This window comes from Malus sylvestris, chromosome 5, assembly GCF_916048215.2.
Source record: "Malus sylvestris chromosome 5, drMalSylv7.2, whole genome shotgun sequence".
NCBI classification, from domain to species: Eukaryota; Viridiplantae; Streptophyta; class Magnoliopsida; order Rosales; family Rosaceae; genus Malus; species Malus sylvestris.
Genome location: NC_062264.1, coordinates 41146356 through 41207303, shown reverse-complemented (window position 1 = coordinate 41207303; position 60948 = coordinate 41146356). Strand labels below are relative to the sequence as shown.

The 60948-nt window shown below is 37.3% G+C and overlaps 11 protein-coding genes across 17 annotated transcripts in view; 8 read left to right on the top strand and 3 right to left on the bottom strand.

Moving 5' to 3' along the window:
* Positions 1 to 254: 254 nt before the first annotated feature.
* LOC126621908 (pterin-4-alpha-carbinolamine dehydratase 2, mitochondrial-like) lies at positions 255 to 3045 on the top strand. Its single transcript, XM_050290528.1, has 7 exons — positions 255 to 368; positions 459 to 505; positions 795 to 898; positions 1667 to 1752; positions 1838 to 1961; positions 2100 to 2168; positions 2693 to 3045. Exons 1-7 carry the CDS (start codon positions 348 to 350, stop codon positions 2779 to 2781), a joined length of 540 nt encoding a protein of 179 aa, XP_050146485.1. The 5' UTR covers positions 255 to 347; the 3' UTR covers positions 2782 to 3045.
* An 821-nt stretch (positions 3046 to 3866) lies between these two features.
* On the bottom strand, positions 3867 to 6479 carry LOC126621907 (probable methyltransferase At1g29790). The gene is made up of 2 exons (XM_050290527.1): positions 5181 to 6479; positions 3867 to 4263 (listed from the first exon to the last, which is right to left on the bottom strand). The coding sequence occupies exon 1, from the start codon at positions 6317 to 6319 to the stop codon at positions 5195 to 5197; it is 1125 nt and encodes a 374-aa protein (XP_050146484.1). The 5' UTR covers positions 6320 to 6479; the 3' UTR covers positions 3867 to 4263; positions 5181 to 5194.
* A 2138-nt stretch (positions 6480 to 8617) lies between these two features.
* Positions 8618 to 11143, top strand: LOC126624647 (uncharacterized). 2 transcript variants are annotated; one of them, XM_050293728.1, is made up of 7 exons: positions 8618 to 8783; positions 9902 to 9967; positions 10070 to 10131; positions 10218 to 10282; positions 10524 to 10615; positions 10742 to 10813; positions 10924 to 11143. In XM_050293728.1, the coding sequence occupies exons 1-7, from the start codon at positions 8781 to 8783 to the stop codon at positions 10960 to 10962; spliced, it is 399 nt and encodes a 132-aa protein (XP_050149685.1). In that variant the 5' UTR covers positions 8618 to 8780; the 3' UTR covers positions 10963 to 11143. The 2 variants fall into 2 exon arrangements, with proteins under 2 accessions (XP_050149685.1, XP_050149686.1); XM_050293729.1 differs by lacking the exon at positions 8618 to 8783 and adding an exon at positions 8839 to 9250.
* Positions 11144 to 12988: 1845 nt separating this feature from the next.
* On the top strand, positions 12989 to 16975 carry LOC126624795 (two-pore potassium channel 3-like). 3 transcript variants are annotated; one of them, XR_007624225.1, is made up of 3 exons: positions 12989 to 14618; positions 15796 to 16077; positions 16560 to 16975. XR_007624225.1 is itself a non-coding variant. In XM_050293905.1 (2 exons), exons 1-2 carry the CDS (start codon positions 13474 to 13476, stop codon positions 15938 to 15940), a joined length of 1290 nt encoding a protein of 429 aa, XP_050149862.1. In that variant the 5' UTR covers positions 12989 to 13473; the 3' UTR covers positions 15941 to 16439. The 3 variants fall into 3 exon arrangements, 1 of the variants encoding a protein (XP_050149862.1); XR_007624226.1 differs by having other exon boundaries at positions 16557 to 16975; XM_050293905.1 differs by lacking the exon at positions 16560 to 16975 and having other exon boundaries at positions 15796 to 16439.
* A 9570-nt stretch (positions 16976 to 26545) lies between these two features.
* On the top strand, positions 26546 to 29052 carry LOC126624178 (WRKY transcription factor 71-like). Its single transcript, XM_050293218.1, has 3 exons — positions 26546 to 27141; positions 27354 to 27500; positions 28018 to 29052. Exons 1-3 carry the CDS (start codon positions 26717 to 26719, stop codon positions 28403 to 28405), a joined length of 960 nt encoding a protein of 319 aa, XP_050149175.1. The 5' UTR covers positions 26546 to 26716; the 3' UTR covers positions 28406 to 29052.
* Positions 29053 to 39963: 10911 nt separating this feature from the next.
* On the top strand, positions 39964 to 46129 carry LOC126624063 (protein REDUCED WALL ACETYLATION 3-like). The gene is made up of 17 exons (XM_050293059.1): positions 39964 to 40178; positions 40264 to 40323; positions 40977 to 41068; positions 41684 to 41827; positions 41923 to 41979; positions 42067 to 42139; positions 42552 to 42710; positions 43186 to 43335; positions 43420 to 43675; positions 44230 to 44345; positions 44429 to 44515; positions 44613 to 44701; positions 44847 to 44909; positions 45048 to 45104; positions 45226 to 45322; positions 45420 to 45578; positions 45654 to 46129. The coding sequence occupies exons 2-16, from the start codon at positions 40291 to 40293 to the stop codon at positions 45573 to 45575; spliced, it is 1629 nt and encodes a 542-aa protein (XP_050149016.1). The 5' UTR covers positions 39964 to 40178; positions 40264 to 40290; the 3' UTR covers positions 45576 to 45578; positions 45654 to 46129.
* A 2676-nt stretch (positions 46130 to 48805) lies between these two features.
* On the top strand, positions 48806 to 50719 carry LOC126623620 (probable purine permease 10). Its single transcript, XM_050292571.1, has 2 exons — positions 48806 to 49091; positions 49418 to 50719. The coding sequence occupies exons 1-2, from the start codon at positions 49055 to 49057 to the stop codon at positions 50560 to 50562; spliced, it is 1182 nt and encodes a 393-aa protein (XP_050148528.1). The 5' UTR covers positions 48806 to 49054; the 3' UTR covers positions 50563 to 50719.
* Positions 50720 to 50973: 254 nt separating this feature from the next.
* On the top strand, positions 50974 to 52338 carry LOC126622920 (purine permease 21-like). The gene has a single exon (XM_050291599.1). The coding sequence runs from the start codon at positions 51205 to 51207 to the stop codon at positions 52336 to 52338; it is 1134 nt and encodes a 377-aa protein (XP_050147556.1). The 5' UTR covers positions 50974 to 51204.
* Positions 52092 to 54144, bottom strand: LOC126623621 (UDP-N-acetylglucosamine transferase subunit ALG14-like). 4 transcript variants are annotated; one of them, XR_007623816.1, is made up of 5 exons: positions 53623 to 54144; positions 53450 to 53509; positions 53101 to 53330; positions 52402 to 52481; positions 52092 to 52282 (listed from the first exon to the last, which is right to left on the bottom strand). XR_007623816.1 is itself a non-coding variant. In XM_050292572.1 (3 exons), exons 1-3 carry the CDS (start codon positions 54040 to 54042, stop codon positions 53154 to 53156), a joined length of 657 nt encoding a protein of 218 aa, XP_050148529.1. In that variant the 5' UTR covers positions 54043 to 54144; the 3' UTR covers positions 52834 to 53153. The 4 variants fall into 4 exon arrangements, 1 of the variants encoding a protein (XP_050148529.1); XR_007623814.1 differs by lacking the exon at positions 52402 to 52481; XR_007623815.1 differs by lacking the exon at positions 52402 to 52481 and having other exon boundaries at positions 52092 to 52276.
* Positions 54145 to 54891: 747 nt separating this feature from the next.
* LOC126620736 (pentatricopeptide repeat-containing protein At3g14730) lies at positions 54892 to 57772 on the bottom strand. The gene has a single exon (XM_050289007.1). The coding sequence runs from the start codon at positions 57333 to 57335 to the stop codon at positions 55452 to 55454; it is 1884 nt and encodes a 627-aa protein (XP_050144964.1). The 5' UTR covers positions 57336 to 57772; the 3' UTR covers positions 54892 to 55451.
* An 852-nt stretch (positions 57773 to 58624) lies between these two features.
* Positions 58625 to 60948, top strand: part of LOC126621924 (probable starch synthase 4, chloroplastic/amyloplastic) — a 6465-nt gene continuing 4141 nt past the window's right edge. Inside the window, exons 1-4 of the mRNA XM_050290545.1 lie at positions 58625 to 58981; positions 59093 to 59324; positions 59417 to 59465; positions 59781 to 60879. Of these exons, the coding sequence (XP_050146502.1) occupies positions 58830 to 58981; positions 59093 to 59324; positions 59417 to 59465; positions 59781 to 60879 (1532 nt within the window). The 5' untranslated portion in view covers positions 58625 to 58829. The remainder of the gene's footprint in view (positions 58982 to 59092; positions 59325 to 59416; positions 59466 to 59780; positions 60880 to 60948) is intronic.

The following is a 60948-nucleotide window of genomic DNA, read 5'->3' as shown; positions in this document are numbered from 1 at the left end:
TGCTATTCTTCTCCACCCTCCGTCAATCCATTTTCCAATTTTCGGCAACCAACTGTGGCTGAATTTTTCGTCGATTGATAATATTTTTCTACACCCGTATTTTCTTTAGGGCATAAGTGAAATATAAAATTTAACAATAATTTAATGGGTGTAGAAATAAGTTTATTGGGTCCAAATAAAATTTATTTTTTAATTCGAAAAAATTATTTTTTCCTTTGAATTTACTTATACTTTTATTAAAAACTAGTTCAAAAAATATTCCCATCAAAAACGATTTTAATCATTTTTACAAACGAGCTCCCACCGTTCAAATATCGCCTTTCCTTCCGGAGTCCGCAGAAACATTCATGACTCGACTGTTGCAGAAGGTATCTATCTCTCTCTCTCTATCTCTCTCCTCTCTCTCCTCTTTCTCTCAGCTTTCCCTTTTGCTGAAATTTTATCGGGAAAATTTACAGGTACCATTAGCATCTGTGTTTCAAAGCTTCACTGGAACTCATGGACGGTAATTCCCTGCATGCCCTTTTGTTTGATGATAAAAAAAATTGTTTTTTGAATCTTCAATTTCATTTTTTTATAATTTCTCGACTTACCCATGTTCGGTTTTTCATTGATCTTGTGATTTATTGTGTTGTTTGATGAGAAGTTGAGATTTGTAGGTTAAAAGATTGCTGCTTTACCTTCAATTTTCTTGTTTAGAATTTAGAATTCTCTGATTTATTTATAACTTGAGCATGCACGCATTCTTGACGTTGGATTGTTCTGTGAAAACAAATTTTGTACTTAAAATACAGTTCTGGTAGCCGAGTGTTTGAGATGGTTCGGAACAATGTCGTTGTGGGATTGTCATCCGGTAGAAAATCAGTTTCTGGATTTAGAACTTTTTGCACTGGCAAAGGTGCGTCTAGACCTTTCGTCGTTTTTGTAGTTTGATAATCAAATGCAATTTCTCTCGGAACTTCAATTTATGTAACGATTCCTTTCAAGTAATCTTGGAGTGCCAGGATGCAGTAGAACATCCCGTTACTTTGGTATAACTCTATCGAAGCCATTTAGGTGTCGTTGTTCCATTCGCATCGATTCACGAAATTTTGGACATCAGCTGTATCTGTTTACCTCTCAGGAGCAGAGATATAGCTTGTAAAGACTAATTTTTCTTGTGTGCAAGGCTTAATCCACGTGGCCGAAAACTAAATTATCTACTCACAACTATAGCCGATTTGTCTGTGATTTATTGCATTGGCCATTCTGAGTACTCTTGTCCTGGTTTACAACTTTGAATTATTGCTTAATCGGTTCAGGACCTTTATGAGCAAAATTTTAAATTTCAAATTATTCCGAGTCTTATTCGGGGTTGGGAATGCAAACATTTGTTCAAGTGTCATCTTTGTTTTTTCTGTCTAAAGTGTCATCTCTGTTTTTTCTGTCTATCCTCCATAGTTAGCTTGTATGATTTCCAGTAAAATATTGAAGCTCGTATTCGTTGAAGGGAAGGAACCTGCCTCTCGATTTGCTGGGCTTATCCATGACTGTTATTTTCTTATTTAATATAACTGGCATTGATTATTATTGTTTATATCGAATTTTTGTAATACTAGTTTTGATAGCTTTATTTGTAAGGGAAGTCTTATTTTTCTTATCTGATGCTGTTTTCTGGCTGCATTAGATTTGTCAATAAAGAAGTGTGTGTCTTGCGACTCAAAGGATATGCGACCCATGACTGAACAAGCAGCAAATGAATTAATCACAAAGGTTTCTGATTAAATGTATCACCTGCAATATTTATATATATACACACGTGTATGTTTCTCTTGTAAAGCTAATATATTTGGTTTAGGTGGACGGATGGAATTTGGTGCGTGAAGGTGATGCCTTGAGACTGAAACGGTCATGGAAAGTTAAGACCTTCATGAAAGGACTTGAAATGTTTAAGCTCGTAGCTGATCTTGCAGAAGCAGAAGGTATTTTTAAGATTGTTTTTGTTTTCTGATGAGTAGCGGTAGCTGTCTGCATGTATGAAGAATGCATTCGAATTTAAATAAGATGGAATATGTCTGATGTAGATGGAAAACCATAATGTGTAATTGTGTATGTTCTAGGTCATCATCCAGATCTTCATCTAGTTGGATGGAACAATGTAACAGTCGAGATATGGACACATGCGGTTGGTAAGGATTCTCCATTAATTAATTGGTGCTGATATATTTATACATGTTTCGTGAATAAAACCAGTATGCATTAGGTAGCCTTGGAGGGCTGAGGTTTTTCTGTCCCCAAGTCTCGGTGTATATAATGTTTTGCTTATGAGGTTTTCCTACTACCATTAAAGCTTTAGGAAATAAAAGTATTGTAATTCATGATTTACCCTGAGGAAAATGGTTTGACATAGGGTACTTGAAGCTTACTCAATCCAGCTATTTGGCTCTGACTTTTGTTTGGTTTTGGTTCCTGGCGTTCGTGAACCAAATATTTCCTTGAAAAATTGCAGTGTAATTAGATGGAATTGTACCTCACCAAAACTGACCAGCCGAACTCCGAATGTTCCCTATTCTGCACCATTTGCTAATAATGTTACAACTAGAGATCACCTTAATACAACATTGAAAGTCGTTCGATGTACTTGAAGAGCCAGTTCATTTGAAAAGTTCGATGCACATGAGAAATAATTTTTGACGTGATACGCGTTGTGCAGGTGGATTGACCGAGAATGACTTCATACTTGCTGCTAAGATCAATGGAATCAGCATGCAACACCTACTGAGGCGGAAAGCTACCAATTGAGCCCTCAGAGCTGTGTGAGAAAATGTTTCCATGGAACGACATGTTTTCGGCTTTTGTTTGGCATCGTCTTCGGTTTGAAGTGATGCATAGTAGGAGATTACCTGGTTTGATACTGTTTTCGTTTTTCTTTTAGCAAGCGTGCCTGAAGGCAGATACTTGAAGGTACTGTTTTCCTTGTGCTGTGGTGATCGAGATTTCATATTCCAACTTTTTAATTTTGGTTTTATAATTTTGCAAGTTAGTATAGCTGGGCTGTTTTACCAACTACATGTGTGATGCATCCATATCTTGACGGATTAAGATCCACTCCGGATCTCTATGTCGGAAGCTCGTAGACTGAGAGATCCGAACTACTTAGTTTCAATCTTACGGCTCTCATTAGCCTATCCAATTGGTCCACCTAACAAAAATTCAGACACTAAAATGGCCCGGATCTCTTTCTCTCTTTCTTAAATGGTCCGATATTTTGGTTCACGGACTCTGGACACAGAATCCAAAGTGGATCTCATTTTATATCTTGACTGTGACATTTTTCCATCCGACTAGACGAAGACGTGGATGATGATCAGAACATACACATTATGGTTTTCCATCTACATCATACACATTCTCTCTTATTTAATATTTCATTAGGTGGGGATACTATTTATTATCGCGGAATTGTCATTGTTAAGTCATGTATTTTTACCATGGATGAGTTCAAACGATAGTTTAGCGTTGTACTCGGGTATGTTTGAAGGTGCTTAAAAATAACTAAAATCACTTTTAGATCATCAAAAGTGCTTATGATAGCGTTTGACAGAGAAACTTAAAAGTACTTTTAACTTTTTAAAAGAATAATTTGGTGAGTGTTGGGGAATTAGAAGGTACGTATTACCTAAATTAATTTGATTTATTGGATATTTTCTATGGAGATTGGGGTTGTTAAATTGTACTTTCAATGCCGTAAAACGGATTAAAAGCTATGATTCAAAGATTAAATCGACTAATTATAAAGGTTTAGGGAGTAATCGACTAGATTTAAAGTTCACTAAGAAAATTGACAGGGCCTTGCAAAGTTCGGGGAGCGAAGGGGGCAATCAGCGAACATAAAATAAGTCCTTCAACAGAACATCAATAAAACTTCCTTCTGTCTACTTCATGCATACATCGAGTCATGCAGATTCATTTGTGAAGAATTAATTGGAATAAATATTACAATTTGTCAAGAGTAATCCTACAAAATGACATTAACTGAGGGTTACCAATGAACATGCTTAATCTTCTGCTTCTCCCTTGGTTCCCTTTTCGAATTTACACCCGGATTACCATAGCGTTACAAATCTTGTGACGTTCGACGATTGTTTACATCAGTAACAAGAAGCAAAAGGCGGTAACACGCTTCAGATCGGAGAATGTAAATATACCGTTTCATTGCTCGATGAAGGACACCCATCTTCTCAGGAGAGGTAACTCGTAAACAGCAAAGATCGGCAGCAATGCCTGCAACCCAGCCAGTTTGTAAGTTACAGTAAGCACACAAAAATACCACTTAAAAGTTCTTATAGTTTGAAGGGAACAAAAATTGAAACCATTCATCAGTTTGAATCACCGCGTGGCAGATGGTGCGATGATCCAACACCACTACTTCCAAGCAATTAGAAAATGTAGTTTATGGTTCACATATGACTAAAAACTACTGCTCACAAGGTTTACCGGGTACCAATTCTCTCCGAAAAATTTACCCAATGTTTGCCGGGTTGACATCTTGGATAATTCATTAGACTAAAGCAAAACCTAGCAAACACATCTGCTATTCATTTACATTCTTCCAACCATCGACTATTGCTCCACTGAAGACTAGTTGCATGAACTGAGTTTTTCATCCTCTTAGACTTCCTTAAAACTTAAAACCGTGTGCTGGTAAAGAGCAGAACGTATAACCTATTTCCGTTTGGTTTGATTCCCTAGTTTCCCTCAGAAGATAAGTTCTTCTTCCTAAATCGTCCTGTTCAGCGAAGAAACAACCAAAAACCAGTAACTGAAAAAACCCACATTGACGAAATTTTTTTGATAATTGGCGTTCGAAAAGTGTAGTCCATCCCTAGAACGCCATGTTATTTGATAGCAACGAAAGAACTAACATGACTAGTTCTGGTTCGCATTAAACAGATAAAGCAATGCATGTCGGGGACCAAACAATCATGTTTAGAACACGCAAGAATGCACAAAACTTCACACCAACTAAGATAGCAACGCGATTCTCAATATACTAATTTGAGTATGCTTGATATTCAGCTGACATTGTAGCTACACAGTAACCACCAACAAATGCTGGATCCAACTAAATACACTTATCAAATTTGACCACAATTTGCAGATTCAATGAACATACTGGGAAATAAATAGCACATTAGTACCTCCAATTGCAGCCTCATTTCGAGACGGGTTTTTGGAGCAGAGCAGACAAGTAAACCTCGCCATTCTTCAACCCACCGGAATCGTTCTTACCCGCCGTAGCCCACTTCACCTTCCTGTACCCCAATTTCCCAATCAACGGTCCGAAAACCTTCTCAAGATCCACCCCTTTGCTGAAAAAATGATCCAACCACAAATACCCTCCTCCCCTCAACACTCTATCCGCATCAAACAGCAAAAACTCCAATGCCGTTACGGGTATCCACCGGTTCACGGCGTGCCCGCACCGCACCAGATCCACCACTCCGTCGAACACCGGCAACCGCTGCTGCAGCGGAGCGTGAATTGGCACCAACCCCCTCAGCGCCACCGCCTCATTGTTGGGGATTCCAAGGTTCATGGTGGTCGTGAGAATGGTGACATTGTAGAGCTTCATCCTCGCTGCGAAAGTCCCAGTTCCGCCGCCGATGTCGATGCCGAGACGGAGGACCGAGTTGGCTGCTTTGGCGATTTGGAAGAGCTGAGGGATCGGGAGGTCGAGCTCCGACTTGTAAGTCATGAAGTTGGACAATTCGTGAGGCAGGTCGAAGCCCAAATTTGGGTTTTTGCCGCCGAGGCAGCTGAAGCTTTTGCAGGAATACTTGGCCCACACGACACTGGAGTCTGGAAGCGAAGGAGGAAACGGATTCAGGGGGAGAGAAGAAGTGGGTTTTGGTGGGGTTCTGGTAAAGCAGCGGCGGCGGGGGAGCGGGTGGCAGCCGCGGAGAATGAGGGACTCGGCGAGGTCGGAGTCCAGCGGGCAGAGAGAGAAGGGGGTATAGGTCATGTACTTGTGGAGGAGGTCAGGGTGGTCGTGGCAGGAGGAGGCGATGGGGGAGAGCTGAGAGTAGAGGAGGAGATCTGAGGGGACGGTGGGTTTGGTTGTTTTGGCGGTGGCGGTAGAGGGAGATGCGTGGTGGCGCGTAAGGTGGTTGATGGTGGCGCGTATGGTGTGGAGCTGGTGGAGGAGGTGGTCAGGGACTGGCTGGGGAGTTGGGGGTTTTGGGGTTTGGAGAGTGGAGGAAAGGTGGTAGAGTGAGAGTATGTTGGTGGCCACCATAGCCATCAGCAGCAGCAGATTCAGACCCATTGTCACTCCCATTTGCTTCACTCTCTGTTGTTTCTCCAGGGTTTTGATCTCTCTCTCCCCTCACTCTCTCTCTCTCTCTAGATTTCTGGGTTTTTTTTGGGAAACGGAGAGTGATTGAGATTTTTGGATTTAGCATTTTGAATCTTGAGATTTGTGATGTTCTTACTGATTGTTTGACTTCCCAGTGAAGCAAGTGAGCGCTCAGCAGAGTGAGGTGTGATTCGGTATGAACAGCGTATTAGATTTGAGATTTGTTCTGGGGATTCTGGACCATTCGATCGGGACAAGTGTGCAGGTTTCCACTTCCCTAGACCATGCAGATGCTGTTTTGTTGGAATCTTGTAAAGGACAAGGATTGTCTGTCCTCCACTTTCGATGCTCTTCTCGTGCTCTTCTTTTGTGTGGTCACGGTTAAATCACATTAATATTTTATATTTTTTTTATAAATATAATAAGATAAAAATAAATAATAATAAAAAATATTGACGTGACTTAACCGTGACCATATAAACAGAAGGGCATGAGAAGAACACCGGAAGTAAAGGATAGAAAATCCTTGTCCGGTTGCAAATAGTACATTTCGTACTTTGTCATTTTCTTTTCTATTCATGTGCCCTCTTTTTTGGTCTTGTAAGACTTTTTGCAGTAAAGGGTTTTTTTTTTTGTTTTTTTTAATTTTATTTTTATAATTATTAGATCATCACTAACTTTTGAAGTAAAACCTAAAATTTTTAATTTATGAAATTTATGTTTTAATCTAGAAATAACTTTTTTGATCTAATTTTAACTTAGATTATTAAAGAATAAATTTAGGCTAATTTTTATTAACTTAACTTTAAAAAAAATTATGTAAACTATCCTAAATTAATTTTATGAATATTTTGACCTGAAAATATTTAAATTCCGATAAATAATGAAAAATCACTAAATCGACACATGAAACACTATGAAAAAATATAAAACACATGATAGAGATTGGAAGAATTGTAAATGGGAAGAAATTGAGGGAAGAAATGGTTTTGGAAGATGGTAGAAAAAAAAATTGGAAGAATTGTAGAAAAAAAAGTGTGTTTTGTGTAGACGTTTAAACAAATACATAGGTATTTATACAGTTTTTGGGTGAATTTTGAGTTAAATAATTTTTTTTAATTATTTAAACCGTTTGATTTAAATTTGGGTAGTTAGATTTTTTTTTATCGTTAGATTTGATTATATTCGATCTTAGCCGTTGGATTCAATAAATATATAAATATAAAACTAAAAAAAAAAGTTCGAATATGAACTGTTGAATGAACCAATGGCCCAAGTGATTGTGGCCACCAGATCATAAAAGAGCCATTGGGCTCAATTACCCATCAGACATCAAGGCAGACAGACCTATGTGGGTGGGCCATATTTTCCAAGCTCCACCAAGTTTTTTGGGCTAAATCTTGAGGGGAATTTGAGTTTTTTTTTTAGGTTTTAACACTTAACCCAATTTTAAATCAAAGGCTGGAGGGAAATGGAGGGGGAATAGAAGGAAAAATTTAGGACTTACTCCAAAAGTTGGAGTTGGTCTTATGGAAATGAAATAAGGGCGCGTCAAGAGAGATGATATAGGGTTTAAAATACAATAACAGGTACGATAAAAACACAAGTAACTTTTGATCTCAACAAAAAGTTAATAGCAGTAATGTAATTTTATAAAACAAAATTTTACTTTTTTTTTTTTTGTGAACAAACGATATTATCTACACTAAGGGGAGGGGGGTCGACTTAGCCTCACAATGAGCTAGCAATAATGTGGTTCAAATTTACCTTTGACGAGAATCAAATCTAAGACCCCTTACTTAAAAATAAATAGGAATACTACTAAACCGTAGTACTAAGTGGCCCCTCTCCTTCAATTTTAAAATTAAAAAGTTTAACACATACTGTGTATGTGCATTTACAACTCAAGTGACGGTGTTAATACTTTTAAAATGTATTTCATTTGCTTGCAGTTTGTGTTTGATACCTAATAAAACAAATCTTGGTTTTTCTTTTTCTTGTTACGGGCAGGATACATTTGTTATGATAGAATCCGGATCCTCTTTGTGAGGATTCTGAGCTTTGTAAATCATATCCGTTCATTATACATCGTACGGTCAATATTTATTTTAAATATTTTTATTAAAAATTAAATATAAACAGTATCTGATAAAACTGACCGCACGATGTATGATGAACGTACATAATTTACGAATCCTTAAGATCCACAACAAAAAGATCCGGAGAGGATCCTGTTGGTTTATGATATTATGTATTGTGTGACTGATTTGAAAATAAAAATATTGCAGTTGATAAATAAATTTTAAAAATAAAACAAAAAAGCTACGCTACGCACAGTAAAACAGTATTGTCTGTTGGTTGGTTATAAAAGTGCTTTTAGAATCCGCGTCTGCCAAACGCAACCTGTTTCGGAGACTCGATCGCTCATCCGGAACTCGAATCAATGGTAACGTATTCCCTCTCTCTCTCTGATGCTTTTTTTTTTTTTTTTAAATTTCATTTCTGCATCTTTTTCGGCTGCTATTTTTAGGTTCAGATATCAAATCTAGTGAGATTAGGGTTTTGGAATTGTCTGTAAATGGTATAGAGTTCTTGTCGATTTTATCTTCCTTCTCAAAATTAGGGTTTGAGTTGAATCATTCACAAGTTTTGATGCTGTTTTGGATTATTTCATTTCGTGCGGGATTGTGATTTTCTTTGGGATTTTGGTGTGCAACTGGCTAAGAAATGAATATTGGGAGTTCAATGTTTACTGAGGAATTGGTGCCGCCTGTACACTATGATGTTGTGAGAGGAAGAGAATTGTAGCTTTCAGGGTTATAGGGCATGGCGGCTTTTTACACCGAGCAGGCATAGAAATCAATGGGATTTGAAAACTTCCTCAAACTGTGAAACATGCTCAAAGAGAGTTAGGTATATTGAAGCATATACATATAAGCATGGCTTTGAACATTCGTGCGGGTTGTTTGTATGTCTATTCAAAAGATTTTGTCGACTGTCTTCGTAGTCGTAGGGTGTTCCAAACTGTCTGTCTTTTGAACAAGTTGGGAGATTTGCTTCATAAGTTCTACGATTTTTCTTTTGGTTTTTCATTTGGCGTCTGGGATGCGAGATGTACTATGCAATGGGGTTTTGGAGGGATGGGGAAAATGGGTTTTGATTTCTCAATCCTCATGTTTCTTTGCTGGTCTAAGAAGGGTTTGTGATATATCACTCAGAAACAGGTTTTATTTTCACTAAGCTATGAGTTCGTAGATTTCATTAAACTCTGTCCAAATGCTGCTATTCAAGTTCTGCACTTTGTAGTTGAAATGGGATCCCCATTAAGAATCCCCAGGTATTTACATGTATGTGTATGTATACTTAGGAAAAGAATCATTTAGGTAGCTGAGTTGGTTTGAATGGATAGCGAATGGCGGGAACTAAATGCTGTAGCTATAGTTTCTGGTATACATATCATTGTGGTTAGCAAAATATTTATATTAAGGGAAGTCTTTCCTCAAGTGTTTTGTTTGCCTGTCGTTTGACATTTGTTGTTTTTAAATTCGTGGGTCTCTCTTTTAGGCTGATCCTGAACTGGAAGCAATCAGACAAAGAAGAATGCAGGAGCTTATGGCTCAACATGGTGTGGTAAGCAATCAGCTTTAGTTCATTTGAACATTTTCGCCAAACTCTATGGTTGCGTTTCATTTCGATTTCTTTCCGATCTCACTACCTTACATTGATCAACAGGGAGGGTCTGGAGGGCAACAACAAAACCCAGAGCAGCACAAGGCAAATGAAGATGCCAAGAGGTTGGGTTGGGTTTCAGATCAATTTGGACAATGCTTTTCCAAAATGTTCTTATTGATTTGATTAATTCATAATGCAATTAATGCAGGGAGGCCGAAGAACGGAGGCAGATGATGCTTAGTCAGATTGTGTCAGGCGAAGCTCGTGAAAGAAGTAAGTTGATACGTCTAACATTTTCATTAGTTAATATGATTATTTTACTTTGTACTTTTTAGAAAATTTCTGATATCAGCACTTATCCTCTCCTGGACTAACCTATTCTTGGTCTAGTGTATTTTGGCACGAGAAGTAGGTTGTTTAAACTTTAAAATAAGGACCGAAAGATGATATGTTGGTGGAATTTGAGTTAGCCTTATCTGTTGGTCTAATTCATTTGCTGCTATACATTGTACAGTTGCTAGAATTGCTTTGGTGAAACCTGAGAAAGCAAGGGGTGTTGAAGATGTTATATTGAGAGCTGCTCAAATGGGCCAGATAGTTGAGAAGGTATGGTGTGATACTTCATGTCATGGTCGGCTTTATAGTTTCTCCGTGGGGCTATTTATTATTTTGAAGTGCATCAACAAGAGTTCGTTTAAACAGAAACAAAGTGCTCATTACTTCATTTTTCAGGTATCTGAGGAGAAACTCATTTCGTTGTTGGAGCAGATCAACAACCAAACAAACAAGCAGACTAAAGTCACTGTAAGTTGTGACCGATAATACTGAATTCTGTTTCTTCTTTTTATGGGTGAAGTTTTACATGAAAAAATATACTGGGTTTTGACACGTCTTTCTGTCACTCATTATTCCAGATTCAGAGGCGTCGGAGCGTCCTTGAGGATGATGATTGATTTTGTATGTTGCAGCTGAGGACATTTTGTTCTTGGTTGGTTGTATATTAGAAAAAAGTACTTTGATTATTGGTTTGTGTAGTGTTCAACTCTATCCATGCTTGTAGCCTGTGATTTCGACGTTTTCGGGTAATGTCTTGGCGTGCTGATATATCCGTTCAATTTATATTTTTTGGATGCATATACTTTCGAGTAGGTAAAGCATGTGAATCCTTGTCGATGTGAGGTAACATCACACTATATGAGGTGCTACATGTTTGAGAATGGTTGAAGGGGTGCAGTCCTTGCGGGACGTTCTTTGGTTAGAAAAAGGTACTCTGAAAGAGAGCCAAATCGGTGAAGACTCATGGTCGTGTATTTTGTGATGAGCTTATTCTCGTTGAGAATAAATTTCACATTGTGCTATTTTTCATATTGTCAATTATTTTTACAGTAAAACTCAACTTTTTTATGGTATCAGAGCAATTTGTTTTACGTGGGAAGTTCAAAACGGCCGTGCTTCATGTCACTTCATTTGTGTTGTTTATGTGTTAGGCTTGAAAATTCGTTACACGTGAAATGGTGCTTTGAGAATGTTCCTACATTAAAAAAGAAAAATGAAGTATCTTACATATATTTATAAATAATTAGGCTATTTCTTATATTGTCAAACTATCCTGTGGTAGAACCTCCAAAATAATCTCGAAATTTGTCACTATGTGATTCAACGGTCCTTTTGAGTAATCGGCTTGCCTGGTAGAAGGGCGCTTTCTCCGCCCTTCACCTAAGCTCTATCCCAAGGAACAGTGAAGCCTTGTAAAGTCTTTCTAAGTTTAGGTAGCCTGCTGCATATTCGTAGACATGTCTATTTTTCACTGAGCCTTAGAAATTCTTTATATGGTTCTAACAATACTCTAGATTATTGTGATATATAAAAGTTCAGAAACTAATACTCACCGTACACCGTAGACAGACGTTTAGTACGAGGCCTTGGAAGGTTACAAATTTGATGACAACAGGATGACAATGATAACTACAAATTTGTCAAACGGATGAATGATAACTACAAATTTGTCAAACGGATGAATGTGATGGCGGTAGTTTTATATTCATAAGAAATGCTTACAAGACTATTTCAAAAGTAGAATTTTCTATGGACGCTCGTACAATTTATATTTTTTTCGTAATATTTTATAATATTGGCATAAAAATTAACATTAAAAAGTGAGATGACAAGAATCCTTAAAAAGTTTCGCTTTTAAAAAAGTCTGTATTTCTCTTTACTCAATTTCTGTTGGACCATCAAGAAGAAGCTAGGAAATAATTGATGCTTTCCACCACAAAAATTTACTTTAAATATCCACTACCAGTGTCACTTTCATCAAATTATCCAATAATTCAATTGTTAATGTTTTTTATAGTTGTTTTATGTACAATTTTGTTTTGTGCTCAACTAATTCTGAGGTTCCGCCACATGGTCCACATCTAATCATGTTACAATGTTGAGTTAGGTTAACTAGAAAACAAATACCATTTAAACAAAATTAGGAAACAAATGCATCACAACTAATTACTCATTATTTATAATCTAATATAAGTTGGACAAATGAAGATGCGAAATTGGGCGCAGCAAGGAGATGATAGCCTATCGTAGCTGACTTAACTATGTCCAGATATGACACAACAAATTATTTACGATGTGTAAGTCGATATAATTTATACTAAAAAAATGTCACATGCCATATATGTGGTGGAAGTTAAATCGTAAAAAGAAAGTGGCCATGAGCATTAGGAATCTCAACTCTAACATAGAGATATAATCTTTTTTTTTTTACAGAGAATTATTTCATGTTACGAGCATTGGATGACATGATTTGATTTTACTTTTATTTTGATATCAAAAATCTAAATCATCTAATACTAATAATATATAATTTAATTTTACGCAGCATAAAAGTAAAAATCTTTTTTCACATTGCAGTTTATTTTGTTGGAAAACTATATGAATTACTTAAGATTTGACCTTCAAAAATAAATAGACCCCAAAACCATAATGTTTGTGTGTGGTCGAATCGTAGTCAACCGAGGTCCCCGAATCTCAGTACGCAACACATGTCGAACTCTGCCTCTCGCTCGCCGTAATCCTGCGACGTTGATTCTCTCACCCCATTTAGTTACCCTGCACTTTTTCGCTTAGGCTTTCGCTTCCCCAGCTCCCAACAAACCGACCGAATCTAATTGAATATTTGACCCAAAGATCCCTGCTTTTCCATCCCATTTTTGTAGACCAGCCAAAAAAATCTCCAGTTTCCGGTTTCCGGTTTCCCGGCTACGCCAAGAGCGGTTTTCCGGCCGACCCAGAGGGAGAAAGAGCCTCTGCTTCCATACGTAGGCAGCCCAAGAGGTGAAAAAAATTGGAAATTGACCCAAGTTCCTTGCAACCTCCCCACAATACCATTTCTCCCAACCAACCAAAAATTTCCGGTTTCCGGTTTCCCGGCGGCACCAGAAGCGGTTTTCTGGCGGACCCAGATGGAGAAAGAGCCATTACTCCCATACGTAGGCAGCCCTAGAAGAAAGCTGTCACCTTTACCGATTCTCTGCCCACTTCCAGAAGAGGATGAATTCACTATCCCTTTAACCCCTTCGGAATTCAAAGACCGTATAATCTTTGGCCCTGCAACTGCTTCGTCGCAGGATTCTTGTCCTCTCGTCGATGCATTGACTCTGCCTATCAATTCTCCAAGAACTTCAAGACCCCCTTCGTCGTCTTCTCTGTTGGACTCCGTAGCCACAATCTCGCAGGACCCACAAACCCAACAGCCACTCCTCCAATCATGGCTCATCGACCCCAATTACTCATGGACCAAAACCAACCTCCACCGCTCCAAAACAGCTCCTGCCATGGCCGTGATCAACGAGGTGGCGAACCGGCGCTCTGTTCCCAGACCCCAATTCGGTTCACAGTGGATTGTAAGACAAGCTGTTGTACTTCTTGTTATATATCTTGCATTGGGTGTGACTATATATTGGTTTAACCGTGATAATTTCGCTGCGTCGGAGACTCACCCTGTGGTTGATGCGTTATACTTTTGTATTGTGACAATGTGCACAATTGGGTATGGAGATATTACGCCTACTACTACAGCAACCAAGTTGTTTTCGATAATGTTTGTGTTGGTGGGGTTTGGATTCATTGATATTTTGCTTAGTGGGATGGTTAGTTATGTGCTTGATTTGCAAGAGACTTATTTGTTGAGGAGCCTTAAGGATGTGGGTGAGAAAAAGGAGTCCTACATATTTGATGTTAAGAAGGGGAGGATGAGGATTAGGATGAAGGTGGGATTGGCATTGGGAGTTGTGGTTCTTTGTATTGGGATCGGTGTGGGTGTGATGCATTTTGTGGAAAAGCTTGGATGGTTGGATTCGTTTTATCTTTCGGTTATGTCAGTTACCACTGTAGGGTATGGTGACCGGGCTTTCCAGTCTTTGCCAGGACGTATCTTTGCTTCTATTTGGTTGCTTGTGTCGACACTTGCAGTTGCTCGAGCATTTCTGTTTTTGGCTGAGGCTAGGGTGGATAAGCGGCATAGGAGGATGGCGAAGTGGGTTCTTGGTCAGGATATGACTGTTTCTGAGTTTCTTGCTGCTGACATTGACAATAATGGTTTTGTGAGGTACGTGTTATTATTGAGTCTTTTTGACATTTTGATCAGTGTTGCGGTTTGAGATTGTTGTCTTTTGATTATCTGTTCTATGAATATACTCATTCGAAACTACCTGTTATAACTAGCTTTTGGATGAGAAGTTATAATAGAGTACCCGCTTATGAAATGAGGCTGTGCACAAACCCCTCCCCATTCTCCTTATCATGTTAGTTCATCCCCCTCTGCGGGTCTTAACAACTTAGCCTTTCACTTGTGTTCAGCACAGTATTCCATCCATATTCTAATTATCGAAATTTGTTGCAAATTTCTTGGGCGTGGGAAAAGGGTTTGTTGTTGTTGTGTATAGAACATGGTTTCTATTCCTTAATTCCTTGCGGGATAGTCTCTCTGAACTTTGTCTTGGATCAAACTGTTTATGAGTTGCAACTGGTAATCTGATACCCTGCATAGTCCTTTTGCCTTCACTCCTTTTGGAATTTAATGTATAGCATTTGAAATTGGAACCTTGGGAACTGACGTTTGATTTAGCATTTTCGACCCCTAATAACGAGTAAAGTAAAAGTTTTGATTCAGTTATCTTTACAAATTAGTGAATGTACTGTTTGGGGTTTCTACCCCCTATCTTACCCAAAAATAATAATTAGTCAATGTACTAAACAGTTTAACACTTATGGAACCAAAAATTCTTGGTGACGAAGAGAATGTGCGCACGAGAGTTGATTCAAGTGCCTAGGTTACACCAATTTTGAAGAAGAATAAAAAGAATGGTTGAGTAGTGACCTTTTCGATTCAACATGCATTGATTATTTAGTTCCTTCTAGAAATCTGGAGGTTGAGCAACTTGTATAAGTTGTCCTCAGTGCTGGGCAACAGCGTGTTTGAATTTTGGGTTTTCTTATTGACTAGTAGTTTCAATCTTGTTAGCCTAGAATTCTTATCATAAGGAACTTTTGATTAGAAACTAGTGCTAGTTTTTCTCTGCTGACTTCATTTATTTGTAAATTTCTAACCTTAAAAATGTATCTGTTTATTTGTAAATTTCTAATCTTAAAAATGTATCTGTCACTGGTGCAGCTTGTTTCCGTTGTCTGGAGTCGCTGACTTATTTCTTTGCTTATTCTGAGTGACAGTAAACCGCAAATAGTCATGTTTATGTTGGCTAATTATATTGGCTTTACATGTGCAGTAAGTCGGAATATGTCGTATACAAACTCAAGGAGATGGGAAAGGTATCAGAGAAAGATATTATGCAGATCTGCACCCAATTCGATAGGCTAGACACTGGGAACTGCGGAAAGATAAGCCTTGCTGATCTTATGAGTCGACCTTGATATCCAAGTACCTTTTCGTTACTTTTCATCATGATACAGCAACGCAAGCATATACCTTCTCTCTTTAAACATGAAGTATGATAAGCCAGAGATCTCACGGAAGTCACTAATGAAGCATGAACTTCGCTGCCATTTCGGTTGGTGTCTTGCCCATGCATCCTAAACATCAAATCAATCTTTCATACGTTAAACACTGATGCACGATAACCCTCTCGGATGTATTTCCTGTTTTTATACAACAGTCAACAACTAGTTCAGACTCGTAGGCATATTCCAAGAATACTAGTGGTGGGAGAACCTCAGCTGTTTGAGGGTAGTTTCGATTTTATACAAATCGAATGTCAGTATAGACGACTAGCGCCTATCTTGCCGAAGTGAATACAATAGATAAAAGCTCAGAAATCTACAAAATGTTACATTTTGCTTAGAGTTGAGACCCTTTGTTTTGCTGCTTCTTAACTGTAAATTAGTACGAATGAATGGAGAAGCACCTTGTTTACGACTCTCGTAGCTTTCTTTCTCTGTTTTGTTGCATTGAGATCAAGTTGTTGATAACCACAAATATGAACACTTTGGTAGATTGATTTTGTTAAAATGTTGCTTTTTTCTGCATCAGCAGGTCATGAGTTGTAGTGTCAATGAATTGCGTTTGAAACGAATGAATTAAAGGAGTATCAACGGACATAAGCAATGGGATGACTGGATGAGTGCATAAAGAGAAAACAAGAGCGAAAAGTACTATTCCGCACACATAACTCAAAATAGCCGTTATTCTGCCGCCCGACAGCATGATTTTTCCGGCTTCATAACTTGGTACCAGCCGAAGTCTGCCCTAAATCTCTAGAAACAAAAGTAAGAAGTTAAATGTGGAAAGGTTGTGTTGAAAAAGGCCTACAAGTGTGTTCGAACGTTGACGGCACACTATTATTGAAAGTTTTGCTGCCCACGTTTCTGCACACGTACGTATGTTCCATGCTTTTATTCTTTTTCTTGGAAAACATGTAAGGCAATCATAAGAAACCCTAGAGTTTTGCATTTTCGACTCATGATTTACAATTCTCCTCTCACATCACACACATTTACATATACATATATAAAAGTGAATTGAATGGGCAAATCTGCGAATGAGGATCCTCTTTGGATCCTTTTTGTGAGGATTCTGAAGATCCTCCAATCACATCCATTTATCGTACATCGTGCGGTCATACATTATTGTGAATTTTTTTACTTAAAATCGAATATAAATAATACCTGACAATAACTGGCCGTACGATGTACGATGAACGGACGTGATTTGAGAATCTCTGAGATCCTCACAAAGAGAATCCGGAGAAGATCCTCACAGAGAGGATCCGGAGAGAATACTCATTCCAAATCTGCAAGAAGTATATTCTGCTGTCAACTTGGGTTATGTCGGTTTCAAAAGCTTGATCAGCAAAGCAATATCCACTCATAATCACTTGCTCACTTATTAGGGTGATTGAATGGAAAGGAGACCAAGGAAAGGGATTGAGAGAAATCGAACGACTGACTGATACCAATGTTAGATTCTTGCTTTCCGTCTTCCACAATTGTATAGAGAATGATAGTTTCCCATAATACCAAATACGATTTCATTAACTCTTAACCGCTAGTAACTAACTATTAAAATCTATTGTACATTTGTCACCACATGATGATGTCACCTGACATCCTAAAAATAAAGAGAAAACAAAGTGTGCAAATTACTATTTTGCGTTCATAACTCAAAATAGCCGTTATTCTGCCGCTCGACGGCATGATTTTTCCGGCTTGATAACTTGGTACCAGCCGATGCATTGTCACCAACACAGAACAAAAGTTTGCCCTGAATTTGGAAACAAAAGTAAAGTTAAATGCGGCAAAAACTTATGCTCAAAAAGGCCAATACAGTGTGTTTGAATTTTGACTGCATACTCTTATTGAAAGTTTTGCTTCCGAATTACTGCACACCTACGGATGCTCCATGCTTTTCTTCTTTTTCTTGGAAAACATGAATGGCACTCATGATAAACCCTAAAGTTTTGCATTTTAGACTCATGAAGAAAATCTGCGAGTATAATTTGCTGCCAACTTTGATTGTGTCGGTTTCAAAAGCTTGATCAGCAAAGCAACATCCACTCATCATCTCTTGCGACTTATTAGGGTGATTGAATTGAAAGGAGACCAAGGACTGGCTATATTGCTTTATTCTTTTTCCCTTCAAAAAGTTGCTATAAAATTATGAAACTTGTCCCTTTCTTTGAAAGTGTTCAACAGGCTAGAGCTATGTCCACGAATTCAAAACTATGGAAGAGCACAAGAAGTTTATAGTGCGACTGCTAGCTAGACGTATGGTCCTATGTTGTTATTAATTCATGTGTTCACATTTTTTATAAAGGAAAACGAATCAAACGATGTATAAAAAATTAAGATCACAATTACACTGAGTTTTGGATCAAAACATCATGAACAATGACATGAGGATCCTTAATTCATACTCAAAACATCCTGAATAATGTATGCTCAATATTTTTTTAAAAAGAAAGTCATATATAGATAAATGACATCACAATTACACGGATTCATGAATAAGAACATCCTGAACAATGTCAGGAGATACCTTAAATCATATTCAGATCATTGCATGTACGAATAGTTTGTCTAGTGTATGGACAACTCTAGTATACTTTCTTGAATAACTACACGTATTATAATACGAGTGAATTAAATACATCATGTGATGCATTTAAAAATTAGTGTTAAGATGCTTCATATATACCAAGTCTCTTACTCTCTCTCTCTCTCTCTATATTATAAACTAGTTAACTTGAAGAATCATCATAACAAAACTTGAATTCTATATCGTAGTGATATTCTTGACTAACTGGGAAGCAACTTTAGATTATGTTCTATTTGAATCTACAGCGATTACCCAACAAGGAGAGAAAACTACAAAGAATGCAAAAATATATTATATTTATAAATACATATTATGGCAAGGCTGAGTCAGCTTAAGTAATCAACTCTCTGCAGTTTATGACTACCTATGACTGTATCAAAGAATAATACATTAAAAATTTGGTAAAGGGGAAGGTCTTTTGTTTCGTTTTCTGTTCTTTAACAGTTCGAAAAATAGTGGGAGCATTATGCTAATTAGAAAATTCAAATTGTATAAATAAAGTAAAAAGGAGAGCTGCAGTTCATAGAAGAACCGGTCAAGTAGATTTTTGACCTCTTGAAGAATCTTTTGATGTGGGGCTCCTTTCACATTTGATCCAAAGATCGCATAGGGTTCTTTTATTTTATTTATTTTTTATTTTTTATATTACGCTAGGATTTCAATGAGACAAACCCCATCTGTATTTTTGCTTATTAAATTTGCAATTGGCATCATAAATCTTGGTTTTTCAGGCACATCTCATATATTTCTACACACACATGTATACATACATATATATATATATATATATATATATATAACATATATATTTATATTTATGTGTTAGGAAATACTCTGAGTGGAGTGGATGTTGAATAGTCATTTCTAATGTTGACTATTGGCCTTCAAGTCAATTGGAATCATTGATATCAGGATTTAAAAACATTAGCCTGAGATGGATAAAGGTTCTGGTGAATTGGATTGTCAGCATTTCTTCAGCCATATATAATTAAAAACAATCTGAAGCTGACCGGAAAGGAAAAGAGAGGACTAATAGAAAGAAGAGAAAAAGTTGTGCCAAGTAAAACTTGTTGAACGAAGAAGTTACATGGACTGGAAGAGAAGCTGTTCATTATTTCTGCAGAATGGCTTTTGTTATATGTAACCTTATCTAAACCACATTATCAGAAGGGAAAGTGAGGCAATTGGTCGACAAGTGGTGCATTGTCAGTCAACCAGCTGTCTCACCTCTCGTAGAATAGAAAAGTCTCATTTTTAGCTAAATGTGCATGCATGTATGATGTGTATTAACCAAAAAATGGTATGATGTATAATTGTAATTAATACATGTAATGTTAGGGTTTCTTGGTGTACATGATAGTTTGGAAATTTGTGAAGCTTGCGATCAATTCATCTATACAAATATATTTGGACTGGAGTTCCCCCTATGGTATAAAATATTGATGATATCGGAAATATCGGTAGTCCAAAAATATAGAAATATCGATAGAAATATCAAGATATTATCGATATCGATAAAAATTGAATAAAAACCACGGAAATTGTAAGAAAAAATTGGAAATTTTTATTGAAACTTTGGAGAATGTTTATTTAGTCAATTATCTATTAGTTTATCAAAAACAATTGGAAGGAAATGCATTACATGATAAATTTAACTGATTTAAGTTGATTAGTGTAGAAAATATGTAGTAATTAATGAAAAAAAAGATTAAACACACCATAATCATTTATATATAATGATTTACTACAATATTTTACACTTTATACATTGCATGGTAAGATACATGAGTAATTTAGTACCACATAAAATTCTTATGAGGTTCAAAATTTTCACTATCTTCATCATCTTTATGTGTAGAGTAAGTTCATTGTGAAGAGTATTCATCAAATGATAAATCTCCAAAATAGTTTTGCATGTAATTGTTAACATGCCAATCATATGAATATAAATATTTTAGCATATTATCACTAAAACATAAGTGATATATGGTGGTTACGGTGTTGGAGGAGTAAAATGGGAGGGGTTCAAATCCCCTTTGTGTTAGTGTCGATATTTGTACGATATGTTCCTTCCTTTACATCGATATTTTCGATATTTTAGCAATATTACACCGATATTTTGACAAAATATTGCTGAAGTGTGAGATAAATTATATGTTCCTTCCTTTACATCGATATTTTCGATATTTTAGCAATATTACACCGATATTTTGACAAAATATTGCTGAAGTGTGAGAGAAATTATTGACATCGATATTTTTCGATATTATCGTCGATAGTGTCGATATTTGTACAATATGTACATAGATATGTTCCGAAATATTTGTGATTTAAAAAAATTGAAATATCCTTGATATTTCATCGATATTATCAATATTTCAGACTACGGTTCCCCTTTATAATTTTACATGCATACACAAAGTACTAAGTACATATGCATTGTCATATCAGTCTGAAGTGAACTGAATCAATTATTGAGCAGAAAAGTTAGGCACACACTGCAATAGTTTTTACTCGTACTTGTATGGTCTGTTCACGAATGAGAAAACGTTATCCTATTAATATAAGTTGGTAACTTTATAAAATACACACATCCATATATAGTGTGTAAGTTCATAAGTATGGTTCAAAATAGCAAATGAACATAGTGAATAGGGACAATAACTTTCGGGATGTGCTATCCACACACTCTTTTTTACTTCTCACATACCCCTTGTTAATTTATGTCAGTTAATCTTGTTCAATTCATCCGATCCGACGGTCGAAAACTAAAAAAGTATGAAAAAAGTAAAAATGAGTGTGTGGATATCACACTCCTAACTTTCGCTCATTCTGACCTAGATTATAAGAAAACGCTATCTTATTAATACGTGTAAATCACAGCTCACAGCTCCATATCCTACGAAGTAGTAGATAAATATGACTCAGAAAGTTATACTGTGTATGTACGGATAAGATAGTTTGTCACTAATGAGAAGTGATTAGGCAGCTGATCACAACAAAAACATAGGTTAGATGCAGCTTGATGCCCTTAAATTCGAGGGTTGGGTGCAAGTTAACCCAAATGTGTCTACATCCTAAAGATTCTTTTTCTCAGTGTGCACACCTAACAAAAAACCTGCCCTCTACTACATCGATAGCGACTTCCATTACCAATGCCAAGGTCCCTATTTTATGTCACTTATTGTGGACGCAACTAATTAAAAATAAGTCAACAATCTCATGCTTTTCTTCTTTAAATCACTTTTTCCAGTAAAAGTCATCCATCTTAAGCAACCGCCCCAACCCCATCGATCGGATTGATTTACGCTTTGATTAGATTTAACTAGCTTAAACTATGTACTCTCTCCTAATTCATGTATATATGCCTAGTGCCTTTTGATTAATTTACCTAGTCAAAATACACTAAGCTAATTACCCTTCTGATTAGACATTAATCTTCCAATTTACTTACATAGTTTCTTTCATTATAAACATGATGATAGTCATGACTCACCAGTAGTCATTGTGCACGTCATGTGTGTTTATTCTTCTTCTTCTTCTTCTTTTTGAGTAGAGAGTAACTAACACAATTCATACCATGAGTAATTAATAGCTCATATTAAGGGTTTATGGTGCCACATCCTACATGAATCGTGCAAAACATGAACGAACCACTTAGGTATTTTCAAGAAACTGCATGCATTATGCATGAAATGTCTAGAGCTACAAACCCATCGAATAAAATGCTTATAATTTACAAAAAGATAATGCAAGGTTCTAAAAGGGGCTAGTCGGACGGTGAGCAGGGATCTAGCACTTAGTGGCAGGCAGGGGCCTAGCGGCTAAACGTAGAGGGGGTCTAAGCGTTTTTTTGTTAATTTTAATTAAATTTATTCTATAATATATAAATAAATGTCTACTTATACTTAAAAAGGTACATAATTCTATTGAAATACATAAATTGCAACATAGAATGACATATAAATTATAAAGGATTCAAAACATAAGGAACAAGCATATATGATTGTTTATCCAAGTATCCACCAAGTCTCTCTTACAATTTAATGGAAAATTAAAATGTAAAATGGAAGGTATTTGTTTTATGTCTAAATTAGAGTCGTAGCCTAGGCGGATCTATACGGGCTAAGCTGGCGCTTAACTATGTCTAAGAGCCCTTTCTTATGTTATAAACGCCTAGAGATTATTCGTTATGGTGGCCAACCGCCTAACACTTAAACGGAGCCTAAGCGATGTTAGGCGGGGACTTTTAGAACAATGTCACTCTCAAGCAATAACTTTGGCCCTTGATTTTCCAAGTTTGACCAAATATCACAAAGTTAATTGAATTGAATTGGTCTCTTCTCATAATTTCAATTGGTTTATGATGTTTGCTAGCTACAAAAGCTTAATTTTGTTGACTACATAAAAGTTCAGATATGTTTGTAATTTTGCATCTTTCTTCCTTCTCATAAAGTAGGCGGTGATGGAAGCTCTGTTTTGTTTTTCCTTTCCCACATTGATCGATTTTATAAGAGAGATAAATCACAAATTACTTATGGGGTGTTTTCTTTGTATGATAGGAAGGTAATTAATACATAATTATTCAAGTTACACACCTAATTAAAGTTTAAACATGTAATTAACATTGCACCTTGCTTTAAGTAGTTGAAGGAGTAGTCTATATTAATCTCTATCGTGGTGGGTGCTTCTGTGCCCATCAATGATCAACTACCAACTCTCCATTAATGCATGGAGTTGCTGCCGTTTAACTAATACTATCGTATCCGCCAATAACCTCAACTTAAGTTGGTGTTAACTATGACAGGTTTTCCCACATGTGTACGTACGTATTAGCTCAAATCAATCTGATTTTGTTTGTTCAATATTTTCATATTGTAAAAGAATAGAGAATTAGATAAAGATCTCAATCAAGTTGGTGTTATCTAAGAAAAGACATGAAGTACTCGAAGTTAACGGAAGACTTTCTGCAAAACAGAATGCAATGACGTTCTAAGATTTATATAATTGACCCATTTAGTGAGATAAGAATGTTGTTGACGTTGTTTGAATATTTTAATCCTCTATTATCTGTATTCAATATTTCAAAGTAAGTTCCTTCGAAAATGAAGTAAAAGTGTTATTTTGTGTATTGCTACGATGTGCTTGACAAGTTGACAACTATTTGGTTTTGAGGAAGACTAGCTAATAGGGTTAATTTTTTATGTTTGACATCTTGGATGTTATATCTCTCAATGTAAATCTAGCTAGACCTATACATGTCAACAATAATGTATTGAATTATTAATTTGAATAACTGGTTTTAGCATGCAATGCATTATATATACAAAAATTTAAAGGCTCATTTGTAAGTACTTTTGAAATGATTGAAAGCTTTTAGAGAAAATATTTTTGGGTTCTAAAAGTACTTGAAGTGCTTTTATGTGCTTCTTGCAGAAAATATTTTAAGTGTTTTTTCAGGATTCACTTGCATATTTACTAAGGATTGGTTCCAAAATATTTACACCAAAAACGATTTCAAGTATTTTAAAAGTACTTTCAAACTAGACTTAAACTTGCTTTTGTATACATATGGTTGAGAAAGTTTGTCCATCACGTAAACACTGTTTATTTTCTTATAGTTGGTATAGTTTAATGTGAATCACATACCTCATTTTAATCCTTCCACCGGTACAGTACTTAGTATATATGCAGTTTAATTTTATTGAGAAAATGTGAGAATGCATTATGTATTCTAAATCTTATAATTATTAATTCAAAACTTCTAGGTCCAACTTCTCTTCACTACAAACTTTTACGCGTTATGTTTTACTTGGTTTTTGGTACTATATGAGTACATCAACGTGGACAAGATCTATCACTGTTGTACTGAAGACTACACATGTATTGTCCAGCTAACACGATAACCACATGGCCATACCAATTACGTACTTGTCTAAACGATGTTTATATATACAGTATACTAGTCTATTGCTTCACGCATGAACGATAACCATATGACCATACCAATTACGTACTCACCTAAATGATATTTATATATGCTAGCATCTTATCACAAAAAAAAAAAAAATAATAATAATAATTCAGCAAAACTACTTCAATACGTGGAGAAAAGGAAAAACGTGGGATGGGGCATTTACTATTTTGCCATTTTCATTAAATTGTCCATTTCAAGAGTTTTAAGAAATGGACATTCTTAATAATATTAAAAGCTTCATCATATTAAAGTGCTGGCTTTATATAGGCAAAAAAATTATAGTGGGTGGGAAAAAAAAAGCTCTCAATTCTAAAACATTACTTAAATTTTAGATAATGTCCTTTAATTTTGCTAAAATAATGATCAAGTAAATAGCATTGATGTAAGAAATGACAACTTATATGAAACGTAGTTCATAACTATGTAATCTTTTTGTTCAATGATATACTATTGTGTATAATTTTTTTATATAACAATGTATTATTAAATATGTACTCCACGTGGCAGTATATTCATTTACTAACAAAAATATAGGCCAAAAATCGAAAGAAAAAAATTCAGAAAATAATATGAAAGTATATTGTTGATCAAGGACTACGAGGAGAGCCGACAAGAGTCGTAGAAAGGTAGAGGATAGAAAAAAGAAGGCTGGCGTGGGTTACGCGTCAGCAGGGACAAGCACGTGATTTTAAGTGCTGCCGACTGGACTACGGTCAAATACCGGTGACACTTGTGCCACGTATTGCCTAATATTCCAAACACTGTCTTCCTAATGAAACTTTGAACAATTGACCACACATGGAAATCATCCGGAAGGGCTTGCATGGGACTAATTTGTCGTTACTTGACGTTCCGTCTTGTGTTAATAATACAAAAATATGTGGTAGTTTTTTTTTTATATCACACAAAACGTCACTATAATAGTAAATTTATATCATACAAATTGTTCTCCCGAGCTTTGTAAAATTATTGTTGTACATAAATTTGCCCTACTTTTTTTATTTTTACTTAGAGATATTTATAATGAGCAATAAAATTAGATTGTTGGATTGCATTTTATTTGTGCTAATTACATTTCTAATAGTTCATGAGAATAAAACTACCCGTTTAACTGTACTGTACATTTTCATCTTCTGTCATTATATCGAACGGTCAAAATTGTAAATAAAATAAAATAAAATTTATACCTGGAAGGTCACGTTATTTAAATCTAATCACATATTAGTATATGTGATTTTTGTTATTTAAGTAGTATAGTTTACTTAAATGTTACGGCAGCAGTATCGTCAAAGACATGTATTGAACAATCGATATTATCTACACTAAGGGAGAAAGGAGTGGGCTTAGCCTCATTCCGTAATGTATTTTAACGATCCGAACCATCTGCCTTTTAGAACATCGTTCATAAATCATCTATACAAAAAAAAATTAGACAAATCCAAAATCATTAAGACATTCATTTGTAATAAAAAAAAAAGGATGAATACCGTTCTACAAAGAGACCCTAAACCCTTAATCCAATGATTATATGGTTTCAATTTTTGGTGATTTTAGATATACATGATCTTTGAGGGAAGACCTAAAAAATAAACGGTTCGAATCGTTGAAATACAATATAAAATGAACCCCCAAAACGTATGATCCATCCTCTAAATTCATAATGATCATATTATACGATACTTTAAATTAAGAATTAATCGTATCAATTATATAATGAGTACTGTATTATCAATTAAAATTGTCAAGGAATATGATGCCTTCAATATTTGTAACTTTATTCGTATGAATAAACAGGAGTAGCAAAGGACTAACAATGTTTCCATTTGAGGAGTCACTTTTTGGTCCTCCCAATTGGAAGGTGCTTTGTCAACCTCCTTCATAAAAGTGATAGCTAGCAAAGTCCATTCAAACTTAAAGGCTCACTCTCTCTCTCTCTCTCTCTCTCTCTCTTTCTCTCCATTATTATATATATATTGTATTCTCCAAACCAAACCATATCCAGAGAGAGAAATTTCAAGTCTTGAATCAAGGAGTAGCAGTCCTCCAATCTCCATAGTTTAATTCCCTTGTCTAAACCCTTCTTTCTTCTACCTGTCTTTTTTCTTCTTCTTCTTCCTCCATGTCTGATCATGAACCTAAGGACCTCTACTACCATGACCTATTTCAGTATGAAGCTCATGAACACCTCAATGGTGGGATGGTCAGCATCAACGACCATCAAAATCTGCAGGGGTTTGATGTCAATCCTTCATACATGAACTTCACAGAGTGTTCGAAAGGATCTGTGGACTATAACTCACTTGCCACGGCTTTTGGCTTGTCATCTTCAACATCTGAAGCACTATTTTCATCCGTTGAAGGCAATAAAAACGCTGTTGATCATCTAGGAGGCGGTGGCGGCGGCGGCGGTGAAACTCCTTTGACGCCAAACTCTTCAGTGTCTTCTTCTTCAGCTGAGGCTGATGCTGATAAGGACTGTGGTAAGAATAAGAAAGATAGGCAGCCAAAAGGGTCATCAGAAGATGGAGATAGCTCTAAGAAAGTGTAAGTTTGAACTGAATACATATTAATACTGTCTTAGGTTGCAAAGAGGTTTGTACCTCAGTTGGTTAAGAGTAATTCTTCTTTCATTTGAGGTCCTGAGTTTGAATCTCCCCTATTGCTCGTATCAATTAAAAAAAATTACTGTCTGGGTAATTAATGACATTCACATATACCTGATCTGATCATGTTTGATATATTTGATGACCAAACAGGAGCAAACCAGCAAAAAAGAAGGGAGAGAAAAAGCAAAAAGAGCCACGATTTGCCTTCATGACCAAGAGTGAGGTTGATCATCTAGAAGATGGATACAGATGGAGAAAATATGGACAAAAAGCTGTGAAAAATAGTCCATATCCAAGGTAATTAATGGATATATAGTGTTTTAATTCCTAGCTATTTCTTTGTTTGCACTTAAAAGAACCCACCAAGAAAAACCCTTAAACAGGAAAAATAAGCAATATATTCGAAAGTTGATTAGTTTGTTTCATTCATGTGCTATAGTTTTCAAGGATTTAATTTATTTTTTAAATTTTACTCCACCAAACTGTGCCAAAAAGTCATGCAAAAGACATACTAATCACTAAAACCAAAGGTTGACTAATTTGGTTTTCCAAAAAAATAAAAAAAAAAGGTTGCTAATTTGTTATATATGATCCCAAATATTAGTCCTATATACTAATATATCTCGCAAATTGTGTATTGGGTAATGAAGCTAAATTAAATCAAGAAAAACCCTTTTAATCAATTAATCCGCCATTTCTTAATTTGTTTGGTAGTAAAACTGAAAAAAGTTTTTTGACAAAAAAAACCTAACAAATTAAGTTTGATTTGAGCACGACTCTCTAATTATATATGTACTGCGGTTGTCTCTTGCAGAAGCTACTACCGATGCACGACACAAAAATGCGGGGTCAAGAAACGCGTAGAGAGGTCGTACGAGGACCCATCTATTGTGATTACAACGTATGAAGGCCAGCACAACCACCAACTTCCAGCAACCCTAAGAGGAAATGCGGCTGCAGCATTGTTCCCCCCTTCTATGCTAAACCTGTCGAACTTGGCTGCTGGTGGCCCGAGCTCTACCTTTCCTCAGGAACTCTTGTTTCAAATGCCCCAATACATGATCAGTAGCAATGTTAATCAGGGATCGTCACGAAACCCTAATCATCTTCTGCAGCAATATCAACTGCCTCATGCAGCTGCTGATCAGTATGGACTTTTGCAGGACTTTGTTCCTTCGATGTTCCTCAAACAAGAGCCTTGAATGATCTCCCTCTCGATCGTCTCTAGCTCGTTAATTTGTAGATATGATTAATTATTATATATACTAGCTAGTCTCATGACCTTGATTGATCATCCTTGACATTTTTAATTAGTGAGCTAGCTAGGTAGTAGATACTACGTACCCTTCACTTCTAATCATTTGAATTCCACTTATATTTATGAGGCGGAAGTTACGGATAGCTTGAGCAGTAGAGCACTTATCCTACACACTTATCGTCAAAGAGAAAGTTCGGTTCTTTCTCCGATCTCTCGGTGTAAGATTAATTCGGACTGTCCTTGTACAAATAAGTCCATTGAAGATGGCATCATCCAGAAGTGGGAATTCTTTTCTCCTCGGTCTTCCATTTGGGGTAATTTGCTAGCTCGAACTGCTTCTATCTATTTGAGGTTAAGTGGATTTGTAGGATGTTGAGTTTATTTACAGTGGTTCGGACGTAGTGCATGCGAACTGAGAATTGCATGCTTCATGCTTGCTTGTCTTACTACGAGTGGGTGCAACAGGATTTTCTTATTTACGGATTAATGTGTTGTAAAATCCTTGCTGTGCACTGCAGGCTTACTTTCATGCAGCAGGGTGGGATTTTTATCGAGTTGAATATATACTAGTTTTCTTTTTGTTCTGTATAACTTGGTGAATAATTTCTTTATACGCAATTCCAACAAATAGTTTCTTCTCGTAGAATTTACGTTGTTCCCGGTTCACATGATCATGCATGTCAAACATGATTAATTTAATCGGATCAGCGTTAACCATATTGGCACTTGCGAGTGAAACCATGTTAGGATGAATAGCCAAGATGAATGATTTTTTTTTTTTTTTTTTGGGATGATATTTTTATACTCTATTTGTGAATAACGTATCTTGACTGAATAAAATCAACGATCAAAACTATTCAGTTTATTAATATTCATTTCAAGATCACTTCTACAAAAAAAAAGAAGAAGATTAGAATTGGAGATTTTTAATCATCCAAACATATCAAATAGATGGATGGTTCATCATGAATATATTATTACATTTGAATGACTAAATGATTTCCGATTAAAATGTTTTATTTTGTTTTTGTAAAGGTGATCTTCGAATAAAGATGAAAAAATTGAACGATTTCGATTGTAAAAATTTATACGGTTAAAATATATTTTTGTGTAAGGGACCGGGAATGAGCTCCTCCCCAAAGGAGCAATGTAAGTATTATCTTTTTTTTTATTTTTTATGAAAGCGATAAAGATTCTCATTCAAACGAAGAAAACACAGTACAAAAGTGAAGGCCGTGAAAGCCAAACTACTTTTATCAATACCATTGATTAGTTTGATGCATATTAACGGTTAAACAGTCTTCAAATTGAGTGATTTAATTTTCATATATGATTTTTTCCCATATATGATCATTAGATGATAATAAAGAAAATGAACGGTTTGAATTATAATATTTGTGTGATGAAGATACGTTAATTATAAGTGGAGGGACAAATAGGCTCTCATGAGTGAAACACGGGCATTATCCTATTACTAATATGAGAAAAATATGATCATATATAATGTCAGGATGGGTAAGGAACTGCAAGAGAGATTATTTTATTTTATTTTATTTTTATTTTTTGAAATTTTGTGGTCAGTCTTCGAATGGTCATTGACTGATCAGATGACTCTCCTGTTCCATATAAATAAGCATTGAAGGGAAGGGACCGAATGCGAAGGGTATACTTCAATTTTCTATGTGCATGCATTCACCGAGTTGATTTGCTACAAAGAGTGAAAGAAAATAGATCTATACGTGCCATAAGGAATGGGCCTTTAAGGTTTTAAACCGTTGTGAAATTCACTTGGGTTTCAGCCTTAGGGTGGTGGTGGTGGTGTTTTCCTCCATAAAGTAATTGTTAGCACTATTTTCCAAACTGAATCATCACGATGAACTTCAACTTGTACTTGAAATTAATGTATTTCACACGTTCAAATAGCATATACACATGTAAACCTTTCGTATGTGATGGTCTGAGACTAGTGCATCCACTAATTGATAAAAGCGATATTGGAAATGGAGAATAGAACTCTATATCTCAAAAACATGAGTGAATATTTTTAACCAACTAAGTTACAAACCTCGTGCTCAGTTGGTTTAGGAAATCCTACTTTTGCGTCAAACATGTGTCTGTGTGTGTAGCTGCAAACTGCATTGGCTATAATTGAATTCAATCTAGTTTGAGCATGATCGGAAACGAAGATGATTAGTCTTTTCCCGATCCAGCCAGCAAAAGAGGACATTAATCCTAGAGAAAACCTTGCAGGAAGTTAAAATACAAAGATTTAAAGCTGGGCGAGCATGCCTTTGATTTTACATGCATCCATGAAACCCATATAATCATATAAAATGTTTGAATCAATATATAAACGCACTTTTGTCGAAAAAAAAAAAATTAACATGCACTGATGCACCTCATGCAAAATATTAAATTTATTTCTTAATTTCTTGATGGTTAAATTGCGAATATGGTTCTTGAGATTTGTATAACACATCACTTTAGTCCATGAGATTTCAAATCAATAGAAGTAGTCCTTGAGATTGTCCACCATCCATCATTTTCGTCATTCCGTTAAAAACTCCATTAAGTGACTCGAAGCTTTTGGCCCGAAGTTTGGGTAATTTTCAAAGCTTTGTAACTCAATCGTTTCTTAACCAAATTCAACCTATGATATATCAAAAAGAATATAGGAAAGTGTAGAATAAGATTATACTTATTTGGAAGCCCAATGGTTGCTGGAGATGGTCAGAAAATACTCTCAAAGTTGACTGGTCCGAGGGAAAACTGGGAAAACTCGCCGAAAACTAGGTAAACTTTAAACGGTCATAACTTCTTCAATACTCAACGAAATCAAGTGATTTAAAAACGAAAAACATACTTCTCGACGAGACGAAGAGAATGGTACATTTTTCAGTGGCTAAATAGCCGTGGTTTGGCCGGAAACGGCTCGAAGGTGGCTGTCTTGGTCTCGAGTTAGCCACTTTCGAGCCATTTTTTTGCTAAACCACGGCGACTTAGCCATAAAAAAAAGGTACCTTTCTCTTCGTCTCGTTGAGAAGTATGATTTTAGTTTTTGAATCACTTGATTTTGTTGAGTATTGAAGAAGTTATGAACGTTTAAAGTTTACCAGTTTCCGACGAGTTTTCTAGTTTTCCCTCGGACCAGTCAACTTTGAAGCTATTTTTCGACCATCTCTGGCAACTATTGGGCTTATAAATAGGTATAATCTTATTCTACACTTTCCTATCTTCATTTTGATATATTATAGGTCGAATGTGGTTAAGAAACGATTCAGTTACGAAGCTTTGAAAATTGCCCAAACTTTCAGCTAAGAGCTCCAGGACACTTAACAGAGTTTTTAATGAAAGGACGAAAATGATGGATGGTGGACAATCTCAGGGACCAAAATGAGGAGTTATGCAAATCTCAAGGACAATTTTCGTGATTTAGCCTTTCTTGATTTAATAAATAAATATACCTTTATAAGATATAGTTTGTTTAATATTGTGGGGATGTAAAAGTAAAAGAGTCTTACATTGATGGAAAAAAAAAACTTTGTAAGGGCTTATAAGAGGTTGGGCTACTCCATATATTGCCAATTGATTTTAATAACAGAACTCCAACTTTTTTCATGGCACACCAATGGCTACACGTGCTCCACGTCACCCAATTCGTGTTGTCCACGTGTCTAGCTTGAAAATTCGTCACACGTGAAGGAGCGTGTGAGGATATGAAGGTAAAAGAGTCCTACATTAGTGAAATGAGAAACCTTGCCAACTTTCTTCCAATATAGACTATATAATTTATATCATTTTTGCATGAATCACCTAAGAGTGTTGATGCACAAAACCGGAGGTCTTGGAACAACGTAAATCCGACCGTGAATCTACAAGAAAGTAAATAACACAAGATGTATCGTGATTCACCCCAATGTTTGGGCTACGCCACACTGATTATTGTATTTCTCTGAGATGTTAAAGGGAGTTTGAGAGAGAGCTTCTGAGAGTGAGAGAACTTTTCCCATGGCCTAAGAAAATGGCCTTTCCCCAATTGTGAGGGTAAGGAGTCCTTTTATAGAATAAGGGCTCATCACTTACTACATATTTGCTCATTCCTTTATTACATAATTACATTTGAGTCCTCCGAGTATTTATACGAGGTCTAAATATGGAGGCCCTAAGTATGGTATAAACAGTAGTCCCCCAAGTCTTCAATCAATAGAGTCTTTTGGCTGGAGACTTGAAATCCAGTCCATGTGTGGGCCAAAGTAACTAGATGTCGTCTAGGACTGATACTCGATATGAGGTGGTGCCCAATCCGAAATGATGCTCATCCAGAAGTAGCAACTTGTGGCTTATGTTGCCTTGGTTGACTTGGCTTGTGGCGTTGGAGGTGAGGGAGTCCCTTTTATAGAATAAGGGCTCGCTCCTCAATACATAAATGATGGGCTAGAGTTAACGCTCGTGGCGAGGCGGTTGCTCAGTAGGCGGCGATGCTCTCTAATGATGGTGAGGGAGTCCCTTTTATAGAATAAGGGCTCGCTCCTCAATACATAAGTGATGGGCTAGAGTTGATGCTCATGGCGAGGCGGTTGCTCAATAGGCGGCGATGCTTTCTAATGATGGTGAGGGAGTCTCTTTTATAGAATAAGGGCTCGCTTCTCAATACATAAGTGATGAGCTAAGTCTCCTAAGTATTTTTCATGAGGCCCAGTTGAGGCCTAATATATGGTACATAATGTAGTCCATCAAGTCTTCAGTCAATAGGGTCTGTTGGCTGGAGACTTCAAATTGAATCCATGTATGGGCCGAAAAGGCAGTATTTGTATACCCTGCACTGAAGCTTTGCAAGTGAAGCTTTGAAGTTAGAGCTCTGTAAATGAAGCTTTCGAAGCTGGAGTTTTTGTAAATGAATCTTTTTGAAGCTAGAGCTCTGTAAATGAAGTTTTTGAAGCTAGAGCTCTATGAATGAAGCTTTCGAAACTAGAGCTTTGTAAATGAAGTTTTTGAAGCTAGATTGACATGAGTGATGCTCATGAATGTTTATGTTGATTGACATGAGTGATGCTCATGGATGTTGACATGAGTGATACTCATGAATGTTAACATGAATGATGCTCATGAATGTTGACATGAATGATGATCATGAATGTTGACATGAATGATGATCATGAATGTTTATGTATGATTGTCATGAGCAAGGAAGAAAATATCGGTAATATCGGAAATATCGGTAGTCCGAAAACACGGAAATATCGATGGAAATATCGGTAAAATATCGATATCGATAAAAATTACATGGAAACCACGGAAATTGTAAGAAAAACTTGGAAATTTTTATTGAAACTTTGTAGGATGTTTATTTAGTCAATTATCTATTAGTTTATCACAAAAAATTGGAAAGAAATGCATTGCATGATGGATTTAACATTATCAAGTTGATTATATAGTGAGCTGACAAACATTGTGAGTGTAGAAAATATGTAGTAATTAATGAAAAAAGTCTAAACACACCATAATCATTTATATATAATGAATTAGTACAATATTTTACACTTTATACATTGCATGGTAAGATACATAAGTGACTTAGTACCACATAGAGTTCCTATGAGGTTCAAAATTTTCACTATCTTCATCATCTCTATGTGTAGAGTGAGTGTATTGTGAAGAGTAGTTATGCAATTTAATGAATAATCCAATTTAATTTCATAATAATCCAATTTAATGAATAATAATCCAATTTCATAAAAAAATAATCCTAATATAAAACATGGTGATGAATAATAATCCAATTTGATAATAATCCAATTTAATGAATAATCCAATTTGATAATAATCCAATTTAATGAATAATAATCCAATTTGATAATAAAACATAATATTAATGAATAATAATCCAATTTGATAAAAAAATAATCCTAATATAAAACATGGTGATGCAAAATCTAAACAAGGCGATAACAAGCCAATTGGCAAAAATGATTAAAAAAATCTAAATTGTCTAACTGACCGACACTCTTATAGACTCATTATATCACTTTTATAGACTCATCTTACCCTTATAAATTCATTATTTTTCTTGAAATTGATTAGAATCATTAGAAAAACAATTTTTTGCATTTCCATATGCCTAACCAATAAATACAACTTCTACTATTTCCCTGAAATTATATATTTTCACTTTTTCCCTGAAATTGAGTCCTTTATCCTAATCTAATCTAGACCCCCAGATTAATTTATATTTTCACTCTTTTTCTGAAATTATATAAATTGTGCAATTGAGTCCTTTATCCTAATCTAATCTGGACCCTCCATCTTGATTCTCACTCTCTGTCACGCTGCCACGTGGCAGCCCACTAACCCTCACCCTATCTCTCTCTCTTTTCCCGAGTCCCTCTCGGACCCCTCACTCTCTCAGAGTTCTCAACTCTATCTCTCTCTCGAACTCTCGTTCTCTCACTCCATTTCCCCGATCGCACCCACACCCAGGCACACCCAAATCCGTCCACCACGATGCCAGCGCAGCATCTCCACCATCCTCCTGAACTCTCCCTCCCTCTCCTCCGTCTCTAGGAAGCACGGCGACGCGCAGAGGAAGCTCGGCTTCCCCGATCGCACCCACACCCAGGCATACCCAAATCCGTCCACCCCGATGCCAGCGCAGCATCTCCACCACCCTCATGAACTCTCCCTCCCTTTCCTCCGTCTCTGGGAAGCACGGCGACGCGCAGAGGAAGCTCGGCTTCCCCGATCGCACCCACACCCAGGCACACCCAAGTTTTCAGGTGAGATCCGACTAAACCCTATGTTGATTACCTCTTGCATGCGTGAAATTTGAACCTTATATGTGAAATTGAAGTTCAAAATCGTGTTTTTGCAAGGTTTTTGGGACGAAATCGGCTCGGGAATAGGCACACCATCTCCGGCGTTCTTCTCCGATTGCACCGTTAAAAAATATCGCGATATTTTGACAAAAACCCCTTGGATACCACTTAAAATATCGGTTTGGGGAAAAACCGATAATATCGGCGATATATCGCCGATATTATCGATATTTTCTTCCATGGTGATGAGTGATGCTCATGAATGTTTATGTATGAATGACATGAGTGATGCTCATGTATAATTTTGGAGTACTGGTCGTACTTTTGATCACCTAGTGGGTGATAATAGTGGTGAGGGAGTCCCTTTTACAGAATAAGGGATTGCTCCTCAATACATAAGTAATGGGTTAGGAGTGATGCTCGCGGCGAGGCGGTTGCTCAGTTGGCGGCGTTGCTCTCTAATGAAGGTGAGGGAGTCCCTTTTATAAAATAAGGGCTCGCTCCTCAGTACATGAATAATGGGTGCTCTCTAATGAAAGTGAGGGAGTCCCTTTTATAGAATAAGAGTTTGCTCCTCAGGACATAAATAATGGGTTAAGTTCCCCAATTATTTTTTATGAGGCCCAGTTGAGGCCCAATATATGGTACATAATGTAATCCCTCAAGTCTTCGGTCAATAGAGTCTGTTGACTGGAGACTTCAAATTGAATCTATGTGGGCCAAAGTGGCGGTTGTTCGGAAACGGTATTTGTATACCCTGCACTGAAGCTTTGTAGGTGAAGCTTTGCAAGTGAAACTTTGAAGCTGGAGCTTTGTAAATGAAGCTTTTGAAGCTAGAGATTTTGTAAATGAAGCTTTTGAAGCTAGAGTTTTTGTAAATAAAGCTTTTGAAGCTAGAGTTCTGTAAATGAAGCTTTTGAAGCTAGAGCTTTTGTAAATGAAACTTTTGAAGCTAGAGTTCTGTAAATGAAGCTTTTGAAGCTGATTGACATGAGTGATGCTTATGAATGTTTATGTTGATTGACATGAGTGATGCTCATGGATGTTGTCATGAGTGATGCTCATGAATGTTTATGTATGATTGATATGAGTGATGCTCATGACTGTTTATGTATGATTGACATGAGTAGTGCTCATGTATAATTTTGAAGTACTGGGTGTACTTTTGATTACCTGGTTAGTGGTAATAGTAGCAGGCTGCTGAATAAATTTGGAGTACTGGGCGTACTTTTGATCACCTGGTTGGTGATAGTAGCGGTAAAGTGCCGAATAATTTTGGAATACTGGGCGTACTTTTGATCACCTGGTTAATGATAATAGTGGTGGGGTGCTGAATAATTTTTTGTAGTACTGGACGTATTTTTGATCACCTGGTTGGTGATAATAGAGGGCTTGGCTCTTTTGGGCATATAGGCATTCGCCCTCCACATAACACTCCATCCCATTCTATTGGGCTTGACCTTTTTTTTTTTTTTTTGTTTTATTTTTATTTTTTATTATTACTCTCTGATGGGGTTTATACAGATGTCTCCGAAAGATAAGAAAAATAAATTACATCACTATAAAGTAAGGAACCCTTATCTTCCTCCTAGGTCTTCCCGTAGCTTTCTCAGAAAATAGGAACATGTATGATGAAAGTGTGGGCATCTTCTTTGGCTTTAGTAAGATCTTCCTTTTTCTTTTTCTTTTGCGTTGTCCCCATGTGCTCTCGAGGAGAGCCTCCCTTTTTCTTTTTCTTACTTTTGCATGTGGGTGGTCGACAGCGCTCCCTCCCCACATTCTCCCTCCCTATTGTTAAAAGACAGACTCACTAGTCGTTCTGAAAATCTGGGCTGGCAAAATAAGAGCATCTGTCCAGACTGCCAAACCTGCAGATGGAGTAAGAGCATCTATCCACCACCGTAGCTTTTCTTAGTGACATGATGGCTGGATTGCTTCACTGGTGTGCAATTGGCGCATGCCATCTCCGCAAACTTCTTCAGACACTTTCCTCATTTTCCTTTTTCTTTTCTACTTTTTGCTTTGCTTTTTTCTTTTTTTCTGCTTTGTTTCTCTTTTCCTGATCTCTTTGCTTTCTCTTTTCCTGATCTCCTCGCTCATTCTTTGTCCACCCATGTTGCTTTGCAGGTATCTTTTGCTTTTCTTGATCTTCAGTACTTTGGATTGTTGCGGAAACAAGCTTTTGGGAAAGGGGCAAATGATTTAGCATAACCCTCTTTTATGACCTCCAATTCCTCATAAATAACCACAGATCAATCGGTTGCAATGCCCCAATACAGTTGTTCTCCACCATCTCCACCATCAGAACCCAGTGCAGCAAAGACATTGCCACCCTTGCTGTCATAGACAACAAAAGCAAAGCTTCATTCAAGATATTTGACAACTTGATCAGCCAGGTACAGACCACGATCTCTGAAACTGTGGAATCGTCGGAGGCTGCGTTAATTGCTTCGGGGAATGGACCACCGCCGGCTGCGGCGACTGTAAATGCAAATTCAACTATGGTTTTGCCGGTGAGATTTGTGGCTATTGTTGCACCATTGACGGTGTCTGTAGCTGTAGCTGTACGTTCGGCACCGCCGCATTTGCCGATGCTCGACACAGCGTCGTGAAATCCAATTGCCTCGCTAATTTCTTGGGCGCGACTTTGAAAATCGTTTCGCTCTGCTCCATTAATAGAGACAGAAGAGAATCGAAAAAATTGGGGAAGATAGAGCAGCTTTCGAACTTTTGGTCTTTTTCACTTTCACACCCTCTCGATGTTTTTTGAAATTAAATATCCTAAATAATGGAGGGTTGGATGAGAGCGATGGCTGATTTGACGGTTTGGACTGAAATCTCGGTTGGACAGTCAAGAGTGGGTGGGAGAGTGAAGAGTGGTGGCCTCACGGGTCAGTTGTCAGAGAGAGAGAGATTAGTTTCTGCGGGTGTCTAGATTTCTGGGAAAACTCTGGGTTGTTGGGTTTTTTTGCAGATTTTTTGGATTTACGGTGGAGGTGAAAAAATGAAAGAGAACCGACATAGTTTTTCGTGTCGATTCCCACAGACGGCGTTAAATGTTGATGCACAAAACCAGAGGTCTTGGAACAACGTAAATCTGACCGTGAATCTGTAAGAAAGTAAATAACACAAGATGTATCGTGGTTCATCCCAATGTTTGGGCTACGTCCCCACTGATTATTGTATTTCTCTGAGATGTTGAAGGGAGTGAGGGAGAGAGCTTCTGAGAGTGAGAGAACTCTTCCCATGGCCTAAGAAAATAGCCTCTCCCCAATTGTAAGGGTGAGGAGTCATTTTATAGAATAAGGGCTCCTCACTTATTACATATTTGCCCATTCCTTTATTACATAATTACATTTGAGTCTTCCGAGTATTTATACGAGGTCTAAATACGGAGGCCCTAAGTATAGTATAAACAAAGAGCATTTCCAAAGAAGGAATCAAAATGTCCATATCACCAATAAAAATCAAAGTGCTACATAAACTTGCAAATTTAAAATTTTATATCTCGTCTAACAAATAAAAAAAAATTGTTTGGTATCTAAAGGTGCATGATCCCTAGAGGGACCTCGGCCGGTAGCAAGCATCGCCATGCAATTAGCACTTAATTAATAATTATTTAATGTTTGATAGCACAAAACCTAAACGGAGATCAGTATATGCCACCTTAAACTTAACTATTTAATGTTTGATTAACACAGATCTGGTTGCTTGATTTAGACGGCCTGTTTTACATATCTGACAAAAATACTCTCTTCTTGAACAATACTAATGTATAGATTGGCATTGTTGTGCTCATAAAATAAAGAAAGTTTATTCTAGACGTTTACTACAAAGACAGTAATGATATGTTTACATATAAAATGGAATTGGATCCCATCCGGATCTACAAACTTTGTAGGAATTCTCATATCTTAGTCATTTATCGTACGGTCATAAATCATTTAACTTTTTTTAATTTAAAATTAAACATAAATAATATCTGACGAAAATTGATCGTATTATGTACGATGAATGGTTAAGATGTAGAGAACCTAAAATGAATTCGAAAAGAATCCTCTTCCATCTAAAATAGGTACGAGAGGAAACGAAATTATTTTGATTTCTAATTTCTTTATGTTTACTGACACATAAAAAATAAAGATATATATGAATCACATTCTAAAATTTATAATTAAATACACATAAAATAAAAAAATTAGATCAATCAAAAGAGCATTTGATCCAATGCTCATTCTTTATTCTCCTGTTTTCAAGTTCATTTTTTGTCTTTCTTGCCGTATTCGTAGTACGAGAAATGCTAATTCTTTATTTTTAGTAAGAGAACTTTTTCAAAAGTGAAACTTTTTATGTATTCCTAGCCATTTTACTGTTTAATATCAATTTTCATGCTAATATTATAAAATATTGTGTCAAAATCAATTTTCATGCTAATATTATAAAATATTGTGTCAAAATATGAGATGACAAAAAGTCTACGAAGAGCCGAGTTGCTTAACATTTCTCTGTTCAAATTTCTGTTAGGAAATCTAGTCAATGATGTGGTCAAAGATTAGTAGTTATTGAACATGAAATAATTGTCTTTAATTAGGTTTAATCATAAACAGTAAACAAATAGCAATTATCACCTAATAATTAAATTACCAACTTAATTATGTTTTAATTTTGTTAAGAAAACAAAAGGCCAACTAAACCACAACAACCCACCACCACCACCACCAACCGCTTGGGGAAAGACAAACTTCACTGGAGAGGGACGTTCCTTCCGACATTTTCCCTATTCTTCAAGCAACAGCCTAAAACGACAGCGTCTTCTTCTTCTTCATGCTCGATCTTCAGCTAGGGTTTTCATATTTATCCCCAATGTTCGATAGAGTAGTGAGTCTCTGAACTTCCTTCGACTAGGTACGTTTCTCTGCGTCGATCTACGCTTCGTATTTCCGATTTCTGCTACTGTTTTTTTTGTTGAATTTCGATTTGGGTTTTGCAGTTCGGAGCCGATTTGGGGATTTTGAAAATGGTGGACGCGGGGCCAGTTACGCCTGGACAGGTAGTTTAATTTGAATGCAAAGCCTGTTAATTTGTTTTATGTAATTTGATCTTCTGATGATTTGATTGAATTCCTAGGCTTTTCATTTTCTTAGTTTGATTTGTAGTTGTTCAATTCTGATGAAGATCTGTGAATGTGTAGGAAGTACTGGTTTTTAATTTTTGTGGAACAATAAGAAATTGCTTTGTTTTTTAAGTTCTTGATCCGAAGAACGTTGCATGATTTCGTAATGGAATTGCCTTTTGTAGTGGCTGGTTGGGTTATAGTAGCTCATACAAAGGGTGCCTTATTTGGAGTAGTAAATCTTGTATCTTGGTAACAAAGAAAATGCAACATTGTACAACGATGGCTCTGTTCAACCAATCCTTAATATTTTATTTTCTACTCAAATAGATCAAGGATCTTGTTTTTCTTCTAGTAATATCATAACCAAGAGACTCGCATTTCTGTTGGTGCATGGGATCGCAATGCCTCAATGTGTTTGGACTTTTGTGCAATTCTAAATGTTTGACATGCTATCAAACTAGCTACACTTTTGAGCCTGTGTTAAATAGATTTGTCTCAAACGCTACGAAAGATCTTGTTTTGGTATCAATAATGTAAGAACTAAATGAATGAGCAGATTTACTGAAGCTTTCTATATCATTCTCCAGGTGTCGTTTTTGCTTGGAATCATCCCTGTTTTTGTCACATGGATATATTCAGAGTACTTGGAGTATAAAAAATCTTCATCTCATCCTAAAGTGTAAGTTCCTTACCTTCAAACTGGCGATATGAATTAGTCCTTTGTTTTATTGGCATCAACTTACATGTTTCCACATACCTTTTATTGAAATATGAAATATGGAGTTAAATATTTCATTTATATTCCATTATGTTAGCTGATACAGTAATACTGGCTTCCCTAGTTAACATAGTTTGACCGTGAGATAAGTGTGACAGGGAGTGCTTTTCTTTTTCACCTACTCACTTTTCAATCGAAAGGAGCCCACCCAGGCCTCATGCAGAGTTTTTGTGGTCATATATTATGGTACTTGATAATTAAGTCTACTACAAAGTCCAAGTGAAACATGTCTGTTTGGTTTTTTCATTAAAATAAAGGAAGAAAACAGAAAAGCACTGACTTTTAAGGGATTCTGACAATGATGAATAAACAAGCCCACTTTGAATGTTTAACAGAACTTAGTTATAAATATGATCAACTAGTGATTAAAAGTATTTTGAGTACGTTGGATGAGTGGTAATGGTGCTCCAGATATGTCTTTGATTAGAAATGAGATACAAGGATTGTCAAAGATATTATATTTCGGGCCAATATTCTCTAATGCGGAACAACTAAGTTTTTCCTATCCTATTGTAGTCATTCAGATACAGATACTAATCTGGTTGAGTTGGGGAAGGTTACAATCAAGGAAGATGAACGAGCTGTTTTGCTTGAAGGAGGTCTTTCAAGATCAGCATCTACAAAGTTTGATAGTTTATCCATCAAAATAAACTTGATCAGGTTACCATCCATAATATGCAGTATCTTCATTGAATTTTTGTGTTGATTTTAATTTTCAAGGTCTTTCTCACATTCCATTTCTCATGAACTTCTAGGTTTCTGACAATGGATGACTCTTTTTTACTTGAAAACCGAGCAACTCTTAGAGTGATGTAAGTAATTACTAATTAGTACAATATGTATCTTCTCAGGGCCAGATTTCTTATTTATACTTATATTGCACTCAATGTCAATTGCAGGTCTGAGCTTGGTGCAATTCTGTTCTATTTCTACATATGTGACCGCACAAATATACTGGGAGATTCTACAAAGGTACATTTGTCTGCTTCCTGAATGTATTCTTAAATTACCACTAGTTACTTATATGGAAAACTTGCACAGACGCTATTATCATGATAATAAATGTCTATCATCGCATCAAAGGTCCTAATCTATTAGCCTTTTCCACGTTGTCTGTTCGTTCTCACTGATATTTCTGCCTAAGTGCCCTGTGTTCACCTATCTTGCTCATTATTTCACATCCTGATATAAAAGGATACTATATTTTATATGGCTTCTATTAAAGAAAAAGTTAAGATGTCGGTGTTACTATTTTCACACATTGATAAACACAAAAATTATTTCTTCTATATTCAGATCATCACATGCTGATATGTACTATAAGAACAATAAACTGGTTTTTTTGTTGTAAAATTGATTAATTATGTGGTTCTTCTTTGAACAGAAATACAATCGGGATCTTTTCATCTTCCTGTACCTTATCCTTGTCATAGTTTCAGCAATGACATCTTTGAAGAAACATACTGACAGATCAGCATTTTCTGGAAAATCCATACTTTACCTAAATCGGCATCAGACTGAGGAATGGAAAGGGTGGATGCAGGCAAGTACTCTTTACCAAGATCATCACTTTTAAGGTTCAGATATTTCCTTTGGGAAGGAAGAATTGTGTGCTCTTGGTATTTCTTCTCTCTTTTGTTTTAGGAGGGGAACTCTGAACTTATACTCATGGTGACCTGCCACTGTTATTTTTACTGTTCGGGTGTTTGTACATAATAACCATGAACTATCCATGCTCATCTAACTGGAACAAGCATGTGTCATCCTTTGATATTTTCGTTATCGGTTGAACTAAATTTGGATACTATATGCTAGATAAATCTGTAGATTGATTGGCTTTTTATTCATTTAGAGTTTATCAGATTTGATGCGAAAACCTACAATGGTACTCTTTAGTTTTCTTCCAGTTGAACATTAAACTATGTTATATATAGAGCTTGGTGCGCTCACTACACTTTTTATAATATTTAATTATGAATGTACTATGAGTATAATACATCTTTTTTGCTTCTTGGCAGGTCCTGTTTCTAATGTACCATTACTTTGCTGCAAGTGAGATTTACAATGCAATACGTGTCTTTATTGCTGCTTATGTTTGGATGACTGGATTTGGAAACTTTTCCTATTACTACATTAGAAAGGATTTTAGCCTCGCCCGCTTTGCTCAGGTAAAATGTAGTTCTGGGCAGTATATTCTCGCAAATGTCCTTGGGGAGTACTGAAATATTTGTATTCTTTATTGTACAATGCAGATGATGTGGCGGCTGAATTTTTTTGTGGCGTTTTGCTGTATTGTTCTTAACAATGACTATATGCTCTATTACATCTGTCCAATGCACACTCTGTATACTCTTATGGTGTATGGAGCCCTTGGCATCTTTAGCAAGTACAATGAGATCAGATCAGTGATGGCTTTGAAGATTCTCGGGTGCTTTCTTGCGGTTATCTTGATTTGGGAAATACCCGGAGTATTTGAAATAGTCTTTCTTCCTTTATCATTCTTATTGGGTGAGTAACCCCATTCAGCTTTCTGGTTTTTTATTTATGTTATGTTTTTCACTGTTGGAAATTCAAACCCAATAAAAAAAAAAAATACAGTTGGAAAACTCAGGAACTTTCATCTTTTTGGCATGGTTGTTCTTCTGATTCTAGGCAGACTTTTTGATAAAATTTGATCAAACTCATCCTAGAGTCTTGATTTTGTGCTATTCAATTTTCATTTTTGGACAGGCTCATTACTCAGAACCCTTGGCCAATATTGTATGAAAAATAGTTTATAACAAATAAAAGATAGTCATCCTCTTGTGAATTATTTATATATATGCATGAATATTGAATATTGAATAACTTTAAATAGTTGACCTGTTCAGATACTTTCAAGTTTTGGCAAAAAAAAAAGAAGAAGTCCCGCTTGTACATATAGGTCTTAAACTAATTTGAGATTCTTTATATAAAGAAGACGAAGAAAAGGTTGATATGTGATTCTTGATTTGTTTCCGTGCATGAATTTCTTACTGTTCATGCATTGTTCAAACTTATCGTCTTTGTTTCCTACCGTGCAGGGTATACTGATCCTGCTAAACCAGATCTCCATCGTCTGCATGAATGGCATTTTAGATCTGGACTTGATCGCTACATATGGATCATTGGAATGATATATGCCTATTATCATCCTAATGTAATCTCTTGAATATCTACATCTGGTTGCTTTTGCTCTCTTGATACTCCGACTGCTGAAATTTTAAACGTAATATCTCTTAGGTGGAGAAATGGATGGAGAAATTGGAAGAATCTGATACCAGAAGGAGAGTCTCAATCAAAGCTGGAATATTTTCCAGTTCTATATTTGTAAGTTTCATCCTTCACGGCAGTTATCCGCTTACAAAAATGACAAATGTTTTGATCTTGTAATCTGATGTCATGCTCATTATTTCTTTGTTGTTAGGTTGGGTATCTGTGGTATGAATATATTTACAAGCTGGACAAGGTTTCATACAACAAGTTGCACCCCTACACATCCTGGATTCCAATAACGTGAGTGTTATAAAACTCTTTTTTTTCTTTTTCAATTTAAACAAAATGATTTTCTGGGAGTTTTATCAGGTGGCACAATTTTCGGTTGTTTACTCTTCAGTTCATACTAGCGACTTACCATCACCTCTGCTTATTGTGATTTCAGTGTATATATATGCTTGCGGAACTTTACTCAGCAGTTGCGGGGTGTCTCTTTGACTCTCTTTGAGTACGTATTCTTATCTGAGAGTCAAACACAGCAGTCCCTTTTGTAGGGTTAATAATTGTTCAGTCCTAAGTGGTTTTTCATGTTTATGAAAGGTTTTGCTGACTCATTTTGTGTACAATTTCACTTTTGTAATGCTAGGTGGCTTGGGAAGATTACTTTGGAGACCTATATTTCACAGTTCCACATCTGGTTGAGGTACGTGACACTTCTATTTTTTTATTTCCATACGTTTTTTGACCAATGGAATGCATCTTAGTCTTTACAAGTGCCTTATTTTCATAAAGAATTACACGAAACTTTTCCTTTTCTCGTACAGAACAAACACACCTAATGGACAACCTAAGTGGCTTCTCTCTGTCATTCCAGAATACCCGTTGCTCAACTTCATGCTGACAACCGCCATCTATGTTTTGGTAAGAGAATCTTCATTTAGCCCTTAAACCTTTGCAAGCCAACGGTACTTACAAATTCTCATCTTCCATCTGCTGTTCTGTTGACTTGGTTCTGCAGGTATCTCATCGGATTTTTGAGTTAACCAATACACTTAAGACAGTGTTTGTACCCACCAAAGACAACCAAAGGCTGCTTCATAATTTTCTTGCAGGGGCAGCCATATTTACTTGTTTGTATTTTGTCTCGTTCATTCTTGTTCAGATACCTCATTGAACCGTAAGACCCTTTCTGCTATGCGCTCACTCTTTATTTGTTCATAATTCCATATACTAACGACTTCTACCACTACAGGCTCAACCGTTCAAGACCCAAAAGTGGGTTATACAGATGTTTCCTGTTGGATGTGCAAATATAGAAAGAACTTCAATAAGGGAATTGGAAGATGTCGGTTGCGAATATAGCCTACAAAGCTTGCGTTTCAACATTTTTTTGTTTGTTTCGAGAATGGCAAACTCTCCGTTGCCGTGTGAACGCTTGGACATGGCAAATTCTCCATTGTCGGTTGCAAATATAGCCTGCAAAGCTTGCGTTTGAACCTTTCTTTTTTTGTTTCGAGAATGGCAAACTCTCCGTTGCCGTGTGAAAGCTTGGATGATGTTTAGATTTGGCTTTGGAAAGTTTGGCCGGAGGGAGGAAGCAGGAAGCAACAATGTATATCTCTGTATCTTCTTTTTCTTTGTCCCACAGTTTTGTTAAATCGCTGAAGAAAATGTAGATCCCTGTGACATAGATTTGTTGTTTGTTATAAGTCAAAGTTCAATTTTTCATGAGCAGTGCAATATCTGTTTGACGTAACTTTGAAGAAATGATTATTAAGATTTTATTTTTTCAATCATCGGGGGAGGGAAATTCGAACTTGAACCTCCTCCTCACCTCCTCCTCCGCCCTCCTCGTGTTCCAAGACGACCCTACAGACGATCCAAGTGGAGGATCGAAAGCAAAGTATGCAATCGGGTTGGTACACTATCATATCCAAGAGTGGTGATGGATATGGTAGCGTACCAATCTCTCGTTGCAACCTGCGCCGTCTTGGTGGGACTTTTCGGTAGCGGAGAGTGGAAGGGTTTGAGTATGAGATGGAGGTGTACGAATTAGGGAAGGTATCCTATGTCATGAACTTGATATGGTCAGCTACAACATGTCAACTCTTTGGTGTTGGTATGGTGGGATTGATTTTTTAGGCATCGTCTCTCTTCTCCAATGCCATAAATGTTGCGTGTTTGCCTGTGATTATCTTCCATGACAAAATGGATGGGATTAAGGCAATGGTGACGCAGCACAAAGCTAATAAGGATACCAACGTAAGCCCTCGAAGAACGAATTCTAGAGCCCACCAGATTTTTGGGAGAAATTCCAAAGGATTTTGTTCGATTAATGATTCAAGATGATTACAATAGTAGTCAGCCAATGGCTTATTACAACATCCTGGGGTAACTCAGAGGCCTCAAAAAATTAAAAGGAAAACTAACGAAAATTGCTTGAAAACTTTGAGTTTTAACGATAAGGACAAAATAAAGGGTAAAATAAATAGTACCAAGATTGACTTTTTAGTGTAAAAATGTGATTTTTCGTTAAAGTGAACAGTACCAGGAGCTTTTCGTTAAAGTTTCCAAAATTAAATGAAAGCAAAACGACATTAATCGGACGACAAACGAAAAGTTCGATTTTTATCACAAGACTTAAAACGCAGTTTTGGAAGCCTAGGTGGCCTCGGATGCCAAATGTGCGAATTCTCGAGGCATCCTTTATACTTCCATCGGTCCATCTCCTCTCCAATCCACTTGGCCATTTAGGGATTTGTTTCATGTGTTTATCAGCACTACCTTGATGACCCAAAAGTCCAACAGGGGAGAACACAAATGAAAATAGTTGGAAGAGATTTTATTTTTGCATATATCAAGTTTAACATCGAAGAGTTCAATACCTAAACAAATAAATTTTATTTAATAAAAAAAAAATTTATGTATCTAATGTTTGTCGTACGTTGTTGTATGGTTGTAAGACTCGTCAAACTTAAACTAACCTACTACTGTTGTGAGGTCTATGATATAATTATAATCTTGGGAACCGGATCCCTTCCGGATCCAATCATGCTGAGCCCCAATAATCAATGTATCTGGACCATTGAAATTTGATCTGACGGTTACAAATAAGAGATCATTCTAAAAATTATAATAATTGTAGCTGTTGGATCAAATTTCAATGATCCGGACGCATTGATTAGTGGGCTCAGCATGGTTGGATCCGATTCCATAATCTTGTGTGCTGGTAGTTAGCTAGCAGCTGATGAACTGGTAAGTCATGGACCCATGACTACAAATAATTGTACCTATCTTTGTTGAAATTTTAATAGAAGGAAGATAAGGGTGGCTAGGGCGTGATCTTGACTTGTCACTGCATGATATAATGGATATCAAGATTTGTTTGTTTGTTTATTTATTATTATTCTGAATCGAAAGTTAATTTGCAATCGAGTGAAAGTAAATAAATTAATAAATAAATGTTAAGGAATAACTGAGCCACTACGCATATTTTATGAAATTTTGTTTGAATTTTAAGATAAAATTATGATTAGGGTTGAATTTCTCCAATATATAACGTAAAAAAAATTGCAGCTTTGCTGGAATGGAAGCAAAGATTGGCAGCTTTCTTTTGTGATTTTTTATTTGTTGCAGTAAGAAGGATTTGACCGAGAAGCTGTTGTTTTGGAATTTAATGAGCGATTTTTCAAGCTCAGAACGTGATCAACTGCTAGTCGACTTTCTACAAGACACCAAATTTGGAGGTTGCTATTAAGATCCTCACCGTACTTTTGCGTTCGGAACGAACGTATTTATATTTGAATCACTCAATTCAGATCATGCGTTCGTTATTAGTTCATTTTATCGGTCTATCTCATACAAACTAAGGGTGCGGATCTCTCACTTCTCAACGATCCAGATTTCTAAATCCATAATTTCGGAGAGAATCTGGATTGCTATTCTTATAGATTTTTAAAAGGAGAATATATATAATATATTTAACAGTAATTCTTCCTTTCAAGTAAGTAAACGCCAAGTTGCTAACTACCATATCTTCGAGATTGAAAACTTAAGGGAGTTGAAGTTCTTGTGCTCAAATATACGTAGGGGGCCCACAAAATGAAGTGTCGGCATTAGAAGGGTTTGTTCAATGATCTCAGCCGCCTGAAAACAGGTAGAATCATGTATCGGACAAGGTTGAGTGATCCAATTTGGTCCGTTTTATTTTTCATGAATGTGATATCCTTGTCTGTAGCTCGCAGTTTCTGAGGACACAAAAAAATATATAAAAAAAGCAACAATAATACAAATTACAAGATGAGTCGTAGCCAGCATGGGAAAATGATCCTCTCCCCGGATCCTCTTTGTCGGGATTCGGATAATCAATAAATCACATCCGTTCATCGTACATATTGCGGTCAGAAATCATTATATAGTATTTACATTCAATTTTTAATTTTTAATTTTAAATAATTTATGACCACACGATGTACGATGAACGGACGTGATTGATTGATCTCTTGGATCTCCGCAAAGAGAATCCGGAGAGGATCCTTTTCCGCCAGCATGCATTTCATTTACTTAATTTATGTGAGTTGAAAACAAGGCCTCTCTCTCTCTCTCTCTCTCTCTCTCTCTCCTCCATTGTTTGTGAGTTTTTTCATCTTTGACATGGGAACAGCTCAAGAACTTCAGCTCAGCATTGGAGGTAAGTCTACTTCTATTCTATGTGATTTTTCTGAGTATATATAGCAACTGATTTAAAGTTTATCTACTATGCACCGGAATTCTTGACCGTATATCCAGTTGTTCATTCACCTAGACAATGCTATGAGCCGGTCTATTTAGAACTTTCGATTGATATATGTTAAGTGAATCAAATTACGAGAAGTGAATTATGTTCTTATTACAACTTAACGCGAGTCATAATAGTTACAAGTTGGGGGTGGTTTTGGGGGGGAGAAATCTACAAAATCCCAACCTTGTTATTATCCTAAGCTTAATACTGATCCTTGTAAATATATGTTGTTATAGTTAAGGAAGCAAATGGAGAAGATGAAACAAATTCATCAGGGCCTTCAGATGCCTCCGACCGATCACTGCTGCCGCGGCGCAGAGGCGTCAACTGGTGGATTAGAATCGCCATTTACTCGTTCCTCGTCATTGCCGGCCAGTCAGTTGCAACGTTCTTGGGAAAACAGTACTACGACAAAGGCGCCAAAAGCAATTGGCTGGCGACAGTAGTACAACTTTGTGGCTTTCCTATCATGCTTCCCTACTATTTCATCCCAGCAAGCAGAAATAATCCAACCCCAAAAGGTAGTCCTATCCCATCAAAACCACCGTCTACCAAAGTCGTCGCATCAGTATATGTCTCTCTTGGCTTCCTGATAGCCCTAGACTGCTACTTGTATTCCGTAGGACTATCTTACCTTCCTGTATCTACTTATTCCCTCATTTGTGCATCTCAGTTGGCCTTCAACGCGTTGTTCTCATTCTTCCTCAACGCGCAAAAGTTCACTGCTTACATTGTGAATTCTCTAGTTCTCCTCACCATCTCCTCCACCCTCCTCGCGTTCCAAGGTGAAGACGACTCTGGAGGCGATGATCCAAGTGGAGGGTCGAAGGTAAAGTATGCAATCGGGTTCCTATGCACTGTAGGGGCATCCGCCGGATACGGATTAACGCTCTCCCTAACTCAGCTTGCCTTCAAAAGGGCTATAAAAAGGGAGACGTTTAGAGCGCTCATGGACATGATAGTGTATCAAAATATGGTTGCAACCTGTTTTACCGTGGTCGGACTTTTCGCTAGCGGAGAGTGGAAGCATTTGAAGGGTGAGATGGAGGGGTATAAGCTAGGGAAGGTATCCTACGTGATGAATTTGACATGGACAGCAATAACATGGCAGGTCTTTTCTGTTGGAGCAGTAGGCTTGATTTTGGAGGCCTCTTCCCTCTTCTCCAACTCCATAAGTGCTTTGGGTTTGCCTGCCGTTCCAGTTCTGGCCGTGATCTTCTTCCATGAAAAAATGAATGGAATCAAGGGAATAGCCATGGTTTTGGGCATTTGGGGATTTGTTTCGTACGCGTACCATCACTACATCGACGATCGTAAGTCCAAGACGGAGAATAGAAACGCCGGAAATGATGAAGCTTCGAAAGCCTTAAGGGTTGAATAGAGAGGTCTGTTTTGTAGATCAATCTCTGGTTTCATGTAAAAGAATAGACTTACAAGCTTACCAATTGTCCTGATGAAAGGCTGTTGCTTTCCGCTTGAATCTTGTTTCGAACGGCCTGAAACATGTTTTAAATCATACCAGTAGCTCTACATACTGATTGATGCAGCCTGTATGTTTTCCAAAAATGTTTAAAACGGTGTCGTAACGTCTTGATAGTGATACCTCCATCACCTGCAAGAATTTCAGGTTTTCCATATTACATAAGAGCTCTTCTTCTTCTTCCTCCTCTCTCGCTCTCTCTCTCTCTCTCTCTCTGGTATATCAGTTTAAAATTACACCTCTGACATGGGAACAGCTCAAGATATGCAACCCCACATCGTAGGTAAGTCAGATTTCTATATGTACAAACGATTTCCTGGTTTTCGTGTTTTTTATATGGTTTTTCTGCATAAATTCGGAAAATTGTTTCGACGGTTTTAACTATCTAGCTGTAGAATTATAGCACATATCTGCAATGGAGGAACGAAGAAAAAACACCGAATAGTTGACAGATCGATTATATTCATAAGCTATAGAGAGAAAAAATGAGATTTTATTGATGAACTAAATCATAGATGAAGCTAATTCCATGGAAATCCAAATATGTGTTTCATACCAGTTAAAGAAGCTGAAGAAGATAATGCACTTGAGTTTAAGAAAACCCCCCACCAAGTAACAACTTCTCAGCCCGGAGATTTTACACGATGGGTGCGTATCACCATCTATACGCTATTCATCCTCTCCGGTCAGTCAGCAGCTATACTCTTGGGCCGACTGTACTATGACAAAGGTGGAAAAATTATATGGATGGCAACACTAGTGCAATTCACAGGGTTTCCTATCCTAATTCCTTACCACTGCATCTTATCATCCAAAAAGATCGCCGCACATAGCAATGTGCACCAACCATCTGCCTCAGTACTGACAGCGATGAATCTCTCTCTTGATGTATTACTAGCAACAGACAGCTTGTTGTATTCTATGGGACTCTTGTACCTTCCAGTTTCTACCTTTTCACTCATTTGTGCATCGCAGTTGGCCTTCAATGCTTTCTTCTCTTTCTGCCTTAATTCACAAAAGTTCACTCCTTTTATAGTCAATTCTCTAGTCCTTCTCACCATCTCCTCCACCCTGCTTGTGTTTCACCCCAACTCAGCAAACCTCACAGGAGTCTCCAAAGAGAGGTATACGATTGGGGTCATTTGCACTGTTGGTGCATCAGCTGGGTACGGCTTGATGTTCTCCCTCACACAGTTCTCCTTCGAAAAGGTTCTAAAAGCAAAAACTTTTGTAACTGTATTGGAAATGATAATCTACGAATCTCTAATTGCAACCTGTGCTACACTAGTGGGACTTTTTGTCACTGGAGAATGGAAGGGTTTAAAGAGCGAGATGGAGGAGTTTGCGTTGGGGAGGCTATCCTATTTCCTGACTTTGATTTGTACAGCTACAGCATGTCAAACTTTCAACATTGGCGCCATAGGATTGATATTTGAGGTGTCTTCTTTAGTCTCCAATTTCATAAGTGCTTCCGGCTTACCTTTCATTCCAGTTCTAGCTGTAATCTTCTTCAATGATAACATGGATGGAATAAAGGTGATTGCCACGTTGTTGGCCCTCTGGGGCTTTGCGTCATATCTCTATCAGCACTACCTTGACGATTCAGAGTCCAAATCTGAAACTAAACATGTAGAAGAAATTTCAATGATTCCTTTACTTAAAGAGGCCAACTTCTGAGCGACTAATAAGATGGACAACCAGACATCCATTAACAAAGGAAAGAAAGCACTGCAAACACACTTTATTTGAAGATGGAAACATTTCATCTAGACCTATTTGTTCCATTCATGTTCAGTAAAAGTTCTGGGCATTGTCCTTCGCTGTGAAGATTAATCATAACTTGTGTTCATCAAATCAAATAATTATACAAGATACAGACTCTTATAACGTCAGTTTCTTTGTTGTCTGCAGTAGTTACCGGGGTCTTTTTGCTGCACAAAAGTTTTGTCAACTAAAACTAATCCTTCAAGTTTGAATGTCAAAAACGGTATGTACATTGGACATAACCAAACCGACTTTATCAATGACATGCTGATTTAGAGATATGCCTTCAGTATGTACAGAAAAGTTTAAAACGTCAACATTTTGAAACATTATGAGTGCCAAATATGTACAGAACATCATCACGTGGAAGTGTGAACTAGAAAAGGGAAGACTGCAGAGCCTAAAAGGTAAAGATATAATGCTGCGTTTTGATAAACTAGAATGAAATCATTGTTAAATTACATGAGGTTACAAGTTGAAGCCAGTTATGCATAACTTTTGATTTCAAGTATTCCCTAAGAAAGATTATAAATATCGTAACGATTTTTACACAATCCTCGTAGCACAATGATATCAGTTTCTTCTTCAATTAGTAAGAAGTTAACAATGCTGGCAACTATAGTTAAATTTAAAGTAACTGTAGACGTTTAAAAACACTTGAGAAGTGCACATTACATTGAGAAAACCTGGACGTTAGAGCACGTATAGCAGCAGCAGAATCGGATCAACTACATGAGACAACCGACATAGTGAGCTCTGGGATACTTCTTCTGTAACTGAGGCCATTGGACAAAGAACTGATCCGCTATCCGTAACTTGTAAAGAAGCAAGCCGCTCAGGGAGAGCCTCTGCACTCTTGCTATACTCTCAACATAAAACACAGACGACCATCTAATCCCCACAACCTGCACATTTCCGATATCACCTCACTAATCGAAAAAGTCCCGAAATTCATAACAGCAGAAAACCGCAATGACCCAACAAAGAAATATGAGAAAAGAACATCAAAAGGATCAATCCAAACCTTGAATAAGAATGCAATTACACAAAGTGGAACACAAGTCCCAGGCCCATTGCACAGAATCTGCAACACCAACAGCATTGATCATCAACAATTTGATCTCCAACGTCTCATATCAACAGAAACAAACTGCAAAAATGCGGAATTGCGAATAACCGAAAAGGTGAAAAGATTACCACTTGGGGTCGGATTCTGATCATTAGCCAGAGCCCATGAGCCAAAGCAATCAAAGCAGTCAAAACAGAGGTGAAATAAGACTGACCCACTTCCCTGCTCCGGTAGATCTGCATGAACTGCGAGCTCGAACTCTCATCGGCGTTCTCTTCGAGCAGTCGAGCTTTCTGGAGACTCATGTTATCAGTGGCGGCGGCGATGTAGAACCTGGGGGCAAATCTGTCTTTTTGAAGGACGGACAACAGGTTGATCATCTCTGCGGTGTGGCCTCCGGAGCCCAATACGATTAGGGTGCTGAGGGGTTGGGGAGCTGAGCCTTTCGAGCTGCTGGGTTTGCCGGTTCGGTGCAGGACGTAGAGGAAGCGAGTGATGATCAGCGTTGCGGCGGCGATTAAAAGAGTGATTGCGACGGCGCAGCCCATGTTTTGGGGAATCGAAAGGCTTTTGCTTTCCGTCAAAGGCGAGGACTTTAGGGAAAATATGGAAGCGACTCTCAGATGCAGTGATCGAAGAAACAAACGGGAATTTTCGGTTTATTCCCGGGAATTTTTTTTATTTTTTATTTTTCAGTAAAACTAATAAAAAGTGTTTAAAAACTTTGAATTTTAACTATAAGAACAAAATAAAAGATAAATTAAATAGTAAAAGAATTGACTTTTTATTCGTTAAAGTTCCATTTTTTTCCCTTTATTCTAACTCCAACATATTAATAAAATTTATTTGTCAATCAAAACTTTAACAATTTACCACTCTAACCCTCTCACCAGAACTAAACAAAAATGAAAAACGTGAACAATTTAGTAATTACATCTAACACAAATTTTACTGTTCTCCATACTAACATCACAAGCACAACCATGTAAATATAACATATCTTATTTAAAAATTAAAAAATAAATAAACCTCACTTTTCTCCCCCCTCACACTCTACATTCCCCACATTTTCCAACCTTTTCTCTTCCCTTTTTTAATCTATCTTTTTCTTTTTTGAGTTGTCATCTGGGCTCATTAATAGTCATAGTAAAATAAAAAATAAATTTAGTTGTACAGGTGGAGCGCGTGTGTCGATTGCTAGTCCCTTTTTAAAGAGGGGACGAGTTGGAGCAATGAAAAGATTACTCTTTGGCAACGAAAGATCAAGGGTTCAAATTACGAAAACAACCTATTTGCAAAGCATGAGCAAGGCTACGTACAATAGATATTCCCGACTCTCGCAAAGTGGGTCGCCTTATTGATATGGGATCATTCTTTGCTCTTTCTAAAAGGAAAAATGGAAAAAGAAACAAATATATTGCATTGTAAAACAACAAATTACAAATACTAAAAATGTTCATGGCTCAAAATTTGTTTGTTTTGCATAATGTTCTGAAGAAATGCTTGTCAAGTCCTTGAAATTGCTGCAGCTGTCTTCAAACACTGATTAAACATTGCCAAGAACCGAAACAGTCACAAGCCATTTCGTGTTTGAGATCTACGGTCGAGTAGCATTCAGCAATCCTGACTAACACAGCATAGCGTTTCAGAGCACCCCAAATGAGAGCATCGAAATAAGTTTTGGTTTCTCTTATGTCTCTTCAATTTCCGTCTCTTCACAAGTGTAGTAAGCTATTCCCTTCTGCGGTTCAGTGAGTGCAGTGATCAACCTTGCACCCCAAGCAAGAGCAGATCAAGATCACTTCGGCCAAAAATGCAAGTAAAAATGGATTCTTCACTCTCCGGTGTAACTCTTAATGTCAATTGTCCTGTTTGTTTTGTTTTCTGCCTATTGAGGGGAAGATGGGGAAAATATCCATCGAGAACCACCACGCTGGACTTCAGTACAAATCAAGTTCTAGAAATGAGGCACATATCCGAGCTCACCAAGACGAGCAGTCAATGAGTCTAATTCGGCATAAATAAAGTTAGCTTTAGGATGGGCTCTATCACCAGTAATAAAAGCATGCACACCATCCTTCAGCTCAATCCAGCTACAGCCCGGTATCTTCTTCACATTCTGCTGGCTCATTGAATGTCTAACTTCTGTTACCTCATCATATTGACCATTCGCTACATAAAGATTGGACATCAGCACATAATTACCACAGTGACCTGGATCAAGTTCAATCACCTTATGCACAGCGACCTCTGCGATATCCTGGTTCCCATGAAGTCGACATGCTGCTAGCAATGCCCTCCACAGCACAGGATTGGTCTCGATAGGCATTTCTAGCACCAGTTGATATGCCTCCTCAAGATGCCCAGCTCGACCAAGCATGTCAACCACACAAGTATAATGCTCGATGGTTGGAACCACGCCATACTTCGACTTCATTTGTCTCAAGAATTCACGCCCTTCTCTGACTAAACCTGTATGGCTGCACGCAGACAAAACCCCAACAAATGTAACCTCATCAAGCTTCATTTGTACTTTGCACATATCAGAGAACACATCCAACGCCTTGCTGCCATATCCGTGCATGCCATAACCCATGATCATGATGTTCCAGGATGCAACATCCTTATTCCTCATCTTATTGAAAACCATATAAGCATTTCTCATGCTCCCACATTTTGCATACATGTCCATAACTGCATTGGTGATTTGCACATCGTCAACATTCACATCCTTCTCCAACCCATTTTTAATCATATATCCATGAATTTCTCTACCATGCATCAATGCTGCCAGACGAGCGCAAACTGGAAGGACCGTCGTGATGGTTACCAAATCAGGAAGAACTCCAGCCCTTAACATTCTATCAAAAAGCCTCAGAGTCCCATCGTGATCACCGCAATGCTCATGCACTGCAATAATTGAGTTCCACGAATATATATCCTTCTCAACCATCATCTCAAAAATCTTCAAGGCGTCTCCAACACACTTGCATTTCCCATACATGTCGATCAACGCATTCAAAACCTCAACACCTGAATCATACCCCATTTTCGCCGCAAACCCATGCACCGCTCTCCCATTGTCAAAACCACCCATCACAGCGAAAATAGACAAGATCCCAGTCACGGTAAACCTACTCGGCACAACTCCTTCTTCACCCATCATACTAAACACCGCCAAAGCCTCCTCAAGCCGCCCAATCTGCGCAAACCCATTAACCATTGCATTCCAAAGCACAACATCTCTAACAGGCAATTCGTCAAACACTTCCTGTGCCTCCTCCATCAACCCCAATTTCAAATACGTATTCACCAGAGCACTGCCAACATACACATCCAACTCCGACCCAAATTTCACCACCAACCCATGAATCTTCCTCAACTCCAGAACCCCACTGCAACCCCTAATCACACACGGAAACGTAAACTTATCCGGCACAACACCGGCAAACCGCATTCTTCTATAAAACTCGAACCCATCTCTACCCAACCCGTTTGCTATAAACCCAGCAATAACAGCATTGTAAGCAAACACATTGTGGTCAAAAGACTGATAATTGAAAGTCGAAACGGCGTCGTCCATCTGGTTGCACTTGGAGTACATGTTGATAAGGCTGGTGGTGGAGAGAGGGGAACGGAGGAAGCCATTGGCGAGCATAAATGAGTGGACTTGCTTGCCTTTTCTGAGATTCTGGCGGCGGGCGCATGCTTGAAGGGAAGCTATGCAGGCAGCGAGGTCGTGCGGCGGCTGAGCAGGCGACCGGGCAGCGGAGTGCGAGAAGGAGGAGCTGAGGCGCAGAGAAACAGATGGGTTCCTGAACAAATTGGTGGCTTTGTTCATCAGGAGCGTCGGTGTCTGATCACAGCACCATGAATTTTTGCAAAGATATTTATCTATTTATATAGAAACCATGAATTTCTCGGCTTTACGAAACGCTGCTTCCAAGTTCCATAATTCGCGATTTCACAGGTGACTTCTATTCTCCAGAAAAATATTAAGTTGCATTCAACCACAAGGAACTCCAATTCCTAACTATCGTATGTCACAAAATAATGGCTTTTAATGGTCTCCGTTGTCATAGGATAATCGGAAGTTAATACCATAGAAAAAAAAATTCAAACTTAAAATCTTTGTGATAAAGTCTGCTAAAAATAAAGCTCATAATTAATAATTCCGTCAACTTTCCGTTAACATTTTCACTCCACCCCATCTTTTTTCCCACTTGGGTTCTGCCTCTCCCTGCCTGCTTCTCTCTACATTCCATCTCTCTCTCAATATCTTTCCGGACTTTTGGCCTCGAGCAAAACTAATAAATATTTATCTGAATCCCGAGCACCCAAGACTTAATATTTTTTTATTTTTTGGGTCGAAAACAAAGTAAGCAGTTTCATCCCAATATAAATACATTAAATTAGCCCAACAAAATAGGAATAGCCAAAGCCCAATCAGTAAAAATGCAAAAAAATAAAAGTTAATTAACTAGTAACTTTCAGCCCCAAAAGGTAACAACGATGACAATAATTAATTGTAACAATTAATGTTGCAATTTCACAAGTTTAAACCCTTTAGGTGACAATGACGACAATTAATGTCCCTAGGAGTGGAACTGATCTCATGTGACCTAAGTTCCAAATTTTGTGGAAGGGCCCAATATGGACCTTTGACCGACGGAAAGAGATATTTTTCGGATCCCTTACATCAAATCCTGTCAATTAACAAATTCGGACATTTGAAATTTGATCTAACAGTTAAAGTTATTATAATTTTTAAAAAGATCCCTTATTTTTAACCGTTGAATTAAAGTTATTTTAATTGAAGGGATCTGAAGATGATATACCCACACCCATCACCATTCGATTTGGATAAGAGTGTGATGCGCCCAACTTTTCATCTACATTTTACGCCTCACCTCCTCAATATTGCTCACTAATCCAATTCATTTTTTTTTATTTTTTAGAATATGAGCTATCTCGTAACAAATTAACGACAAATTAATTTTTCATTTCATAAATTAACGAGCGGTTCTGGTACGTCAATTTGCTTTTTAAAATGAGAAATACTCACATATGTATTTTAATAATTTTTAATTATTATTGACTAACTCCCACTAATCCAACGCAGAGAATGATCTAGAAACTGAATCCGTGAAAAATGAAATAAAAAATAACAAAATAAAGAGGGGAGAAGATTCGAATACCTTCCTTGGACCGGAGATTGCTTCTGCCTGGACACACCGCGAGTCGTACGATGAGAAGAAAGAGATAATATTACTCATTCACTCCTTCTTCTCTCTCTCCACGGAAAGAGGAGAGAGAAAGCTTGAGTTGATCATCAATGGCGGTCAGGCTAACGACCTGGTTCGTAACTCAGGGGCTCACCATTAGCGGCTCCAACTCCACCTCCAGGCACTGCTCAAATTCGAGCTCCCGCTTTTCATTTCACTGCACTCCCGCTTCATCCTGCAAGCTCCGGCACCGCAATCTCAGGTCCCTCTCTCTCTCTTCTATCTGAGCTCGTTTATCGATCAAATTCTCAAAGTTCAATCTGCGTGATCAAGTGATTGATGATGATTTTGATTCAATTTCAAACTTGTGAAGTTGCTATTGCGTGAATAAGAGGCAGAGACTGAAGAAGAAAGACTCGGTCGAACAGTCTTCGACGACTGCAGATTTCCAGCTCAATGGCGACGACGACTCCGAATCTGAAAATGCTTCTTCGGCGGGCGTAGTCGTCCCCATTGAAAGCGTATCTGATGACGAAGCTCGCACTGCCAATGGAGACGATTCGATTTCGACGGCTCTGACTCCGTCTGATGAAGCAAATCCTTCGGTAACTCATCGCCTTTGCTTTTCGAAACTCAAGGGTTCTTATATACATATTTGTTCAATTTTCATAAATTTGATTACTCGTTGGCTTTACAGGCGTATAGTACACAGGATTTGGTTGACATGATTAGAAATGCAGAGAAAAGTATGATATTTCTCTTCCCTGTTCATTTGGTTTCATGTAGGGTCCGTTTGGGACTGCTTTTGTTAGAAGCACTTCCAGGCATAAGCACTTCTAGCACCTTTATTAGAAAACTTCGAAATTTCTATTAGAAATTCAAATGATTTTTGAAATGCAGTTGAGAAAGCACTTGACTTATGTAAAAGTGCTTCTAAGTTTTTTTTTTTTCAAATGTGGTCAGAAGTGCTTTTAGTCTTTAAAAGCAGTCCCAAACAGGCCTTACTGTTTATGCCTCTTCTATTAGATTTGTGAAATGTGTATATATCTTTGTGGCCTTAGATATCCATATTCTCAACCAAGCGCGGGTTAATGCGCTTGAAGACCTTGACAAGATTCTTGGCGAGAAGGAGGCATTGCAAGGAGAGATGAATGCATTGGAAATGAGATTGGCAGAGACCGATGCACGGATTAGAGTAGCTGCCCAGGAAAAAATAAAGGTGGAACTTCTAGAAAACCAATTAGATGAGATGCGGAATGATCTGAATCTTAATAGTGGTGGTGGTGTCGAAAGAGGTCAGGTGGAGATTTTTGAGAATGAAGACGAGCTGTTTAATGAAGAAGCTCCTGTACCATACAGAACTAGTATCAATGCTCTTGTTACCAATCTGAATGCATTGAGATTAGAAAATCAATCCCTCAGGAGTGACGTAGAAGCACTTAGGGAGGAGCTTAGCTATGTGAAGAATACGGATGAACGAGTGGTAATGCTGGAAAAACAACGGTCGACTTTAGAGTCTGCCTTGAAAGAGTTGGAATTGAAATTGTCAGTTTCTCAGGAAGATGTTTCCAAACTATCCAATCTTAAAGTCGAATGCAAAGGATTATGGGAGAAGGTGGAGAGTTTGCAGCTACTGCTAGATAAGTCAACCAAACAGGCAGATCAAGCTATTACCGTGTTACAGCAGAACCAAGAGATTCGAAAGAAAGTTGATAAATTAGAAGAATCTCTTGAAACAGCTAATATCTATAAAGAATCATCAGAAAAGATGCAACAATATAATGAGCTAATGCAGCAGAAGATAAAACTTATGGAGGACCGGCTTCAAAGATCTGACGAAGAGATACATTCCTATGTTCAATTATATCAAGAATCTGTGGAGGAATTTCAAGATACACTAAATACTCTAAAAGAAGAAAGCAAGAGAAGGGCAGTTGATGAACCTGTGGATGATATGCCGTGGGAATTTTGGAGTCGTTTATTGCTTATGATCGATGGTTGGTTGTTTGAGAAAAAAATATCAATGGATGATGCCAAGGTGTTGAGAGAAATGGTCTGGAAGAGAGATCGACGACTTCGTGACTCATACATGGCATGCAAGGAAAAGAACGTGAATGAGGCTGTGTCTACATTTCTCAAACTGATATCATCACAAACAAGGTATGAACGTTCTAGTATTAGAAGAATACAGGGTTTACGTATTTAAGCTTCTATTTAATCTGCGACTTT

What these genes read in the sequence shown, in the direction of transcription:
- LOC126621907 (XM_050290527.1), bottom strand. Translation starts at nt 6,319, where the DNA reads ATGGGAGTGACAATGGGTCTGAATCTGCTGCTGCTGATGGCTATGGTG.
- LOC126623620 (XM_050292571.1), top strand. Translation starts at nt 49,055, where the DNA reads ATGGGAACAGCTCAAGAACTTCAGCTCAGCATTGGAG. An exon ending in ACTTCAGCTCAGCATTGGAG is followed by an intron (nt 49,092 to 49,417) that starts GTAAGTCTACTT and finishes ATGTTGTTATAG; the next exon opens with TTAAGGAAGCAAATGGAGAA.
- LOC126620736 (XM_050289007.1), bottom strand. Translation starts at nt 57,335, where the DNA reads ATGAACAAAGCCACCAATTTGTTCAGGAACCCATCTGTTTCTCTGCGC.
- LOC126623621 (XM_050292572.1), bottom strand. Translation starts at nt 54,042, where the DNA reads ATGGGCTGCGCCGTCGCAATCACTCTTTTAATCGCCGCCGCAACGCTG. An exon ending in TCAGAATCCGACCCCAAGTG is followed by an intron (nt 53,510 to 53,622) that starts GTAATCTTTTCA and finishes TTGGTGTTGCAG; the next exon opens with ATTCTGTGCAATGGGCCTGG. An exon ending in TAATTGCATTCTTATTCAAG is followed by an intron (nt 53,331 to 53,449) that starts GTTTGGATTGAT and finishes GGAAATGTGCAG; the next exon opens with GTTGTGGGGATTAGATGGTC.
- LOC126624063 (XM_050293059.1), top strand. Translation starts at nt 40,291, where the DNA reads ATGGTGGACGCGGGGCCAGTTACGCCTGGACAG. An exon ending in GGCCAGTTACGCCTGGACAG is followed by an intron (nt 40,324 to 40,976) that starts GTAGTTTAATTT and finishes ATCATTCTCCAG; the next exon opens with GTGTCGTTTTTGCTTGGAAT. An exon ending in AATGGAAAGGGTGGATGCAG is followed by an intron (nt 42,711 to 43,185) that starts GCAAGTACTCTT and finishes GCTTCTTGGCAG; the next exon opens with GTCCTGTTTCTAATGTACCA.
- LOC126624178 (XM_050293218.1), top strand. Translation starts at nt 26,717, where the DNA reads ATGTCTGATCATGAACCTAAGGACCTCTACTACCATGACCTATTTCAG. An exon ending in GGAGATAGCTCTAAGAAAGT is followed by an intron (nt 27,142 to 27,353) that starts GTAAGTTTGAAC and finishes ATGACCAAACAG; the next exon opens with GAGCAAACCAGCAAAAAAGA. An exon ending in AAAAATAGTCCATATCCAAG is followed by an intron (nt 27,501 to 28,017) that starts GTAATTAATGGA and finishes TGTCTCTTGCAG; the next exon opens with AAGCTACTACCGATGCACGA.
- LOC126621908 (XM_050290528.1), top strand. Translation starts at nt 348, where the DNA reads ATGACTCGACTGTTGCAGAAG. An exon ending in CAAATGAATTAATCACAAAG is followed by an intron (nt 1,753 to 1,837) that starts GTTTCTGATTAA and finishes TATTTGGTTTAG; the next exon opens with GTGGACGGATGGAATTTGGT. An exon ending in GATATGGACACATGCGGTTG is followed by an intron (nt 2,169 to 2,692) that starts GTAAGGATTCTC and finishes CGCGTTGTGCAG; the next exon opens with GTGGATTGACCGAGAATGAC.
- LOC126624795 (XM_050293905.1), top strand. Translation starts at nt 13,474, where the DNA reads ATGGAGAAAGAGCCATTACTCCCATACGTAGGCAGCCCTAGAAGAAAG. An exon ending in GACAATAATGGTTTTGTGAG is followed by an intron (nt 14,619 to 15,795) that starts GTACGTGTTATT and finishes TTACATGTGCAG; the next exon opens with TAAGTCGGAATATGTCGTAT.
- LOC126622920 (XM_050291599.1), top strand. Translation starts at nt 51,205, where the DNA reads ATGTGTTTCATACCAGTTAAAGAAGCTGAAGAAGATAATGCACTTGAG.
- LOC126624647 (XM_050293728.1), top strand. An exon ending in TTATGGCTCAACATGGTGTG is followed by an intron (nt 9,968 to 10,069) that starts GTAAGCAATCAG and finishes ATTGATCAACAG; the next exon opens with GGAGGGTCTGGAGGGCAACA. An exon ending in AGGCGAAGCTCGTGAAAGAA is followed by an intron (nt 10,283 to 10,523) that starts GTAAGTTGATAC and finishes TACATTGTACAG; the next exon opens with TTGCTAGAATTGCTTTGGTG.